The sequence below is a fragment of the Salmo trutta genome, chromosome 9, assembly GCF_901001165.1.
Source record: "Salmo trutta chromosome 9, fSalTru1.1, whole genome shotgun sequence".
In the NCBI taxonomy this organism is placed as follows: Eukaryota; Metazoa; Chordata; class Actinopteri; order Salmoniformes; family Salmonidae; genus Salmo; species Salmo trutta.
In genome coordinates this window covers 780,746-852,834 of record NC_042965.1, presented here as the reverse complement: position 1 = coordinate 852,834, position 72,089 = coordinate 780,746, and the positions used below count along the sequence as shown (strand labels likewise).

The following is a 72,089-nucleotide window of genomic DNA, read 5'->3' as shown; positions in this document are numbered from 1 at the left end:
TAACTGACAGAGACGACCTACAGTCCGGAACCTGCAGAGACGGCCCAAAGTCCGGAGCCTGCAGAGACGCTCCTCAGTCCGGAGCCTGCAGAGACGGCCCACAGTCCGGAGCCTGCAGAGATGCCCCTCTATGTGAAAGCGTGGCAATAATTTATTAACTTTTCATTATTTACAGATCTACTCCTCTGATGGCAGGCAGCACACTCACGAAAACTAACTGCTCAGCAAAGCAAAGGCTCTTTTGAGAGCTACCAGATTTATAATTTTAAAAAGGTACTTTTTAGTATCTGTGTCCAGTGTCTGTGTTTATATGTTAAGGGGGTGTTACTTTCGCAGATAATGTCACCCATCTAAATAAATAGTTTTTTTTTATTGAAAATAATTAACTAAATGTATGGTGTTTATGTCAGTTTGATTGTTTATTATGGTTTAAATTGTTATTTTATGGTTGTAAGTGATAAAATGAACAAAAAATTGTATATTTTGCAATTCTGAGTAATTACTACTTTAGTAAGGATATACAATTTATTCAGTACTACTGCAGTTGCTAAATAATTCCAATAGATGGGAGCATAAGATCACAAATTAAATTTCAGAATATTCGTTTTCTCCCTGGGTACACCACTCCCCTCACAGGAAAACTCCTGCACACTTTTTTCTGTCCCTTTCCACACTGATAACACAAGAGGAAGGGCTGAAAAGACATTTAACAGATTACTGTGAAGTAATATAATGATGATTCATGTTAATTATTACCAGTTTTCATGCTCATGTTTAGAAATTATACTTCATTATACTTCATGTATAATGCATGTCTACTAGAGTGAGGTTGGCGCACCTGTCTCGTGAATATTTGGCCGGGGTACAGTACCTGCTGTAGTCACTATTTTTTTTGTTCTCCAAGCGACATAGACCTAATACAAGATAAATAGCTACTTGTAAAGTAATGAGTGAACATTTTCAAAAAAATCATGAGACATATAGTCTTTGGTTGCATACCAATTTATGTCAATCATATTGCTGCTATAGCCTATACTTGATGGTTTGTGGTCTTATGCTGATCTATTGGAAATATTTTGCAATTAAAAGTTATTAATCCACATAAAGACATTGGTGAAGCCGCTGAGAAATGAAGTGTATTTTTCTTATTAATTCCTGAGATCACTCAAACCTGCCCCACCTATCCCAGCCAATTGCTGGACTTCACATATAGGTTACTAGGTCACACCCAGTTCAAACCAAATTAGAAAAATACAATGTGCCTTGTTTATCAAGTGTTCTGCCTTGCATTAATAAATATCACAAAATAACTAATAACAACAAAACAATTGCAAAATGCGTGCATACAGTAGGGTTTGATTAAACAAATAATCAAAATGCTGTTTAGTACTATAATGGTATTTACTGACATAATATTATTACAAAAATAGTTTTTAAAAGTGTTCTAGGCTACCCTACCCAAGAATTAGGTTTAGGGTTAAGGCTAAAATAGGTTATACCTATTGTTAGGGTTAAAATAGGTTATACCTTGGGTTAGGGTTTTTAAGGAAAAAAACAGCATGGTTTTATAGCTTTCCTGCTCCTCCCTGTGGCCTTCTGTGGGTACTACATAACTCATTTGTGACTCTTGGCTCATAATCTGAGGTAGGAACTGCGTCAGATCTACAAATCAATGAGCTAGACCTTTCCATTTGGTTTGCAACTCTGTGAACCTGCACAGCATTCGCTCCATTCGATGCCTACTAACAAACAGATTTTGACGCATATCAAATTACCCAGCAGACATTTAGAAACAACAAATCGTCTAAAAAAATAGGCTATTTCTTAATTTTAAAAAGTCAGGCATATCTTGAAAAAGAGGACATGGTCATGCGTTTTGTTTAGGTTTACACCTTTTTCTGAAAGAAAATATGCTTAACCATGACCAGAAAATTGTAAAAGTTTGATGGCTATGCGCCAGCCATCAGCTGTGGGTCACAACGTTTACACAGGTGGATAGTAAGCATGCTTACTCAGTAGCTGTGACCACGTTAAGATTAAAATGATTGATGTAGGAGTGTAACCTAGGCTTGTTTCACTGCCAGCAATAGCAAAGCAGGCATTGTGATGTAATATAATGGGCTGGAAATAGAATTTCTGGAAGGTGAGTTGGTGCCACAGTGCTCAATATAACTAATAGGATTTTACAGGGTGAAAAATGCCCTAAAATAAGACCTGTTTCTTCACGATTATTTCAAAACTACGCCAAGTATGTGCAAAGCTGTCATCAAGGCAAAGGGTGGCTACTTTGGAGAATCTCAAATATATTTTGAAATTTTGGTTACTACATGATTCCATATGTGTTATTTCATAATTTTGATATCTTCATTATTATACAATGTAGAAAATAGTAAAAATAAAGAAAAACCCTGGAATGAGTAGGTGTGTTCAAACTTTTGACTGGTACTGTATATGACTCATAAATTAGAAATATAATGGTATTTGAATTAGAATTCCTGTAATTTCTTCACAATAAAATTGTATTTATAATGTTTCAAGTATACTTTTACAAATAGACTTCTACTCATTAACCACATTAGCTATTGTAATTAGCCATATAAAGGCTACATTGATTGAGCAAGGCCCCTTCTCAGCCAATGTTAACATTCTATTTAAATAGCAGTTGTGGCTGAAGCAGAAATTTACAAGTAACACTTTTGAGAACTGTGCACCATTGGCATTTCACACGATAGTTGTTCACATTACGGTACAACGTTGATTCAACCAGTGGGATGTTTTTTTCAATAGAACCATACATACACTTTAAAGCGGCAAACAGCTCAAGGATGGGGCTGGAAAAATGTAACCACTCTCAAATTCATAGATGGAGCTATCGATGCAAGGACTGACCATCCATGAGTTCAAAATTATAGTTTTAACTGTTTTTTCAAGCTATACAGTGTTTGTTGACAATAACATTATTTACAAACTCTGAAGTTAAACAAGCTCATATTTTGGTTTCTGATGGGGTAGAATCAATGGCTTTATATCATTACTTTAAAAGCCCCAAAATTGATGTAGCAATTGCAGATTACATTCCCCCCAGAAGATGTTTTCTCTAAGTTGTCTTTATGTTTTGAAAACATTCCTAGTGTCACACCATTTCTGAGAACATTTTCAGAATATAGTCAAACATTTTTTTTTAAATACAACCAAAATAATTGTTTCCTAAAGTTCTTGTAACTATTTGAGAACATTCCTAACGTCACACCATTTCTTACATTCCCAGAATAACGTTAAATAGAACCATGAGCTTATAAAGTAAATGGTATGTTAAAGTAAAGACATTTCCCAAAATGAACATTGTTTCTGAAAGCAACTTTCTAAACAATGTTTTGGTTCACTTCTAGCTTGTTAGCTAGCTAGCTAAGCTGGCTAGCCAGTTCAAATAATGACCATATCATATAGCTAATTTGTCTTCATTTTAAAGGAAAATAAACTCACAACAAGATCATTATTTACAAGTTAATGGCGAGCCAATTAGAGAAAATAGCTTATGGTTGTGAGTGTGATGAAAACCAGGGCATTCTACCAGAGAATTTTAGAACTTGGACACTGTCTCATTGGCCTAACATTATATCCTAATTTGACTTTGGTGCAGGTCATGTTCTTCACATTACCATCTCTGGTCAACACATACTATATCAAATAAAAATCAAAGGTTATTTGTCACATGCACAGGATGCAGAAGGTGTAGTGAAATGGTTACTTGCATAGTGGAGTCTTTTGTTTAGACGTGTAGCTAGCTAGCTAGCTAAACAATTACCAATAATCCCAACTCATAACATTAGTACCCTGCATGAATCTGCATGTAGCTAACCAACCAGGTTCAATGTTAGCTAGCTAGCTAACATTAGGCTATAACTAATGCAAATGGATCTGAGATACAAATAATATTGCTGCACAGATTATACATGTAACGTTAGCTAGCTAGCGAGCCAGCCAGCCAACGTTAGCTAGCTAACTAACAGTACACTTTAACTTGAAATGTAAATGACTTTCTGACGAAATTAGAAATGTATAATATCTGAAAATGTAGCTAGCTGGACTCTCTTACACGTATACATGGATGGATGCTTCTTCCTCTCTGTCTTAGTTTGAAGATGTAATCCGGAGACAGGTGTTTTATACAACAGTCTTCTGCGTGTTCTCTTTTCGTCTCTCTCTGCATATTTGCAATCAAATGCCAGAATTTTCTCCATCTCCTTTGCTATCATACTCACCTGGCATTCCACTGATTTCAAAACTCGGTCCTCTGAAAAGTGGTGAGCAACACTTTTTTCAGTCCTACAATGTGATATCTTTATAAAAAAACACATTGGAAAGGAGTACCTACACATACTGACGAGTTCATGTTATAGACAGAAGCGTGCTACATGGCAGACCAATTCGAACAAATCTCGCAATGTCCAGCCCATCCATTATCTCAGCCAATCAACGCTAGCAGGAAGGTTCCTTGCTTTTTCCGTGGCTAAACCAACTATGCTTGTAATATAACAGTTTTATTCATATTTACAGATGGCATACATGTTTGTTATTAAAACCTGTTACGACACCAATCCCGTTAGCGGGATTTAGTTTGACAATAGCCAGTGAAAAATCAGAGCGCCATATTCAAAACCACAAATCTAATCATTTCTATTTCTCAAACGAAAGCAAAACATTAGATTATGTTAGGAGAGTACATAGACACAAATAACCACACAGCCATTTTCAAAGCAACTACATGCATCACAAATACCGAAAAAAACATAGCTAAATGAAGCACTAACCTTTGACGATCTACATCAGATGACACTCCTAGGACATCATGTTACACAATACATGCATTTTTTGTTCGATAAAGTTCATATTTATATATAAAAACAGCATTTTACATTGGCACGTGACGTTCATAAAATATTTTCCCTCAAATACTGCCGGTGAATAAGCACCACAATTTACAAAAATGCTTGTCATAAACGTTGATAAAATATTAAACTGTCATTCAAAGAATTATAGATGAACATTTCCTTTATGCTAATGCTTTGAAAGATTTCAAAAAAGCTTCACGAGGAAAGCACTCTTTGCAATAATCTGAGTACTGAGCTCAGAAAAATACACTAGGCAATACAGATACCCGCCATTTTGGAGTCATCTAAAATCATAAATTGCATTAGAAATATTCCCTTACCTTTGATGATCTTTGATGATCTTCATCAGAAGGCCCAACTAATATAGGACTTCCAATCAAAGGCAACACCAAACAGCTGCCTTCAATTGGAAGTCCACCCCAATTAACTCAACATAGAAACAGATTACCTAGATTAAACATAGAATTACATAAACAAGGAACAGTGCCCAAAAACCCCGGAATACATAAATCAAATGCCCTTTTTAGAAAAACCACCACCCCGAACCACATTAACCAAATACCCTCTGCCACGTCCTGACCAAACTACAATACCAATTAACCCTTATACTGGCCAGGACGTGACAGTGGCAGGAAAGTCAGGAGCAGGAGAACAAACTTGGTATAAACGGAGTCGTTTAAGAAGTGCTCACAAAACTCCGAAAACCAAAATATACAAAAAGTGGGTACAAAACCCGTCGCGCCCCAGAACATAACTTGCACATCACATACAAACAAACAATCACCGACAAGGACATGAGGGGAAACAGAGGGTTAAATACACAACATGTAATTGATGAGATTGGAACCAGGTGTGATGTAGACAAGACAAAACCAATGGAAAATGAAAAATGGATCAGCGATGGCTAGAAGGTTGATGACGTCGACCGCCGAACACCGCCCGAACAAGGAGAGGGACCGACTTCGGCGGAAGTTGTGACAGTATCCCCCCCTGACACGCGGCTCCAGCAGCGCGTTGACACCGACCTCGGGGACGACCCGGAGGGTGAGGTGCAGGGCGATCCGGATGGAGACAGTGGAACTCTCGCAGCATTGAAGGATCTAACACGACCTCCACCGGAACCCAGCATCTCCCCGTCGGACCATACTCCTCCCAGTCCATGAGGTACTGAAGGCCCCTCGCCCGACGTCTCGAATCCAGTATGGAATGAACGGAGTATGCCGGGGCACCCTCGATGTCCAGAGGGGGCGGAGGAACCTTCCGCACCTCAGACTCCTGGAGCAGGCCAGCCACCACCGGCCTGAGGAGAGACACATGGAATGAGGGGTTAATACTGTAATCGGGGGGAAGCTGTAACCTATAACAAACCTTGTTCACTCTCCTCAGGACTTTAAATGGCCCCACAAACCACGGACCCAACTTCCAACAGGGCAGGCGGAGGGGCAGTTTTCGAGTCGAGAGCCAGACCCAGTCCCCCTGTGCGAACACTGGGGTCTCACTACGGTGACGGGCTGAAGGTGGACATGGGCGGCGTCCCATGTTTCCTCCGTGTGCCGGAACCAGTCGTCCACCGCAGGAGCCTCGGTCTGACTCTGATGCCAAGGAGCCAGAACCGGCTGATACCCCAATACACACTGGAAGGGAGAGAGGTTAGTGGAGGAGTGGCGGAGTGAGTTCTGGGCCATCTCTGCCCAGGGCACGAACGCTGCCCACTCCCCCGGCCGGTCCTGGCAATAAGACCTCAGAAACCTACCCACATCCTGGTTAACTCTCTCCACCTGCCCGTTACTATCGGGGTGAAAACCTGAGGTAAGGCTGACCGAGGCCCCCAGACGTTCCATGAACGCCCTCCAGACCCTCGACGTCAACTGGGGACCCCGATCAGACACTATATCCTCAGGCACCCCGTAGTGCCGGAAGACATGTGTAAACAGGGCCTCCGCAGTCTGTAGGGCTGTAGGGAGACCGGGGAAAAGGAGGAGACGACAGAACTTAGAAAAAACCACGGCCGTTGTGGAACGGGTAAGGGTTGTAACTTACCTCTGGGCAGGTGCCTAGGAGCTGTCGTGTCTTTGGCTATGCCGGATTAAGTGATATGTCATGCTAACCTATAAAATGATTTCTCGGTAATTAATATTACCTGATTAAGCTAATCATGTAAATGTAATTAACTAGAAAGCCGGGGCACCACGGAAGAACGTTTATAGAGCCGTTATCTTCCGAATAAACTCTTAAAATACTTAGTAATATTTTACATCGATAGCAGTCAATATTAACCCTTATCTTATTTTCTTTCTCATAATGAAAGTTGTAAATTCTTGGTTATCTTCACGAACCCTGGCTAACAAGTTGAATCAGCAATACAAAATTGGGTTTAATTATTTATTTACTAAATACCTAAACTAATCACACAGAATTACATATACACAGAATACCAATGATGTCATACAGAAAACGTCCCGGTGGACGGAACCTGGTTACATGGCTGGTTACACAAAGGAAAGGGGGTTGGGCTTGAATGAAAGAGCGGGAAGATTTAGGAATAGAGAAACAGCAGCTAGGCTATCGTAAATACATTATCTTATGCATTCTAAATTACCGCCCATTTGGAAAAGGAAAATGCAATAAATATTTACTCTGAGCTGCGCTTCGGTAGATTGGTCGTAGATGCTGGCCGGGTTGGCCAACAGATCTTCCTGTAAACTCTTAAGAATGTCTCTGGTGGTAAATTGGATACGTGCTGGTATCTTCGTCCGTCTGTTAGACTGGATCCGTCATTCGTCCATTCCTAGCCCCCGTCTACAGCGGCCGCTGCTAACTCAACGGCTAGGAAGTATCACTTCTGTAGTGAATAAGCTCAAAGTTCATACCAGTTCATACCATAGCTCACGCCGAGGTTGGCTTAGTTCTGTCCTTGACATGTGTGTCCTTCTAACGTAGAGGCTGCAGACCTCACGTGCTGGAACAACGTGGTTATCTTTTCATCAAAGGCTTATATAGTGGAGAGGGGGAAAGGATGTGTTTCATCGTTTATAACCCCTCCTCTTCACAGGGGTGGGCCACTGATCAAGCAGGGCACTTTCCTTATGAAAACCCAAATCTCTCATTTGGAAGCTAAAATTACATTTCATCTCCTAACAAACAATTTCAATATCAAACATTTCAATTGCATAACAATTCCATGTGACTCTGATAACTAGAGGGTGGATACTTTCCCAGGTACAGTTTATGTCATCCTGTCATCAGTCATAATGTCTCAGATGACAACTGAACTGACCTATACTCATTACGTTATCAAGCATATTTCCAACTGGTTTTATTACCAAAATATGGTTCCTTTCCCCATTTGTTTGATGTTCCCAGACTTTCTATATTTAACAGGACAGCAGTCCTTCAGTAGGGTCAGTAAGAGAGGGGAAGGGAGAAAGGTATTTATGGGGGGTCATAAACCTTACCCACAGGCCAACGTCATGACAGAGCCTTACACTGGGCGCACACCGAGCAGGAGGAAACATAAACCCTCACATCCTTGGCCAAAGTGGGCCGCCAGTACTTCCCACTAAGACAACGCACCGTCCAACCGATCCCAGAATGACCAGAGGAGGGTGACGTGTGGGCCCAATAGATCAGCCGGTCGCGGACAGCAGACGGAATGTACAGATGCTCAGCGGGACACTGGAGGGGAGCGGGCTCTGCACGTAACGCCTGCTCAATGTCCGCATCCAGCTCCTACACTACCGGCGCCACCAGGCAAGAGGCGGGAAGTATGGGAGTGGGATCCATGGGCCACTCCTCTGTGTCATACAGCCGGGATAATGCGTCTGCCTTAACGTTCTGGGAGCCTGGTCTGTAGGAAAGGGTAAACACAAAACGGGTAAAAAACATGGCCCACCTTGCCTGGCGAGGGTTCAGTCTCCTCGCCGCCCAGATGTACTCCAGATTGCGGTGGTCAGTCCAGATGAGAAAGGGCTGCCTAGCCCCCTCAAGCCAATGTCTCCACACCTTCAAGGCCTTTACGACAGCCAACAGCTCCCGGTTCCCCACATCATAGTTTCGCTCCACCGGGCTGAGCTTCTTCGAGAAGAAGGCACAGGGGCGGAGCTTCGGTGGCGTACCCGATCGCTGAGAGAGCACAGCTCCTATCCTAGCCTAGGACGCGTCCACCTCCACTATGAACGCCAAAGAGGGATCCGGATGGGCCAACACGGGAGCCGAGGTAAACAGAGCCCTCAGGTGACTAAAAGCCCTGTCCGCCTCAGCTGACCACTGCAAGCGCACCGGGCCCCCCTTCAGCAGTGAGGTAATGGGAGCCCCTACCTGACCAAAAACCCTGATAAACCTCCGGTAGTTGTTGGCAAACCCTAAGAACCGCTGCACCTCCTTTACCGTGGTGGGAGTCGGCCATTTACGCACGGCTGCAATGCGGTCACTCCACCCCTGAAATGGAAGTGCGATACCCTAGGAAGGAGACGGACTGTTGGAAGAACAGGCATTTCTCAGCCTTGATGTACAGGTCATGCTCCAACAGGCGACCAAGCACTCTGCGCACCAGGGACACATGCTCAGTGCGTGTAGCGGAGTATATCAAAATGTCATCAATATACACCACTACCCCCTGCCCGTGCAGGTCCCTGAAAATCTCATCTACAAAGGCTTGGAAGACAGATGGTGCATTCATCAACCCATACGGCATGACGAGGTACTGATAGTGACCAGAGGTGGTATTGAAAGCTGTCTTCCACTCATCTCCCTCGGATACGCACCAGGTTGTAAGCGCTCCTGAGATCTAGCTTGCTGAAGAAGCGCGCCCCGTGCATTGACTCTATTGCTGTGCTTATGAGCGGTAGCGGGTAACTATACCTCACAGTGATCTGATTCAGACTCCGATAGTCAATACATGGGCACAGACATCCCTCCTTTTTCACAAAAAATAAACTTGAGGAGGCGGGTGACGTGGAGGACCGAATATACCCCTGATGCAGGGATTCAGTGACATATGTTTCCATAGCCTCCGTCTTTGCTTGTGAGAGGGGATACACGTGACTCCTGGGAACTGCAGCGTCTACCAGGAGATTTATCGCACAATCGCCCCGTCGATGGGGTGGTAATTGAGTTGCCTTCTTTTTGGAGAAGGCGAGAGCCAAATCTGCATAATCAGGGGGAATGCGCACGGTGGAGACCTGGTCTGGACTCTCGACCGTAGTTGCACCAACGGAAACCCCTAAACACCAACCTGAGCACTCTCGCGACCACCCCGTGAGAGCCCTCTGTGACCTAGAAACAGTGGGGTTATGACAAGCTAACCAGGGTAGGCCGAGCTCCACGGGAAACTCAGGAAAGTCAATAAGGAAGAGACTAATTCTCTCCGTATGACCCCCCTGCGTCACCATGCCCAAAGGCGCGGTGACCTCCCTAATTAACCCTGACCCTAATGGTCGACTATCTAAGGCGTGAACGGGGAAGAGCACATCCACAGGAAGGATGGGGATCCCTAAACTATGGACTAAAGCACTATCAATAAAATTCCGAGCCACGCCTGAATCGACTAGCGCCTTAATGCTGGGAAAACTCAGGGAACATGACAAACACAAACATATGTGCAACAGAGGACTCTGGGTGAGAATGGTGCCGGCTCACCCACCAGAGCGCCCTGCCTGCTGCCTCGACTCCCAGAGGAACCAACCCGGCACTGACCGGCAGTGTGACCTCTGCGGCCACAGATGGTGCATGAGCGGGAACCCCCTCCGGTCTCCCTGCGCACCGCCCCCACCAGCTCCATAGGTATCGGAGACGGGGTGCGGGACGATGGAACTACCATACCCCGATCTGAATGTCCACGAGTAACCAGCAGGTTGTCCAGCCGGATGGACAGGTCCATGGGACCAGTACGAGGGAGATGCGTCGTTGGACACGGGCATCCAACGACACATCTCCCTCTCTCCACACAGCGTTGGCCCACTCCAGTGCTCTCCCGGTGAGGCACGAGACGAGGGCGGACACCCTCTCACGGCCCGATGGACCTGGGTGAACGGTGGCCAGATAGAGGTCTAATTGTAATAAGAACCCCTGGCAGTTCGCAACCACCATCGTACTCATGGGGCAAGGAGAGACAGATTCCACTGGGTTCAGGCGGGAAAGAGATGCTCAAGAGAGACCCCAGTTATGCTGGTGGAGGCGCTGGAAGAACTCCCTGTCTCTCCCAGCGGTCCATTGTCCAGACACCACAATCCATGGCGGTACCAACATTTCACATTTTAGTCATTTAGCAGATGCTCTTATCCAGAGTGACTTACAATAGTGAATGCATACATTTCATATATTTCATTTCATGCATTTTTTTTTGTATTGGCCTCCCGTGGGAATCGAACCCACAACCCTGGCGTTGCACACACCACGCTGGCGTTGCAAACACCATGCTCTACCAACTGAGCCACAGGGAAGACTGTGGCATCCCACAAGACGGTGAAGTAGTACTGCATGCTCCTGGACGTGCTCCTCCACCTCAATGGCCGGGGTACCTTCTCCTGCTGACTCCATAGTTCGTGTCGATGATTCTGTAATAGGTGCGTGCTGGTGGCAGGAAAGTCAGGCACAGGAGAACGAACTTGGTTTAACCTGTTATGGATAGGGGGCAGTATTTTCAAGGCCGGATAAAAAACGTACCCGAATTAATCTGATTATTACTCCTGCCCAGAAACTAGAATATGCATATAATTATTAGCTTTGGATAAAACACATTCCAAAGTTTCTAAAACTCCAGGATTTTATGATATTTGCGGGCCAAAATTGTACATTTTGTGATGATTGTTGTCCAATTTGTCATGAAAATGCACTGACGGGGGAAAACTTTTGTTTTATGTGGTAAAAGTATGGTGTAGTGAGGTGATCTGACAGTTTTATGCAGCATTAGTGGGGATTCAACGGTAATATGCAGCATTAGTGATTTTATGCTGTAATAGTGCAAAGTTTGGTCAAATGTACAATTCTTGATTTTGCAAAAATAAAATCCTGTAGTGACTGTCAAAGGAGAACTACTTTTTTTCTCAAAAGTAACCCAGAGGATGGATCATTTACTGCTGTATGAGTTGGTGGGGTGCCCATAGATCTGTCCATAGGCCCCGTTTGTATTTCTGCTGCCGTAGAACTCCTCTTCAAACTCCTCCTCGTTGGGAAGTGGGGCTGTCGGTGGCTGGGAGGTTGGAGGGCCCTGGGCTAGAGTGCTCCCCAGAGGCCAGAGGGTACAACTGCACTCTGGGTACCATGTAACATAGCGCTGCTCATTGTTGCGTGTCACTCAAGGTCCCTGGCTGTGTGCTCTTCACTCATTGGGGACTCACATCTTTCCCGCTTAATTCTACAAGTTGCCATTGATATGCCACCTGAAACAGGTCCGGATGGTTGATGTTGGGGCTCAACGGTTCGAAGCCCAGATCCTCGGTGGTGGCCGTCTGGGAATCGCAGTGTGGAGAGTTGGCCTTTAGCATGAGATCCATACCGTGCTCCACAATGTTCTGGATCTGAAGGTAGCCAGCCATGTACATGAGCACGAGCTGCTCGCTGGCGGCCATGGTCAGCTTGCCCGTGTAGCAGAAGGAGAGGATCTGCTGGAAGCAGGATGGGGTGACCAAGGAGGGTAGTTTAAACACGTTCTGTGAGCTGCCGCTGAACAGGTCTCTAAAGTAGAAGCTACTGGCGGCCGGCACAGCGCGATGGGTCTTAAAGACCATGACGGCCACATCACAGTAGTGGTTCTGCATGCGCTGCTCATTTAGACATTCCAGCAGGGAGCTGCCGAAGTTGGGGCTCTCCACATGCAGGAGCTGGGACATTATGACGACAGCGGGTCTTCACTGGAGACAGGTCTTGATGAAAGGGCATTTGCAGACAGACAGAGAAAGAGATGGAGAAAAAAAGTTATCCACATTCAGACAAAACATGCATGTTAATATGCTATTTACAAATAACCTTCTGAGTTCACAGTATCTTTGCAAATGCTTACTACAAACAAAATCAGTGAATGCCAGTAAGCTAAAAGAGAAATTCCTGAACTTATTCCATTGTATCAACAATCCTGAATATAAGGTCTGAGTTTTGAACTGCTCTGTATAAGCTTTCAGGTGTCCAATAGACTAAATTGAATCTGAACAGACAGTCAGCAAAAACACTCATCCTCCTATCACAAAGTATCTAACATGTATGGCACAGTCCTCTCTAAACAAGTCAAACATAAATTCAGATAGAAGATACATTTGCCCACCAGAAAGAACAGAAGCGCTCCGATTCTCTCCTTCCCCAATCGAGATTTAGGTGGTGGAAGAGGGTGAGGTTCTCAGTGCAAATTAATGCAAAGTTTAGCGTATGTGTCACAGGGAAAGGGGGGCAGGCTATAGACACAGACAGAGGAAGGGTGGGTGTGAGACAGAGGAGGAGTTATTTATGGACATGGAGAGAGCTAATGCAGACAACTGCCCTGCAGAGGGTGACTGTGTACTATAGAGCCGGGAAAGGAATAAATGTATAACATAACTAATCTGTTTCAGGGATGAGTAAGGAGTTAGATTGATTGTTACCGAGACTGTCTAAAATACAATAGACAAATAAAGACCTCCAACATATGTGTTGTCACGTACACTGTGGTATAACACTGCAGACTCATGTTCTTAACTAACCTCCAGACGAGCTTCAATGCCATACAACTCTCCTTCCGTGACCTCCAACTGCTCTTAAATGCAAGTAAAACTAAATACATGCTATTCAATCGATCACTGCCCGCACCTGCGCGCCCATCCAGCATTACTACTCTGGACGGCTCTGACTTAGAATACGTGGACAACTACAAATACCTAGGTGTCTGGTTAGACTGTAAACTCTCCTTCCAGACTCATTAAGCATCTCCAATCCAAAATTAAATCTAGAATCGGCTTCCTATATCGCAACAAAGCATCCTTCACTCATGCTGCCAAACATAGACTCGTAAAACTGACCATCCTACCGATCCTCGACTTCGGTGATGTCATCTATAAAATAGCCTCCAACACTCTACTCAACAAATTGGATGCCATCCGTTTTGTTACCAAAGCCCCATACACTACCAACCACTGCGACCTGTACACTCTCGTTGGTTGGCCCTCGCTTCATACTCGTCGCCAAACCCACTGGCTACAGATTATCTACAAGTCTCTGCTAGGTAAAGCCCCGCTTTATCTCAGCTCACTGGTCATCATAGCAGCACTCACTCGTAGCATGCGCTCCAGCAGGTATATCTCACTGGTCACCCCCAAAGCCAATTCCTACTTTGGTCGCCTTTCCTTCCAGTTCTCTGCTACCAGTCAAAAATCACTTAAGCTGGAGACTCATATCTCCCTCACAGGCTTTAAGCACCAGCTGTCAGAGCAGCTCACAGATCACTGCACCTGTACATAGCCCATCTGTAAACAGCCCATCTATCTACCTCATCCCCATACTGTATTTATTTATTTATCTTGCTCCTTTGCACCCTAGTATCTCTACTTGCACATTCATCTTCTGCACATCTACCATTCCAGTGTTTAATTGCTATATTGTAATTACTTCGCCACCATGGCCTATTTATTGCCATAACTCCCTTATCTTATGTCATTTGCACTCACTGTATATAGACTTTTTTTCTACTGTATTATTGACTGTATGTTTTGTTTATTCGATGTGTTACTCTGTGTTATTGTATGTGTCAAATTGCTATGCTTTATCTTGGCCAGGTCGCAGTTGCAAATGATAACTTGTTCTCAACTAGTCTACCTGGTTAAATAAAGGTGAAATAAAATAAAATAAATAAAAAAGTAACTTTAAACAATGCAACTTTAAATAATGCCACTTTAATAATATTTACATATCTTACATTACTCATATCATATGTATATACTGTATTTTATACCATCTATTGCACCTTGCCTATGCTCCTCATCCATATATTTATATGCACATATTCTCATTCTGTTACGCTGAGTGGAACAGGGAAACCCAAGAGCAGACTCAGATGAGGAGAATGGGATGAAGTAACCAAGGTATTTATTGCAACGGGGCAAGATGGAGTGCAGGCCAGGCAAAGCTCGGGCGTTGCAGGAAATCAGGTGCGGAGACTAAGGCTGGAGCGAGAGGGGTTTGGACAGAGTAAGCAGGTCCGGAGGGGAATCCAAGGGAGCTGTAGAGTGGGGAATCCAGGGCAGAGTAGCAGGATGAGGAGACGTGGGACTGGAGACAGGGACAAGAGTCAGAGCCGGCAGAACTGTAGCGGAGAGGAAAACCGTGTCAGGCAAGGAAAACATGCACAACAGGATAACAGGATCTAAATAGTAACAAACGGCTAGGAGCGTAGACTGACTGAGCAGCGATTACAATCTGGCAGTGTGGAAGTGGCAGGACTGAGTATTTGTAGAGGTCTTGATTATGGAACAGGTTGCAGCTGGTGGGGATCTGCTCTGACTCCAGCACCCCTGTCTCTGCCCAAACAATCATACACACAGAAAGAGAGGGAGAGGGAACTGGGGGAGTGGCAGCAGGTCAAGGAGACACAGGATAAGCAGTAGAGGGCTTGGCAGGAGTAGATGTAACACATTCACCCCTTTAGATTTGTGTGAATTAGGTAGTTGTTGGGAAATTGTTAGATTGCTTGTTAGATATTACTGCACTGTCAGAACTAGAAGCACAAGCATTTCGCTACATTCGCATTAACATCTTCTAACCACGTATGAGACCAATACAATTTGATTAGATTTAATTAGATAACAAGTTAGACAAAATTAGGACAGGGGTTGTAACATTCTCTGTTTCACGGAAACATGGCTCTCTTGGGATATGTTGTCGGAGTCGGTACCGCCACCGGGATTCTTTATTCATATGGCCGACAGAAATAAACATCTCTCTGGGAAGAAGAAGGGTGGGGGTGTATGATTCATGATTGACGACTCAAGGTGTAATCATATCAACATACAAGAACTCAAGTCCCTTTGTTCACCTTACCTAGAATTTCTTGCAATCAAATGCCGACCATGTTATCTCCCAAGAGAATTGTCGTCGGTTATTATCACAGCCGTGTATGTCCCTCCTCAAAACGATACCACTATGGACCTCAAGGAACTTCACTGGACTCTATGCAAACTGGAAACCATATATCCTGAGGCTGTATTTATTGTTGTTGGGGATTTTAACAAAGCAAATTTGAGAACAAGGCTACCTAAATTCTATCAGCATATTAACTGTAGCACTCGTGCGGGCAATACACTGGATCACCGCTACTCTAACTTCCGCGATTTGTACAAGGCCCTCCCCCGCCCTCCCTTCGGCAAATCAGACCACGACTCCATTTTGCTCCTACCGTCCTATAGGCAAAAACCCAAACAGGATGTACCCGTGACTAAAACTATTCATGCTGGTCTGACCAATTGGAATCCATGCTTCAAGATTGTTTTGATCACGCGGACTGGGAAATGTTCCAGGCAGCCTCAGAGAATAACATTGATTATACAGTCGTGGCCAAAAGTTTTGAGAATGACACAAATATTAATTTTCACAAAGTTTGCTGCTTCAGTGACTTTAGATATTTTTGTCAGATGTTACTGTGGAATACTGAAGTATAATTACAAGCATTTCAGAAGTGTCAAAGGCTTTTATTGACAATTACATGAAGTTGATGCAAAGAGTCAATATTTGCAGTGTTGACCCTTCTTTTTCAAGACTTCTGCAATCCACCCTGGCATGGGGTCAATTAACTTCTGGGCCACATCCTGACAGATGGCAGCCCATTCTTGCATAATCAATGCTTGGAGTTTGTCAGAATTGGTGGGATTGACCACAAGTTCTCAATGGGATTAAGGTCTGGGGAGTTTCCTGGCCATGGACCCAAAATATCTATGTTTTGTTCCCCGAGCCACTTAGTCATCACTTTTGCCTTATGGCATGGTGCTCCATCATGCTGGAAAAGGCATTGTTCGTCATCCAACTGTTCCTGGATGGTTGGGAGTTGTTGCTCTCAGAGGATGTGTTGGTACCATTCTTTATTCATGGCTGTGATTTTAGGCAAAATTGAGTGAACCCACATCCTTGGCTGAGAAGCAACACCACACATGAATGGTCTCAGGATGCTTTACTGTTGGCATGCCACAGGACTGATGGTGTGATCTCCACAGGACTGATGGTGTGATGACACAGGACTGACCAAGTGATCTCCAGCCTTGTCCTCGTCAACACTCACACCTGTATTAACGAGAGAATCACTGACATGATGTCAGCTGGTCCTTTTGTGGCAGGGCTGAAATGCAGTGGAAATGTTTTTATGGCATTCAGTTCATTTGCATGGCAAAGAGGGACTTTGCTATTAATTTCAATTAATCTGATCACTCTTCATAACATTCTGGAGTATATGCAAATTACCATCATACAAACTCAGGCAGCAGTGTCATTTGTGTCATTCTAAAACCTTTGGCCACAACTGTACACCGATTCTGTGAGTAAGTTTATAAGGAAGTGCATTGGAGATGTTGTACCCACTGTAACTATTAAAACCTTCCCTAACCAGAAACCATGGAGAGATGGTGGTATTTGCGCAAAACTGAAAGCACGAACCACTGCATTGAACCATGGAAAGATGACTGGGTATATGGCTGATTATACATAGTGTAGTTATTCCCTCCACAAGGCATACAAACAAGCAAAATGTTGGTATAGGGACAAAGTGGAGTCGCAACTCAACAGCTCAGACACGAGGCGCATGTAGCAGGGTCTACAGGCAATTACGGACTACAGAAAGAAAACCAGCCATGTCACGGACACTGACGTCTTGCTTCGAGACAATCCAAGGACTGCGGGTCCCGCTACCAAGGACTGCGGGCCCCTCCTCTCCTTCTCTATGGCCGACGTGAGTAAGACATTTAAACGTGTTAACCCTCGCAAATCTGCCGGCCCAGACGGCATCCCTATCTGCGTCCTCAGAGCATGCGCAGACCAGCTTGCTGGTGTGTTTACGGACATATTCAATGTCTCCCTATCCCAGTCAGCTGTCCCCACATGCTTCAAGATGACCACCATTATTCCTGTACCCAAGAAGGCAAAGATAACTGAACTAAATGACTGTCGCACCATAGCACTCACTTCTGTCATCATGAAGTGCTTTGAGAGACTAGTCAAGGATCATATCACCTCCACCTTACCTGCCAGCCTAGACCCACTTCCGTTTGCATACTGCCCCAACAGGTCCACATACGATGCAATCACCATCACACTGCACAATGCCCTGTCCCATCTGGACAAGAGGAAAACCTATGTAAGAATGCTGTTCATCGACTACAGCTCAGCATTCAACACCATAGTACCCTCCAAGCTAATCAGCAGTGGAGAAAGTTTTAAGTTCTCGGCGTACACATCACAGACAAACTGAAATGGTGCACCCACACAGACAGTGTGGTGAAGAAGGTGCAACAGCGCCTCTTCAACCTCAGGAGGCTGAAGAAATGTGGCTTGTCACCTAAAACCCTCACAAACTTTTACAGATGCACAATTGAGAGCATTATGTCGGGCTGTATCACCGCCTGGTACAGCAACTGCACCGCCCACAACTGCAAGGCTCTCCAGAGGGTGGTGCACAACGCATCACCGGGGGCAAACTACCTGCCTTCCAGGACACCTACAGCACCCGATGTCACAGGAAGGCCAAAAAGATCATCAAGGACAACAACCACCAGAGCCACTGCCTGTTCACCCCGCTACCATCCAGAAGGCGAGGTCAGTACAGTTGCATCAAAGCTGGGACCGAGAGACTGAAAAACAGCTTCTAGCTCAAGGCCATCAGACTGTTAACTTCCTGACTGATGTCTTGAGATGTTGCTTCAATATATCCACATAATTTTCCTGCCTCATGATTCCATCTATTTTGTGAAGTGCACCAGTCCCTCTTGCAGGAAAGCACCCCCATAACATGATGCTGCCACCCCCATGCTTCACGGTTGGGATGGTATTCTTCGGCTTGCAAGCCTCCCCTTTTTCCTCCAAACATAACAATGGTCATTATGGCCAAACAGTTCTATTTTTGTCTCATCAGACCAGAGGACATTTCTCCAAAAAGTACAATCTTTGTCCCCATGTGCAGTTGCAAAACGTATTCTGGCTTTTTTATGGCGATTTTGGAGCAGTGGCTTCTTCCTTGCTGAGTGCCCTTTCAGGTTATGTCGATATAGGACTTGTTTTATTGTGGATATAGATACTTTTGTACCTGTTTCCTCCAGCATCTACACATGGTCCTTTGCTGTTGTTCTGGGATTCATTTGCACTTTTTCGCACCAAAGGAGACAGAACGCGTCTCTTTCCTGAGCAGTATGACAGCTGCATAGTCCCATGGTGTTTATAGTTGCATAGTATTGTTTGTACAGATGAACGTGGTACCTTCTAAAACAAAATCTGAGGTCTTGGCTGATTTATTTTGATTTTCCTATGATGTCAAGCAAAGAGGCACTGAGTTTGAAGGTAGGCCTTGAAATACATCCACAGGTACACCTCCAATTTACTCAAATAGGCACAGTCAACTTAGTGTATGTAAACTTCTGACCCACTGGAATTGATGATACAGTGAATTATAAGTGAAATAATCTATCTGTAAACAATTGTTGGAAAAATGACTTGTGTCTTGCACAAAGTAGATGTCCCAACCGACTTGCTAAAACTATAGTTTGTTAACAAGAAATTTGTGGAGTGGTTGCAAAATGAGTTTTAATGACTCCAACATAAGTCAAAATGATAAGAAGTTGAAGCTCAGTATTGAGAAGTCAGAAGAAAAGCAGCGCTTGACAAGTATTGGTTAGTCAGCTCTGGAAGGTCATGGATCTTTACACATGATAATAGACGCTAACATCTTGTCTATTTTTCTCATATCACAAGATGGGGTCAGAGTGTGCCCAATCTATAGCCAATTACCAGCATGCCATCTAAGCGCTCTTGGCCTTGAAATCAAGGAGCGACTACGAACACACACTGGACAGTGTGTCAAATGGAGCCTTGATTTCAAGGCCTATTTTCATCAGTCGCTGTCCGACGCCATGGACAAGAGAGCACAATATGTGCTAAACAGCTTGGGCATCCAATCAGACGCAATTACAATTGTTCAAATCAAATGTTATTGGTCACATACACATTGTTAGCAGATGTTAATGTGAGTGTAGAGAAATGCTTGTGCTTCTATTTCTGATAGGGCAGTAATATCTAACAAGTAATCTAACAATTCCACAACAACTACACACAAATCTAACTAAAGGGATGGAATAAGAATATGTACATATAAATATATGGACGAGCGATGACCGAGCAGCATAGGCAAGATTCAATCGATGGTATAGAATACGGTATATACATATGGGATGAGTAATGCAAGATATGTGATCAATTTATTAAAGTGGCCAATGATTTTGAGGCTGTGAGTAGGCAGCAGCCTCTCTGTGTCAATGACGGCTGTTTAACCTCTATGGGCATATGACTAGCATGTGACTAGCATTCCCACCGAACACTTCCGGTGAATTTACTAAATTACTCACGATAAACGTTCACAAAAAACATAACAATTATTTTAAGAATTATAGATACAGAACTCCTTTATGCAATCGCTATGTCCGATTTTAAAATAGCTTTTCGGTGAAAGCACATTTTGCAATATTCTGAGTAGATAGCCCGGCCATCACAGGCTAGCTATTTTGACACCCACCAAGTTTGGCCCTCACCAAAGTCAGATTTACTATAAGAAAAATGTTATTACCTTTGCTGTTCTTCGTCAGAATGCACTCCCAGAACTTCTACTTCAATAACAAATGTTGGTTTGGTTCCAAATAATCCATTGTTATATCCAAATAGCGGCGTTTTGTTTGTGCGTTCAAGACACTATCCAAATGGGTAAATAAAGGTGACGAGCACGACGCATTTCGTGACAAAAAGTTTCTAAATATTCCATTACCGTACTTCGAAGCATGTCAACCGCTGTTTAAAATGAAATTTTTTGCAATTTTTCTCATAAAAAAGCGATAATATCCGACAGGGAAATCATATTTTAGTACAAAGAGAGCGAAAGTAAAAGCATGGGATCCCCTCATGCACGAGCCTCAGTCTGATGGGCCTCTGATCGACCACCATCCAAATGCGCTAAAGTTTTTCAGCCAGCGGCTAGAATTACATCATTCAGCTTTTTCCCGGGTTCTGAGAGCCTATGGGAGACGTAGGAAGTGTCACGTTACAGCAAAGATCCTAAATGTTCAATAAACAGAGCTAAGAAGCCCAAGGAATGGTCAGAGAGGGTACTTCCTGTTTGGAATCTTCTCAGGTTTTTGCCTGCCATATGAGTTCTGTTATACTCACAGACACCATTCAAACAGTTTTAGAAACTTTAGGGTGTTTTCTATCCAAAGCTAATAATTATATGCATATTCTAGTTTCTGGGCAGGAGTAGTAACCAGATTAAATCGGGTACGTTTTTTATCCAGCCGTGCAAATACTGCCCCCTATCCCCAACAGGTTAACCTATTAGGGACAGACGTTCCGCTAGCGGAACGCCTCACCAATATCCAATGGTACAGAGTGGCGCGAATTACAAATACATCAAAAATGCAAAAACTTCAATTTTTCAAACATAGGACTATTTTACACCATTTTAAAGATAAGACTCTCCTTTATCTAACCACATCGTCCGATTTAAAAAAGGCTTTACAACGAAAGAAAAACATTAGATTATGTCAGGAGAGTACCATCCTAAAAATAATCACACAGCCATTTTCAAAACAAGCATATATGTCACAAAAACCAAAACCACAGCTAAATGCAGCACTAACCTTTGATGATCTTCATTAGATGACACTCCTAGGGCATTATGTTATACAATACATGCATGTTTTGTTCAATCAAGTAAATTTTTCTATCAAAAAACAGCTTTTTACATTAGCATGTTTTGTTCAGAACTAGCATACCCACCAAAAACTTCCGGTGTATTTACTTACTCACGATAAACGTTCACAAAAAACATAATTATTTTAAGAATTATAGATACAGAACTCCTTTATGCAATCGCGGTGTCCGATTTTAAAATAGCTTTTCGGTGAAAGCACATTTTGCAATATTCTGAGTAGATAGCCCGGCCATCATGGCTAGCTATTTTGACACCCACCAAGTTTGGCACTCACCAAACTCAGATTTACTATAAGAAAAATTGGATTACCTTTGCTGTTTCCAGCAGCACAGTTGCAGTCACCAATGCTCTGGATAACATAAAAACAGCCTAACAAGAGTAAAATGGTCAGCAAACTTTTCTCTCATTTGTGTCTGGAAGTAGCTAGCAAGCTAGCCAACGTTAGCCAGTTAGCTTGGGTGCTTGACTGCTGTTGTTAGGGCAGAACGTTCGGATGAACCCTACTTTTTGGCCAGAGCGTCCAGTGTGCGTTCCGAGAGCGAAGCATTTTGAATTTACAAACGGCCAATCTGACAACGCTCTGAGTTTATGGCACTCTGCACTCTGGCACTCCAGATAAAATTCACGAACACACCCTATAAGCCAGCCTTTTGTTTTGAAATCTTTGGTTGTTCAGTACATAGCCTCACATGTGAATCATTATAGAGATGGTCGGGGAAAAAGCTTAAAATGGTGTGAACAATGCTGAACAGGTGTAGACAAAGATGAGCTCTCCAGTTGGTAGCAAAACATTCAAGAAACATTTTCTCAAAAGTGAGGTTACAAGTTTATCAACTTTCAAAGCAGAATTGCTTTCCCATTGTTCCTCAACTGTAGTGTATGATATACCATTTTCTAGCTCTGAGTCTCTACTTTTATCCAATGTAAAAAACAGAATTTCAAATGTTTCTACATTTAAGAATGATGGAGACCACGGTGTTCTTTTTGTTGTTGTTCCAACCTTACAGAGCTTGAGAGGATCTGCAGAGAAAGAATGGGAGAAACTCCCCAAATACAGGTGTGCCAAGCTTGTAGCGTCATACCCAAGAAGACTCAAGGCTGTAATTACTGCCACAGGTGCTTCAACAAAATACTGAGTAAAGGGTATGAACACTTATATAAATGTCATATTACATTTTTTTTTTTTTTGCCAATATGTCTAAAACCCTGTTTTTGCTTTGTCATTATGGGGTATTGTGTGTAGATTGATTTGGGGGGAAAAACTATTTAATCAATTTTAGAATAAGGCTGTAACTCAACATTATGTGCAAAAAAAAAAAAACTTTTCCGACCGTACAGTATATACAGTACTAGTCAAAACTTTGTACACGCCTACTCATTACAGGGTTTTTCATTGTTTTTACTATTTTATACATTGTAGAATAATAGTGATGACATCAAAACTATGAAATAACACATATGGAAGTAACCAAAAAAGTTGTATATATTTTATATTTGAGATTCTTCAGAAGACCAAGTCCATATTATGTCAAGAACAGCTCAAAAAGCAAAGAGAAATTGTAGTCCATCATTACATTAAGACATGAAGGTCAGTCAATCCGGAAAATTTCAAGAACATTGAAAGTTTCTTCAAGTGCAATCACAAAAACCATCAAGTGCTATGATGAAACTGGCTCTCATGAGGACCGCCACAGGAAAGGAAGACATTTACATTTACATTTACATTTACATTTACATTTAAGTCATTTAGCAGACGCTCTTATCCAGAGCGACTTACAGACCCAGAGTTAACTCTGCTGCAGAGGATATGCTCATTAGAGTTAACTGCATCTCAGATTGCAGTCCAAATATAAGCTTCACAGAGTTCAACTGTTCAGAGACACGTGAATCAGACTGTCATGGGCGTCGTAAGGATTGGACCAAGGCGCAGCGGGTAAAGTGCTCATCTTCTTAATTTATTTAAAGAAAACACTTAAACAAAATAAACAAACGACGAAAAACAGTTCCATAAGGCTCCCAGTCTATACAGAAAATAACCACCCACTGCCCCAGGCAGTCCACTTGTTGAGTCAGCTCTTATTCTCTCCCCAGTAACAGTAGAAGCATGAAACAAGGTTCTAAAGACTGTTGACATCTAGTGGAAGCCTTAGGAAGTGCAAAATGAACCCTAAGTCACTGTATACTGTATAGGCAATCACTTAAAAAACTACAAACCTCGGATATCCACAATTCCTGGTTGGATTTTTCTCAGGTTTTTGCCTGCCATATGAGTTCTGTTATACTCACAGACATCATTCAAACAGTTTTAGAAACTTCGGAGTGTTTTCCATCCAAATCTACTAATAATATGCATATCCTACCTTCTGGGCGTGAGTAGCAGGCAGTTTACTCTGGGCACGTCAGTCATCCAAGCTACTCAATACGGCCACCCATCCATAAGAAGTTTTAATGAACTTTGTTCTAACCATCTCACAATTTATTTGTTTGGAAAACTTATTTTGTTCTTGAATGTGTCCAAATTCTAGGCTGTAAGTAAAGAAAATGTGAACATGGTGCAAGAGGGTGTACACTTTTTGGCACTGTACTGTACTTTTTGTTAGGAGCCATGTTGCACATTATTGTGTTATGTTTCATCAGCAATGGTTAATGGAGGTTATGTGCTTATTGCTTGATAGACCAACAATCAGGGAGGAATGCTCAATAAAAATATGTACACATAGGGTCAAATTAATTCCAATATGAGTGATTTATTTAAATTCTTCAACGATCATAGATAATCAAGATAATCAATACATGTAATTGTAACTGAATTCAAAGCATTTGAGAATGTAATGGCAATTAATAAGATATATTTTATAGAGGGAACAGTAACCTTCTTTCTCAGGTTCAAAAGGATGGTGTCATGTACATGTGTTTGAGAACTGATATAGTGTCCTCTAGGAGAAGACTGAAAATCTCCTCAGACAGTCTCATCTTCACAGTAATCTGGTCAGCGCTGTAGTCCACCCACTGAAGTTCTTCTTTGTGAAGCTCTTGGATCTGAGGATTCAATGTGATCATGAACTTGAACATTGTTGCTGAAAGTTCTGTATGCTTTCACCCACTATAACCTAGCTAGGCATTGCACTTGTTGATGCTCATATACTCTAAATATATCTTTCATGTAGGCCTACCAATAAACTGTTCCCACCAAGGCATTTGAACAAAATTATTATCACATACCAGAATGTAGTCTACTCTGTCTCTCTTTGTACTCCTGTATTTGCACAACGTCAGGAGAATCTCTTTCATCTGAAGGTCCGTCCGTTCCAAGTTGAGCTCTTTCTGCACCTCAGACTTAACAGCAGCCTGCAAAATATGACATTACATTTCAAATTTTGACATTTTTGCACTTATGTTCTTCAGAAGTTCACCTGGGGATGATTACTGCACAAAATCAACACTAAGTGGGTTATTGTTATTTTTCTATGTACTGTACATACATATTTGTGCATTGCATTGTACTGTACATATAATATACATAATACACAAGATATGGTAAGTGCATAGGTTCCATGTTCATTTTCATATTTATTTAGACAGGAGATTGTGTATATAGCAGACATAAGGCAACTTGTTACCTTCAGGTCGGTGAGAAAGACTCTACTTGATAGGAGACTTGAGAGTATATTTTTTGTCTGCCGCATAGATTTTGTAATCCCAAAGTGATTGGTCAACACCCCATGAAGAATCTCAGAGGTGAGTTGGTGCATGATCTAGAGTAAGATATAGTTGGCTAATGACCTCAAACATACATAATATTAGCATCCTGATCCGTGAATTCATCCAGGTTTACAATCATCCAATAACTGCACACAAACTCTCACCCGTCCGTAAACTCTGACACTCTCTTCGTCAATGATATAGCCTGGTGCTTCTGGGTTGTAAATCATGGAACTCTTTGCTTGGCCTAAGAGGATTTCCAAGGCAGTATCAACCAGTCTGTACACTATGTCACGGTCGTGGGGCTGGATTTGAACCTTCTCAGGAGCTGGAGAGCAGAGAGTATCGTGCCACTGTTCTATGAAACAAAGCTTATTTGCTGTGCTGTCATCTTTCTTCTTTACTGTCTGAAAATCAAACAAAACTATCACGTAAACGATAGTTCAAAAGAAAACGACAAGTAATAGGCCTACACATTGCATATTCATGAATTCAAACTATTTAACCTTTATTTAACTAGGCAAGTCAGTTAAGAACAAATTCTTAATTACAATAACAGCCTACCAAAAGGCCTCCTGTGGGGACGGGGGCATGGGATTAAAAATAAAAAATTAAATATATATATATAAATATAGTACAAAACGCACATCACAACAAGAGAGACACCTATTACTGCATTACTAAACAAAATATGTCCTTCAGTAGGCTCTAAACAGAAAATGGAAGGTTTTGAATGGAAATAGGGTACACCTATCTTTGCCATGATCATTTCTGACAGTCTGCAATTGAGTGCCGCCCATGCTACTGTATCTCAATTTATGAGCGGGGGATGCCAGGTTCTTGTTAACACTCGATTTGTGTTAGCAATCTGCCTGCTTCTCTGAGCTCATTGGCAGTTATTATTAAACAGAGAAGGTGCATACCAGCTACTATGATGGAGTCTGAATGGCCATAACGCCAAGGGTGGGGATTAACTGCCACCTGCAGTGCTGGAATTTTAGATCATGAGTTTTATGGTGAAAGCCCTTAATGGCATCCTAAAACAAGCTTTGTGGCAAGTGAACCCTCTGTCCATCTCTATGGTTTGAAATCATCATTGTGGTGGTTCCCTGCTGAAAAAAACAGCATGGACCAGCCTTTGTTGTGTTTTTACTGGTGACTAGCCTTCGCTGTATTTTTGCTGGTGTCACGGTCGTCGTCGGTGAAAGAGGATCAAAACGCAGCAGGTATGTGTATGCTCATCTTGAGATTTATTAACTTCCAAAAATGAACGTACAAAATAACAAAACAAAAGAACGAACAGTCTGGCCAAGCAAAGCTCAACACAGAACAATCACCCACAAATACCAAACACAAACACACCCTACTATATGGGACTCTCAATCAAAGGCAGATAGACAACACCTGCCTTCAACTGAGAGTCCCAACCCCAATTAACCAAACATAGACATACACTCATTAGACTCCACATAGAAATACCTAAACATAAACCAAAACCCGGAATTACTAAATCAAACACCCTTTTAACAAAACACACCACCCTGAACCACATAAAACAAATACCCTCTGCCACGTCCTGACCAAACTACAAAACAATTAACCTTATACTGGCCAGGACGTGACAGTTGGTGACCAGCAGAATATGCTGGTCACCCAAAAAACGTTATGCTGGTTTGCAATAGTGATGAGTCGTTCGCGAACGAGTCGGCTCTAAGAGCCGGCTCTTGTAGGTGAACGTTGGGAGCCTACAAGACATTCGTTCTGGCTGTCTGCTCAGACTAACAGCCTCACCTGTTGTTCCTGTCAATCAGACACGCAGTGTCAAACAATGAACCAAAGATGCGTGACGGAGGGCCGAGCCAACTCATTAACAGTCACACACTTAGCAGCCGAGGAGAGAGGAAGGACAGCTGTGAAAACAACAGCTGGAAAATGAGTTGGAAGCACAGTAGCATATGGTTGCATTTTAATAATGTAGACAATGTTAGAGCACAGTGTAGAATTTGGCAAAACAAAATCTCCGGCATAAGCGAACTGTGCACCCAACTGTGAAGCTAGCTGTAGCGGAGCCTCGAGAAACTAGCGGGCCTGCTAGTGATAGTGGTGGAGCCAGCACCTCCACATGTGGGGATGTATCCACTCAGGCAAGTAGGCCTACTCCGCAACCGACAGCAACGCAGTCTTCTATGGACCAGTTTATGCCAAAGTCTATGTCTGTAGCAAAACAAGGCCAAATTGATATTGCATTGGCTAAAATGATTGCCTCCGATTTCCAGCCATTTTCGATCGTGGAGGACAGAGGTTTTAGAAATTATAGCAATAGTCTAAATCAAATGTACACAATTCCAAGCAGGAAAACCCTTTCAAAATCACTTATTCCACAACTGTACGAGAGCACACAGGCTTCAGTGCGGGAAAGAGTCCAAAAAGTTACTGCAGTTCGCCTTAACACTGACTGCTGGAAATCAAGGATAACCACTTCTTACATGTCGGTTACATGTCACTTCATTGAAGATTTTTTGTTGTCTCTGTCATCTGGACTGCTTTGAGTTCAGTGACAGACACCTCAGAGAACTTGGCAGAGGAACTGTTGAGAGTGGCCAGAGAATGGCAAGTAGATGGAAAAGTGGTCTCTTGTGTTAGCGACAATGCAGCTAACATAACCAAAGTCATGAAAATGTGAAAATGGACCCATCATCCATGTCTTGCCCACACAATCAACCTGATTGTAGGAGATGCTCTGAAGGTGATGAAGCCCACTGTGGACAAAGTGAAAGCAGCTGTGGAATACTTCCACAGGAGCACAGTAGGTGCTGAAAAACGAAAGTCTACACAACGCCAGATGGGGATGCCTGAGCTGAGGCCTAAACAAGACTGCACTACAAGGTGGAATTCAACATTTTATATGTTGAAGCGGTTTCTTGAGTCAAAGGATGCCATCATCTCTTCCCTGGCCATTGTCAATGCACCTGTTGATGCTCTGACCCAAGAGGAATGGGAGGTGGTGGTGGAGCTGTGCAGAGTCCTGGAACCCTTTGAGCAGGTCGCTGTGGAGATCAGTGGAGAGAGGTACAGTAAGTAGTTATTACTACATCATTATTTAAACTCTCTAGGGTACGTGGGACGATAATCGTCCCGCACTATTCAACAGCCAGTGACACATCAGAGCGCCAAATTTAAAACCACAAAATGTCATAATTCAAAGTTCTCAAACATAGGACTATTTTACACCATTTGAAAGATAAGACTCTCGTTAATCTAACCACACTGTCCGATTTCCAAAAGGCTTTACAGCGAAAGCAAAACATTAGATTATGTTAGGAGAGTACATAGTCAGAAATAACCACACAGCCATTTTTCAAGCAAGCATATATGTCACAAAAACCAAAAACACAGCTAAATGCAGCACTAACCTTTGATGATCTTCATCAGATGACACTCCTAGGACATTATGTTAAACAATACATGCATGTTTTGTTCAATCAAGTTCATATTTATATCAAAAACCAGCTTTTTACATTAGCATGTGATGTTCAGAACTAGCAACTAGCATACACACCGCAAACTTCCAGTGAATTTACTTAATTACTCACGATTAACGTTCACAAAATACATAACAATTATTTTAAGAATTATAGATACAGAACTCCTTTATGCAATCGCGGTGTCAGATTTTAAAATAGCTTTTTGGCGAAAGCACATTTTGCAATATTCTGAGTAGATAGCCCGGCCATCACGGCTAGCTAATTTGACACCCACCAAGTTTGGCCCTCACCAAACTCAGATTTACTATAAGAAAAATTGGATTACCTTTGCTGTTCTTCGTCAGAATGCACTCCCAGGACTTCTACTTCAACAACAAATGTTGTTTTGGTTCGAAATAATCCATAGTTATATTGAAATTGCTCCGTTTTGTTCGTGCATTGAGGTCAGTATCCGAAGGGTGACGCGCGGGCGCATTTCGTGACAAAAAATGTCTAAATATTCCATTACCGTAATTTGAAGCATGTCAAACTCTGTTTAAAATCAATTTTTATGCAATTTTTCTCGTAAAATAGCGATAATATTCCAACCGGGCGACGTTATATTCGTTCAAACACTGAAAGAAAAAAATTGAGTAGTCTCGTGCATGCGCGCGCCTCAGTGTCATTGTTCTCAGATGGACCACTCACAAAACCCCCTGCTGTTTTTCACCCAGAGACTGGAGAGCTCTCATTCCACTTTCTGGCGCCTTCTGAGAGCCAATGAAAGCCTTAGAAAATGTCACGTTACAGCAGAGGTGCTGTATTTTTGATAGAGATGACAACAAATTGTCAGACAGGGCACTTCCTGCATGGAATCTTCTCAGGTTTTGGCCTGCCATATGAGTTATGTTATACTCACAGACACCATTCAAACAGTTTTAGAAACTTTAGGGTGTTTTCTATCCAAACCAAACAATTATATGCATATTCTAGTTTCTGGGCAGGAGTAATAACCAGATTAAATCGGGTACGTTTTTTATCCGGCCGTGAAAATACTGCCCCCTAGCCCCAACAGGTTAATCCAGTATTATAAATGCGTATGAGCAGTAGATGCGAATGTAGTATTAGTAGACAAAACATGAACTAATAAGTTACTGTTCTCTCTTTTCAGCTATGTGACAGCCTCAAAAAAGATACTCCTGTGTAAGGGTCTGCAGCGAATCACAGCCAGCCACCAGAGAGAAGCAAATGTAACCACAGGACATGTGACAGAGTTTATGGACACCCTATGTTCATCAATGGACAGAAAGTTCCACAGAATGGAATATAATCACGTGCTATCAGAAACCGCTGCACTTGACCCCAAGTTTAAGACGTTAGCCCTCAGTGAAGCCAGAGCGATTGATGAGGCTCTTCAAAGAATAACCTCAGCAGCAGGGAGGGACAGCCCCAGCAGTCAGGTGGCTCAGGCACCAGGGCAACAGGAAGAAGAGGAATCAGATGGAACAGAAGCACCAGCAGTAGTGCCACAAACGTCTGCAGTTTGACGAGAGAGCAACTGGGGATGCAGCACGAAGGAATCCCTCAGCAGATGCCATAATGGAGGTCTGATCCTATTTGGAGGATCCCCTCCTCCAAAGATCTGCAGATCCTCTGAGCTGGTGGAAGAACAAGGCCCCGTTGTACCCACGGCTTACTAAAGTCATGACAGGGGGACTCTGCATAGCGGCCACATCCGCCCTCTCTGAGTGGGTCTTCTCAAAAACGGGACAAATAATTACTGAGAGAAGAAACCACATCAGCCCCTCAAAAGTGAGGCAGCTTGTGTTTCTGAATGCAAATCTCTCATAAACGAAAAATATGGCAAGCATTGCTGTGTGCTGCTGGTTATAACATGGCAATAAAGAAGTGAGAGAAAAGAGGGACCAGTTTAGTGTTTTAAGTGGGATGCTGCAATTTTCACACTGTTATTTATTTTTCTTTGATATGGTGCAATATTCTATTATTATGTTGTTCAGATTGTATTCGTTTTGAATTGTTACATTTATATGCACTTTGTTTCTATACATTAAAAAAGTTATACTTTAATGCACATGTGTAATAGCATCCTTCGTTTTTACATTTATTTCAATTTGTGGGATGCTGCAGTTTTGCAAATTGTTACTTATTTTTCTTTGATATGGTGCAATATTCTATTATGCTGTTCCGATTGTATTCGTTTTGAATGGTTAGATTTATATGCACTTTGTTTACATACATTAAAAAGTTATACTTTAAATGCAAATGTTTAATAGCATTCTTTTTCATAACAAACCAATGCGTTTTTAATTACATTGTGCTTAAGATAGAGTATGATTTCATTTAATAATTTAATTAGAATTGTTTTAACACCAATCATAGTCAAACTATCCCAAACTGTTTGACTTAAAAAAATATGTTTTGTATTTTTTCAAAGAGACGTTTGGGAGCCAAAAGAGCCAGCTCTTTTTAGTGAGCTGAGCCGAATGAACCCGCTCACTGAAAAGAGCCTGAACGCCCATCACTAGTTTGTGATAGGCATTCCGGTGATGTCTAATTCCTATTGGAATCCAGCCTTAGCGGGGATATCCAACAATATGAACTTTTATTCACCTAAGATCTGCATTCAGTATGACTGCCAAGTAGAAGAAATATATAAACAAGACTACCTAAAACATTTAAACTGGAACAACCATTTCAGTAACGGATGCAATAAACCCACCTATCAAATTGGATTAGTTTAGAAAAAAATATGTCATTTATCTGTAGCATGAGATTAATCAATTAATTTATCAATCAATCAATCAAATCAAATCAATGTACATGCAAAAACACAGATTTTGAAACAATCTGCAATAGAGCATGCTGGGAAGTATGATAATGATGGGTGTGGTTTTGCAGACCAGCTAGACCAGTGGTCACCAGATCACTGTCTGAGTCAAAATGCAAGCTGAGATCTCCCGCTAAGATATATATTTTTTTACATGATATATAAGCCTATATACATATAAGCCTATGCAACATTAACCTATTAAACAGTACTGCACTGTAGCAATGAAGTTTGTGCAGTAATCTATAGACCTAATACATTATCACTTCATATTGGCTTTGCTTGAATTGCCCTGCCAATGCAATGTTGTTCACCCCATTTCTTTTTATTTATTAAAAAAAAATTGAGGTAGCTATATGATCACACATTAATAGATCAGTTGTTGTATTACTTCTGAGGCACAGCTGAGTGAGCATACATTTAAATAATTTATTTTTGATTTTACTGGAATGATGGTGCCTGAATCTGATGGTCATTCTCAGTGACGGGAGAGAGCAGCAGACTGAGAGTCCACCTCTCAATTTCCCTCTGCTCTCCCTTTCCTCCTCTGACACGGAGTCTTCCAGCTGATGGAAAAACTCGAGTCGCACCGCATTATTTCTGCCTCATGCACAAATCCATGTTGTTACTGCTATGAAGAGAGAAAATGAAATATTACTCGATATTAAAAAATACCCAAGTCGCTAATAATAACAATGCAAGCCTATCTATAAACTTTCCTACTCATTCATTACAGCTGCAGTGCTCATTGTAGTGTGAATGGGAGTAAGAAGAGTACGCTTTTATGGCTTATAGAAGTGTTGACACTGCTGAGTAAAAACTTAAACTCACTCATAAAAACAGCAGCTTTTTGCTGTATTTGTTGATAGTCTCTCTAGTCATCGTTTTAAAAGTTTTTAAATCTCACAGTATCAACTTTGCTTTAGCTGTCTTTTACGCCTGCTACATCACAATCTGAGCCATCTGATTGACCAGTGGTAGGCCTATAGTGCATGTGATTTGCTTTCTGGCCCGCTGGGAGGGTATAGTTTGTACCTTCAGTCACATGAAATGGTTCAAAATGGAAACACTTTGCCTACCTGGCGCGCAGGGCAGCTGAATCTGGTACACCTATTTACTGAAATGTTTGGCGATCAACCGGTTGGTGAACACTGAGCTGGACCACTGGACCAGAATACACAACAATGACAAAAATGTTATTTGTCAAGGGTGAGATGTGTTTTTGCATTTCAGGAAGGGTTCTTTACTGCTGAGAACCATCTGTCTGTTAAGAATAATCTTGTTCGTTCCCTCTCCACCATGTTTTCCTTTTTATGTCATGAAATGCTACACTGTTAAAGTTCCTGTACTTTTTACGGTACACTAAAAGATTACTGGTTGCATTGAAAGTAAATGAAACACCAACACATTACTGAATTTTTACAGCTGAATAAAGGTGTTATTGCAGTAGAAGGAAAATACACTGCTCAAAAAATAAAGGGAACACTTAAACAACACAATGTAACTCCAAGTCAATCACACTTCTGTGAAATCAAACTGTCCACTTAGGAAGCAACACTGATTGACAATAAATTTCACATGCTGTTGTGCAAATGGAATAGACAACAGGTGGAAATTATAGGCAATTAGCAAGACACCCCCAATAAAGGAGTGGTTCTGCAGGTGGGGACCACAGACCATTTCAAATTTCTTGTTCGGTCAGTTTTCACAGTAGAAGACTCAAACCACTTTGTAAAGACTGGTGACATCTAGTGGATGGCGTAGGAAGTGCTCAATGATTAATACGTCCTGTGTGTTTCAATAGCATAGGCTTAAAAGTAATTCAACACATCAGATATCCACGTCTTGTCAGAATTTGTCTCAGGGTTTTGACTGCCATATGAGTTCTGATATACTTACAGACACCATTCAAACAGTTTTAGAAAATTCGGAGTGTTTTCTATCCAAATCTGTTAATAATATGCATATCCTAGCTTCTGAGTTGGTGTAGGAGGCAGTTAAAAATGGGCACATATTTTTTTCAAAATTCTCAATACTGCCCCCTAGCCCCAACAGGCTATTATTCAGAAATGTCACATTCTTAAAATAAACTGGTAATCTTAACTGACCTAAGACAGGGATTTTTTACTAGGATTAAATGTCAGTAATGGTGAAAAACTGAGTTTATATGTATTTGGCTAAGGTGTATGTAAACTTCCGACTTCAACTGTACCGATATTTATTTGTAAGTACGGTGTCCAGTAGAGGTCATTGATTGAAAGCAGCTTGGAATTGAAGAAAGCACTGGAACCATGGCGAAATCAGTGGGATCTCGAATTGGGCAACATACAGTTTGAAAAAGTACGTGATCAAAAGAAGCTTCAGAAGTCATTGAGGATGTACTTCAGCGATAGCTGCTTAGCAATCTTGACGCATGCCTCGGAGCTCCAATATCAAACGTAACATCACTAACTGCCAGTAACATACTGGCAACTTAAATGGCAACCTCTTGCAAAGATTGCAGAACTAGGTATGGACAAATTAAGTGCTTAACCTTGTTCAACATAACAATAAAACCACTTAAGCTGGTACAACACTTCCATATATTGTTGGTACGAATATAAATTATTTTAGACCATGCCCCCAAATATGAGCCCCCGCCAGCACATTGTCTACATTTTGAAGTGCAGTTAAGGTAAACAACAGCAAGACATTTTACAACAATAACACCTTCATTCAACTGTAAAATACTGTATTTTTACTGCAACTCGGTAACTGGTAACTTACTGTAACCGGTAACTTAACTTACCCAGCCAAACTGAGCAATCGGGGGAGAAGGGCCTTGGTCAGGGAGGTGACCAAGAACCCGATGGTCACTCTGACAGAGCTCTAGAGTTCCTCTGTGGAGATGGGAGAACCTTCCAGAAGGAGAACCATCTCTGCAGCGCTCCACCAATCAGGCCTTTATGGTAGAGTGGCCAGACGGAAGCCACTTCTCAGTAAAAGGCACATACCAGCCCACTTGGAGTTTGCCAAAAGGCACCTAAAGACCTAAAACAAGATTCTTTGATTTGATGAAACCAAGAGTAAACTCTTTGGCCTGAATGCGAAGCGTCACGTCTGGAGGAAACCTGGCACCATCCCTATGGTGAAGCACGGTGGTGGCAGCATCATGCTGTGGCAATGTTTTTCAGTGGCAGGGACTGGTAGACTCGTCAGGATCGAGGGAAAGATAAACAGAGCAAAGTACAGAGAGATCCTTGATGAAAACCTGCTCCAGAGTGCTCAGGACGTCAGACTGGGGCAAAGGTTCACCTTCCAACAGGACAACGACCCTAAGCACACAGCCAAGACATTGCAGGAGTGGCTTCGGGACAAGTCTCCGAATGTCCTTGAGTGGCCCAGCCAGAGCCCAGACATGAACCCGATCGAACATCTCTGTGGAGACCTGACAGAGCTTGAGAGGATCTGCAGAGAAAAATGGGAGAAACTCCCCAAATACAGGTGTGCCAAGCTTGTAACGTCATACCCAAGAAGACTTAAGGCTGTAATCGTTGCCAAAGGTGCTTCAACAAAGTACTGAGTAAAGGGTCTGAATACTTATGTAAATGTATTATTTCAGGGTTATATTTTTAATAAATTAGCAAAAATGTCTTAACTGTTTTTGCATTGTCATTATGGGGTATTGTGTGTTTTTTAATCAATTTTAGAATAAGGCTGTAACGTAACAAAACGTGGAAAAAGTTAAGGGGTCTGAATACTTTCCGAAAACACTTAAACTCTAGAACCTGTCATTGGCTCTACATGGAGCCAGAGGGTTCTTCATGAGTTGGTTTAAATGGAACTCTAAATGGTTCCCCTACAGCAGCGTTGGGCAACTTTGATGGGGGGGGGGCCACAAAAAGTCTGAACTCATCATGAGGGGTGGTAGTGACTCATGGGTCCGTTTACCCACATACAGACCCACACATGCAGTCAAAGCCCTGACTTTTTCTTAATATGATGTCTGAGTGAGAGTGAACAAGAAATAAGTGAGGGCCCCCAAATCGGTAATTCAACCATGATTACAACAAGCCTCGATAGCTGCATAGAATAAATTACCAATCTAAAATAAATTCAGCCGACATGGCTAATTGAGTAACAGTCAGTGACTGACATAAAAAAATAGACACTGCTGATGCACATGGGGGGGGTCCGCCAGTTGGGTTCTTCGTGGGGGGTTCTTCATGAAGGGTTCCCCCATAGGGACAAATGACATATCTATTGCTTCTAACCTTTTAACAATCTTTATCATACCCACAGATCCAATGGCGTAGCAGGAAATCCAGGTCACTGGCAACCGAGATGTTGCTAGTCCAAATCCCAAGTAAGGTTGACCCCTGATCATCATCATTTTGCTGGTCTACAAAACCACACCCATTATTATATTTCATCATATTTCCCAGCATGCTCTATTGCAGTTGAAACATTTTGAATTTCAATATCTATGTTTTTGCATGTACATTGATTGATCAGTTAACCTCTATGGGACCGGCGGGACGAATTCGTCCCACCTACGTAACAGCCAGTGTAATCCTGTGGCGCGATTTTCAAAACGTTTGCAATGCTATTACTTCAATTTTTCAAACATATGACTATTTTACAGCTATTTAAAGACAAGATTCTCGTTAATCTAACCACACTGTCCGATTTCAAAAAGGCTTTACAACGAAAGCAAAACATTAGATTATGTTAGCAGAGTACCCAGCCAGAAATAATCAGACACCCATTTTTCAAGCTAGCATATAATGTCACAAAAACCCAGAAGACAGCTAAATGCAGCACTAACCTTTGATGATCTTCATCAGATGACACACCTAGGACATTATGTTATACAATACATGCATGTCTGTTCAATCAAGTTCATATTTATATCAAAACCAGCTTTTTACATTAGCATGTGACGTTCAGAAAAAGCATACCCCCCGCAAACTTCCGGGGAATTTACTAACAATTTACTAAATTACTCACGATAAACGTTCACAAAAAGCATAACAATTACTTTAAGAATTATAGATACATTACTCCTCTATGCACTCGATATGTCCGATTTTAAAATAGCTTTTCGGATGAAGCACATTTTGTAATATTCTGAGTAGATAGCCCGGCATCACGGGCTAGCTATTTAGACACCCACCCAGTTTAGCCTTCACCAAAATCACATTTCCTATAAGAAAAATGGTCTTACCTTTCCTTTTCTTTGTCAGAATGCACTCCCAGGACTTCTACTTCAATAACAAATGTAGGTTTGGTCCCAAATAATCCATAGTTATGTTCCATCAGCGACGTTTTGTTCGTGCGTTCTAGACACTATCAGAATGGTAAATCACGGTCGCTCACATGGCGCATAACGGGACAAAAAAATTCTAAATATTCCATTACCGTACTTCGAAGCATGTCAACCGCTGTTTAATATATCTTATGCCACATAAAGATAAATAACATACATTTTTCTAAACTAATCCAATCTGTTAGTTGGACTTATTGCACCCATTAGTGAAATGGTTGTTCCAGTTTAGATGGTTTAGTTGTCTTTCTAACCTTGGCAGTCATTCTGAATGCAGATTGCGAGAATATACCCTGGCTGGTTTCCATATAGGAATGAAACATCCCTTTGCAAGCTAGTATAAAACATTACTTGATTCTGGTTTTGCTTTAGTTTATGCTGGACACCAGTGTCCAAAGCACAGTGTAGGCTGGTCACCAGTGGAAGCACAAAAAAGGCTTTTCACCAGTGAAAACACAACAAAAGCTGGTCTGCAAGCATAACCTGCTAGACCATGCTGGTCTCCCATCATAACCCGCTAGACCATGCAATAGAATAGACAAGTATGGAAAAGCTTAACATTTATGCTGGTCTGTGCTGTTTGTTTTGGGAAGGTGATGTAAAAAAAACTAAACATTTAAAACTTTACTCACATCAATTTGTTTGTTGTCCTCTTTGAGCAAGCCTTTCTCTCTGTTTTTCATCCTTATCTCTAGAGCATCCATTAAAAGGTCTTGGATCAGCTCCTCGGTCAAACTTTCCACCCAAGAGTTTATGTCAAACCTAGCCCTCATGTTGTGTCCTGCTGTTTGGGGGCATGAATCAAAACCAATCTGCAAAATAGGACCAATAAATAGTTTGACGAGCGAGCATTTTTTAAGGAGTTTAAAGTAGGTCTGGCACTCTAAAAACACATCAAATACCCCCAAGGTAAAAGTCTGTGATGACTATGGTTTGCCTCAATTGTGCTATTACACGGTCTGATTAAGACAAAACTCACTTGAAATAATGATGATACAGGCATAGGGGTGGATGAACTTGATGCCTCAGGTGTCTCGTTACAACAATCAAGTTGAGGGTTTTGGCACCATTTCTCTTGTAATTGTCCCTCTTTATAGGTAATTTTAGTAGTTAAAGGATCATTGATTGGTGTATTTTGTCCCCTGTATATGTTGCCTTCCAATGGTCCAGCTGAGGCTTCATCTTCTTTCAATCCATCCTCTTGTGATTTCAAGCAGTTTGGTGGTTCTTCATCTGAGAAGGGATCCTCCTCAGCCTCAGTATCCAGATCACTGTCTTGTGTCCCTTGTAAAGGAGAGATGTCCTCTGCTCGGACCAGAACACCACAGTTCCTATCACATCTGAAATATTTCACCCCTCTAAAGGTTCCATTGTGGTTTCCTTCTGGCCTGTCCAGCACCACACCTGCCCAAAGGCCACCAGCAAATGCTGCCGGCCCCTTGTATTTCAGCACACCAGGTCTGGAAAGGCAGACAAGAACCCTGTCACCAATGTCAAAGGAGAAGAGCAAGTCTGTGACATCCTCTTCCGCTGGAATCAAACTGGAGTTCTCAGTTCTGTCAAAGACATTCTGACCTTCAGCTAGGTCTTTGTAAGTTTCACCAGAGTTTTTTGTGTTGTTTACATGTGGTGTCTTATCATCAGGGAGAGGAGGAACAAGCTCACTGTTAATGGATGGATCTTCTTTGAGATACAGATAATTTCCTTCAGAAGAAGGCGGGAATTCCTCTTCACTTGTGATCACCTCAAAAGCTGGTTGGGGAGGTAGCAGAGTGGAGCTAACACTCCCATATCCTGCACAGTGCGCTACAGGTGGAGGGAGCTCGTAGCTTCCATAGGACAGAACCTCATCCACTGGGGAAAGGATTTCTGACAGACCCTCCTCAGAAACAGTTGTTTTTGACCACCCTCTAGTAACTGGTTTGGACATCTGTAAAACCAGTGGAATGCACGACTGAGCAAATGGCTTACTTGAAGAAGAGTGGTATATCCTTGCTGGATTTAGACATAAAGGCTGAGTTTGTGATCCATTTTTTGACATTTTGGTGAAGTGTGGAAAGCGTGTGTTTCCTCCGCCTCTTGTTCCATCTATAACAGCCTTCTCCTCGTCCTCAATGTAGGTCAGACAGTCACTGCTGGAAGAAAATGCATCTAATTCATCCCCTGTTTCAGAGACACTGTCACCACACGAGGGGCTTTCACGACTCATCTTTGTGCCACTATTGCCTGTGTTGTGGACAAAGGTTGTACTGAACAGACTTCCTCTGTTGGATACAAATATGTTAGTCTTCATTGTTAGTTCAGCTTCTTTAGGTTCTATTATGGTGCTGCCAGGGTGGGATACCAAACACTCCTCAGTCCCTGTACTGGTTAACTGGTGATTGGTCTCACCATTATTGCTTAACGGCAATAGACCTTGTGATCTTTGGTCGTTCTGTACATTGAGAATTACTGGGTCTCCCATCGCCTTTATAGCGAAGTCTGTGTCCACAGCATCGAGATTAGCACAGGACGTCATTGGTAATTTCTGATCCTGTGCATTCCTCTGTCCCTCATATCTCTTCTGGCAGTCTTCAAAGAGCTCCTTGCTATTGGATAGGAAAGAAGATCCTGTCATGGAACTTACAGTGACTGTTTTTGCTTTCGGGGTGTTTGAGAATGATGGACAGATGGAAACATTCTCAAGAGACGAGGCCACATTGAGTAAAGGGGGAAGTGTTTCTTTATTACCATTCTTTTCAGACGATCTCTTTTCCTCAGGGTAAGCAGGATGAGACTTGGGTGTCTGAATCTTCTCTTTAGTCAGACATCCTGTAAAAAAATATTTAAAAAATAATAATACATTGTTCCATAGCATATACAACACAGCTTAATTTAAAAAGTCTGACAGGGAGATTCATTTTACAGATACATGTTCATGTTCACAATTGAACAACATTCTCATCAGATGCAATTGAATCAGTCAATACAAAAACAGTAGCGCGAATTGAAAACGGTCTCTGCCTCCCACCCTGTTTTGCCTTGGACTAAATATGCTGAGTCAGCCTGAGAGCATGAATATATATGCAAGGCTGGAAAATCTTCTGGATATAGATTGTCATCTTTATGTAGCAGTATATTGTTAAAAATCAGGAAAATAAGAATCAATAGCTCTAATGCAATACATTTAACATGCTGCCTTTATCAGTTTCTGAAAAAGGTATATCATGAGACAGTGTAGTGTTACTGACACACATTCCTCCTCGGCAGCCTGTATTGCAATAATAATAATATTCTTTAGTAACGTCAGCAGGGAATGAATCTACAGCATATGTCAAAGATCCACTCCAATCAAACGTGGAAGTTGAGATTTTGAAAGCATCATGAATTATTCTGACCTTTTTTAACCACTTGTAAGAAGATAATTGCAGTGTCTGCAAAGCCTGTTCCCATTCCACCTACCTGTTAGAATATCTTCCGGGATTTGCACACCTCGCTCCACTGTCTCACACCGAGGTGATTTTCCTGCACAGAGCTCAACTCTGACACTTTGAGACCGAGGTAAGCCTTTGAGAGTGTCTCTATGAGAGGAGCTTGGCTCCTTAGCTGTACGTAGGTCTTGCTTGGACAAGCGCTGTTCCTTAGAATTCCCGTCATAGTTCCATAGTTCCCCAGATGAAAAGAGTCTGCTCAACCCTGAGCCTGTCCAAAACCTGACAAGACAAAACACAGATAAATATTCTCTCTTCAGAGCAGAGCAGCCATGCTGAAATCCTTTGGACACTGATCCAGCCTGGGTCTGGTTAATAAATCTCATGTAGACATACGGTAATATTAATTATCAGTATGGCTCAGACATGTGGGACACACCAACCCAGGACGCACTTTGTCCTCAACCAGTCCCTATTACATAGATTGTCCTATTAAAAATATTGTCCTTTGAAATCTACCAAGCAGTGCATGCATATATAATACTGAGAAAAAATGTCCTCCACCTACCCTGGCCTGTTCATGACTGGCATACTGGCACAACTGTTATGTCAGCGATGTTGCAGCTCAAGGCAAGACTGAGTTTCCCTGAGAGAGACTGCAGCCACACCCCTGGCTGCATCTCTTTCATTTCAGCCGTCTGACCCGTCTTACTATCCTAACACCAGAAATGATCACATAGCACGAGGAGGATGCATCTTTCTCTGAAGCTTTTCCTTGCTCCTCTCTAGCTTGTTTTACTCCCACTTTCTCTCTCGCTTTCTCTGGCCAATCAGTTTCTCTCTGTATACACCCTCCCCTCTCCACTCCTTCTTGTTCTTTCTCCCTCTCCCCCTCTCTCTCACTCTCTCTCTCTCTGAGTTTATATCCTGTCTGACGCACCGTAACAAAGCTTTTAACATCTTCTCTCAGTATACACACTGCTGACAATGTAAATCCCCTAAGAAGCCCTTCAGGTTCAAAATCATCCTTGTTTTCCCCCTGAAATAATATACTGCAGTGGCTGTAGTACATACCCAGCAGACATGTCCACATTGGCATGACAGCCCAATGCAGGCTAAAATATTGGCCCCACTTAGGCTGCCCACATTGGGCCGATGGGCTTCTGCTCATCGGCTCCACATTGGCTTCCAAGACATTGGCCCAGTGTGGGCAGCCCATTTCTGGTGATGGCAGCCCTCACATTGCCTGAAATAAGCCCATCTTTTCCCAGAAAACATGCCCACATTGGCACGATGTGGGCCCAATGCATATTAAAACATTGAACCCAAGTAAGCTGCCCACACTGGAGGCAGGTGGCCCGATGATTGATAGTCATGTCTATATTAGGTTTAGACTCAGCAAAGCATGTTAATAAATTATTGAAAGCAGTAGTCTTCCACAAATCAAGGGGATGATTACATAATCTTTGTGAGAGGGAGGGTATCTGATTTCATTGGTTAGCCCTGAGTTAGCTTGCCCCTGAGCAGGTTAGTTGCCTTAGAAATTTGCCCTGGCTAAAAGGTGAGCCACTTTCATGCTATCGGTTATAACGAAAGTTACCTCTAACGGCTCAAACATGATTCATAGTATAGGGCTCAGAACGAAGCCCTCTATGTTGCCGTCTCCTCTGTCCCACCGCTAAAGCACTATGCTCCTAGTTCATCCCCATCAAGCTGATTGTTGTGTCTGTGAATGCATCCACCCACACACAGAGAGACAGAGGAAACAACTGTAAATCAACCATACACTAACAGTATCTACAAATAATTAGCAAAGCAATCAGTAATTAAGAATTGATGATTCATCATAATGAGATGGTAAGAACTGAATGAGAGTTGTACTGTAGCATGAGATCATAAAGACAGATGGAGTCATGCTCACCGCTATTGTGCCTTGCTGTGCCTCTACCTCTTTTATTCCCTTTTTTGCTTTTATTTTCTGGTGCCCACTCCTGAGAGGTTTCATCAGTCTCCATTGAACAAGGCAGGCCGGTCCAGTAAATTACCGTCCAGCTGTCTCTAATAATGGTCACATTGTTGGACCATGCACTACTATACAGTCTGCTACATTAGCTTGTAACACTGTTCACTACAGTAATCTGTAACTGACAATAACAAAGGGTTTGAAGTCTACATCATCCCATAGTACAGTACACTCCACTCCATTGGGCCGCATTAGCCCGCTGTGTCTGTGTGTGTTGCCCGGTCTGTGGGTGTTCTTCCACCAATACAGCTTTGTCCTGCTCATTGATGGCCATGAAAGTGTTTTGTAGCTCATTATACACAGCCTTCACACTGGGAGAAAAGGGGAAAAGAGAAAGGGGAGGGAGGGAGAGAGAAGCAAAATGAGAGATCAGGGCATGACAGAAATGGTCATTGAGAGATGAGATTAAGGTCACCCACATCCATATAGGCCATCCTAGTAACAGTTTGACTACAGGTGTAGCCTACAGCGGGGGAAAAAAGTATTTGATCCCCTGCTGATTTTGTACGTTTGCCCACTTACAAAGAAATGATCAGTCTATAATTTTAATGGTAGGTTTATTTGAACAGTGAGAGACAGAATAACAACCAAAAAATCCAGAAAAACGCATGTCAAAAATGTTATAAAATGATTTGCATTTTAATGAGGGAAATAAGTATTTGACCCCTCTGCAAAACATGACTTAGTACTTGGTGGCAAAACCCTTGTTGGCAATCACAGAGGTCAGATGTTTCTTGTAGTTGGCCACCAGGGTTGCACACATCTCAGGAGGGATTTTGTCCCACTCCTCTTTGCAGATCTTCTCCAAGTCATTAAGGTTTCGAGGCTGACGTTTGGCAACTCGAACCTTCAGCTCCCTCCACAGATGTTCTATGGGATTAAGGTCTGGAGACTGGCTAGGCCACTCCAGGACCTTAATGTGCTTCTTCTTGAGCCACTCCTTTGTTGCCTTGGCCGTGTGTTTTGGGTCATTGTCATGCTGGAATACCCATCCACGACCCATTTTCAATGCCCTGGCTGAGGGAAGGAGGTTCTCACCCAAGATTTGACAGTACATGGCCCTGTCAAATGATGCGGTGAAGTTGTCCTGTCCCCTTAGCAGAAAAACACCCCCAAAGCATAATGTTTCCACCTCCATGTTTGACGGTGGAGATGGTGTTCTTGGGGTCATAGGCAGCATTCCTCCTCCTCCAAACACGGTGAGTTGAGTTGATGCCAAAGAGCTCCATTTTGGTCTCATCTGACCACAACACTTTCACCAGTTGTCCTCTGAATCATCCAGATGTTCATTGGCAAACTTTAGACGGGCATGCATATGTATTCTTGAGCAGGGGGACCTTGCGGGCGCTGCAGGATTTCAGTCCTTCACGGCGTAGTGTGTTACCAATTGTTTTCTTGGTGACTATGGTCCCAGCTGCCTTGAGATCATTGACAAGATCCTCCCGTGTAGTTCTGGGCTGATTCCTCACCGTTCTCATGATCATTGCAACCCCACGAGGTGAGATTTTGCATGGAGCCCCAGGGCGAGGGATATTGACAGTTCTTTTGTGTTTCTTCTATTTGTGAATAATCGCACCAAATGTTGTCACCTTCTCACCAAGCTGCTTGGCGATGGTCTTGTAGCCCATTCCAGCCTTGTGTAGGTCTGCAATCTTGTCCCTGACATCCTTGGAGAGCCCTTTGGTCTTGGCCATGGTGGAGAGTTTGGAATCTGATTGATTGATTGCTTCTGTGGATAGGTGTCTTTTTTACAGGTAACAAGCTGCGGTTAGGAGCACTCCCTTTAAGAGTGTGCTCCTAATCTCAGCTCGTTACCTGTATAAAAGACACCTGGGAGCCAGAAATCTTTCTGATTGAGAGGGGGTCAAATACTTATTTCCCTCATTTAAAATGCTAATCAATTTATAACATTTTTGACATGCGTTTTCCTGGATATTTTTGTTGTTATTCTCTCTCTCACTCTTCAAATAAACCTACCATTAAAATTATAGACTGATCCTTTCTTTATCAGTGGGCAAACGTACAAAATCAGCAAGGGATCAAATACTTTTTCCCCCCACTGTACCTCTCAACTGGCTAGCTAGTTTTTCTATTCATCAAGGCCTGTTAAAATAGGAAGTCAACTTGGCTGTTTACAGATGGCGTTAAACCAGGGTTTCCCAAACTCGGTCCTGGTGTCCCTCCTGGGTGCACGTTTTGGTTTTTGCCCTAGCACTACACAGCGGATTCAGACAATCAAAGCTTGATTATGAGTTGGTTATTTGAATCAGCTGTGTAGTGCTAGGGCAAAAACCAAAACGGGGGGCCCCAGGACCGAGTTTGGGTAACCCTGCGTTAGACAACTAGCTAGAATTGGAACTAAGACGTGAATGTCTCTCTGGTTGATAACGTTAACTAGCTAGGTCAAAGAAATGTATACACAGATATTAGTATTTCTGACATAGTCATAACTAGCTAGCAGGCTAAATAACTGGCTAGTTAGCTAACGTCATAACTTTTAGGACCTAGACGTGTTTGCTGACAGGACAAATTATTATTGACTACAAGCAGGAGGAATGTAAAGCTAACTAGCCAAAGCAGAGACCCAAGGTCACCATTCTGTAGCTAGCCAGGGCCCGGTTTCCCGATAGCGATGGAACTTAGGCTTACTTAGGATTTAACACTGCATCTTTTCTACAACGGCTGAATATGTAACATGCATTTCCCAAAACACAACGCAGAGAGAACGCTCGCTAAGTGTTTCATTGAGGCCTGTGTCCACACTGATAGGATCAAAAGAAAGGAAGCACTGCTCTGGGATCTCCCGCTTACATTAAAGGGGCAATCAGCAGTTGCTATATCCATTTTTGGACTTATAAATTAATTATATATACCCATTGATTCTTGAAGAATATGACCTATAGATGCCTCATGAGCTTAGCTCAACTGTCATACCCAATCTGTCACAGATACCCCCGATACTGCTGCTCATTCTGTGCACCAGCTCCGGAGGTCTACGTCACCGGCTTTCTAAGCTTCACTGAACTGGATTCAGTACCACCAACCCCAGAATGTCTTGTCTCATTACGCACACCTGGTTCCCATTCCCCCTGATTAGTATGTTATATATATGCCCTCTGTTCCCCATTGTCTTTGTCGGTTATTGTTCCCATGTCCGTTGGTCTTGTGAGTACCTGTGCTTTGTTGTTTTGGCTTTCGTGCTACGTGTATTGTGCACTTATTATTTCGGGTCTCGTCCCGTGTAGTGTTATTATGGGTCTCGTCCCGTGTAATCTTTAGAGGTTTAACCTCGCTCTTTTGTTTGGATTACATCCCTGTGTATTTTATATACGTGTTTGTTTTGGGCTTCTTCCCCGTGCCCATTTTCATGACATGTTGTATTTTGGGTGGAGTAATAAATCCCGCTATTACGTATTCCTGCTCCTGTCTCCGATCCTTATATAACGTGACACCATCAGAACCCAAAATAAGCTTTTTATACTCCAATGTTTGTAAACAAATAATATAAACACAATATATATATAAACTCAGCAAAAAAAGAAATGTCCTCTCACTGTCAACTGTGTTTATTTTCAGCAAACTTAACGTGTAAATATTTGTTTGAACATAACAAGATTCAACAACTGAGACATGAACTGAACAAGTTCCACAGACATGTGACTAACAGAAATTGAATAATGTGTCCCTGAACGAAGGGGGGGGGGGGGGTCAAAATCAAAAGTAACAATTGGTATCTGGTGTGGCCACCAGCTGCATTAAGTACTGCAGTGCATCTCCTCCTCATGGACTGCACCAGATTTGCCAGTTCTTGCTGTGAGATGTTACCCAACTCTTCCACCAAGGCACCTGAATGTTCCTGGACATTTCTGGGGGGAATGGCCCTAGCCCTCACCCTCCGATCCAACAGGTCCCAGATGTGCTCAATGGGATTGAGGTCCGGGCTCTTCACTGGCAATGGCAGAACACTGGCATTCCTGTCTTGCAGGAAATCACGCCTAGAACGAGCAGTATGGCTGGTGGAATTGTCATGCTGGAGGGTCATGTGAGGATGAGCCTGCAGGAAGGGTACCACATGAGGGAGGAGGATGTCTTTCCTGTAACACACAGCGTTGACATTGCCTGCAATGGCAAGAAGCTCAGTCCGATGATGCTGTGACACACCGCCCCAGATCATGATGGACCCTCCACCTCCAAATTGATCCCGCTCCAGAGTACAAGCCTCGGTGTACTCTGGAGCGAATTCCATCGACTATAAACGCAAATCCGACCATCACCCCTGGTGAGACAAAACCGCGACTCGTCAGTGAAGAGCACTTTTTGTCAGTCCTGTCTGGTCCAGCGACGGTGGGTTCGTGCCCATAGGCGATGTTGTTGCCGGTGATGTCTGGTGAGGACCTGCCTACAACAGGCCTACAAACCCTCAGTCCAGCCTCTCTCAGCCTATTGCGGACAGTCTGAGCACTGATGGAGGGATTGTGCCTTCCTGGTGTAACTCGGAGTTGTTGTTGCCATGTCCTGCAGGTGTGATGTTCGGATGTACCGATCCTGTGCAGGTGTTGTTACACGTGGTCTACCACTACGAGGACGATCAGCTGTCCATCTTGTCTCCCTGTAGCGCTGTCTTAGACATCTCACAGTACGGACATTTCAATTTATTGCCCTGGCCACATCTGCAGTCCTCATGTTTCCTTGCAGCATGCCTAAGGCACGTTCATGCAGATGAGCAGGGACCCTGGGCTTGTTTCTTTTGGTGAGTCAGTAGAAAGGCCTCTTTAGTGTCCTAAGTTGTCATACCTGTGACCTTAATTGCCTACCGTCTGTAAGCTGTTAGTGTCTTAACGATCGTTCAACAGGTGCATGTTCATTAATTGTTTATGGTTCATTGAACAAGCATGGGAAACAGTGTTTAAACCCTTTACAATGATTTTACCCTTTACAAAGATCTTTTTTTTTACGAATGATCTTTGAAAGACCGGGTCCTGAAAAAGGGGTGTTTCTTTTTTTGCTGAGTTTAGCATCAAAACATGGTTAAAACTATCATTTTGATATCATGGATTATCAGTCCTTGCATCCATAGCGAGGTTACATTTCTCCAGCCCTCAGCTTTTCCAAATGAGGGGTGGGGCAACCGCTTTGTTATTGTTTCTACTGCTGATTGCTACTTTAACAATATAATCATTTCACAATACTGACGAAAGCTCCTGGAGAGAGATTATCACCTATGGCTACAAATATTGAGGTGGCTTATTCTAATGCTTACCCTGTAATAATGCACTAAATCAAGATTTGGCACATCATTGCGCACTTTACACATCATGAAATTCAAATCAGTGGACAGTTTATTGGGTACACCCATCTAGTACCGGGTCAGACCCACTTTACTTCCAGAACAGCCTGAATTGTTCTGGGCATTAATTCTGCAAAGTGTGATGTTCAAACGTTGCTCAATTGGTATCAAGGGACCTAACGTGTGCCAGGAAAACATTCCCCAAACCATGACATCACCGCCACCAGCCTGTACCGTTGACACCAGGCAGGATGGGGCCATGGACTTGTGCTGCTTACACCAAATCCTGACTGCCATGGGGCATGACGCAAAGGAAACAGGATTCATCAGACCAGGCAATGTTTTTCCACTCCTCAATTGTCCAGTGTTGGTGATCACGTGCCCACTGGAGCTGCTTCTTCTCGTTTGTAGCTGATAGGAGTGGAAGCCAGTGTGGTAGTCTGCTTCAATAGCCCATCTGTGACAAGGACCGATGAGTTGTGCATTCTGAGATGCCGTTCTGCACACCACTGTTGTACTGCTCTGTTATTTGCCTGTTTGTGGCCCACCGATTAGCTTGCGCGATTCTTGCCATTCTCCTTCAACCTCTCTCATCAACAAGCTGTTTTCGCCCACAGGATTTTCGCTGACTGGATGTTTTGTTTGTTGCATCATTTTATAGGCAAAGTGCTGAAGGTGAGTCCACAAATCAGATTTCCACTTCCTGTTAGGATCTGTCTCGGGGTTTTGACTGCCATATGAGTTCTGTTATACTCACAGACACCATTCAAACAGTTTTAGAAACTTTAGTGTTTTCTATCCAAATCTACTAATTATATGCATATCCTAGCTTCTGAGTTTGAGTAGGAGGCCGTTTAAAATGGGCAAGTATTTTTCTAAATTCGCTGTAGCGCCCCCTATCCTTAACGTGCGTTAAGAGGTTAACCGGTGCAATGAATCAGGCCCAGGAGAGCAGAAGTAAGTGTACAAGGTATTTAATTCCACGACAGCACCAGTATACAGACAATACTCAAAGTGCGGAGAAATACCGGTCACTCGAAAATAACGGGCGTAAATACATAACCCGGCAAGCATAACCAGCCGACAAGTACCGCCATGAACAATCAATAAACACGCCCACTAACATGTGGGAAACAGAGGGTTAAATAATGAACATGTAATTGGGGAATAGAAACCAGGTGTGTAGAAAACAAAGACAAAACAAATGGAAAATGAAAAGGAGATCGGCGATGGCTAAAAGACCAGTGACGTTGACCGCCGAACGCCGCCCGAACAAGGAGAGGGACCGACTTCGGCGGAAGTTGTGACAGTCCAGCTGTTTTTATCGACACGCACCCTAGCAGGCGCATACAGGTTGCATACATTTTTTTATGCCAACTTTCTAAATGTCGACAACAAAATCACTGGAAACATAGGTACTGTCACATTTGTTCTGAAGTTGTCGGTAGACACAGAAAGACAGATTAACAACTTGATTTTGTGTTTAGCAGAGATCTTCAGTGTATAAAGTGACGTGGAAGGGAAAAAATGCATCTAAAGATGTACTTAGCTGTTCTACGAGTGTTCTGAACGAGTCATTCAATAACGAGCGTTTTCGAAAGCAACTTTTGTAACAATGGTTTTGGGAAACAGCTTGGAGATCTAACTATGCTTATGTTTGGACATTCAACACTGGTAAAATTATCCAATCTCTGATGACCATGTCCTAAAGCTACTACTCAATGGTTACTACTTCTTCTTCTATAGTATTATGGCGGTCCGCAACAAATGTTAGAGGTGCATGCCACCACCTACTGGGACAGGTGAAAACTGATCAACTTTAATGTAGAAATATTACGAATTACAAAGGGAAAAACAGCCATGTTGTGGACACTGACGTCTTGCTCCCGGACAAGCTAAACACCTTATTCGCCCTCTTTGAGGATAACACAGTGCTGCCGATGCGGGCTGCTCCTGAGGACTGTGAGTTCTCGTTCTCCATGGCTGACGTGAGTTAGTGTTAATGTCCATTCCGCCACCTACTGTACAGTAAACTGTCCATTGCACAATGTAATTTTTTTGTACAAAACAAGATATGAATTAAAAAAAACATCCCACTCCTTCGGTCACAGTCCAATCCAAATCAAATCCCTACACAGGTTCAGGGGCCTGAGAGGGGGTGGAACATATTCATTCAGTATTCCATGCAATGCTTCGGCTGCTAAAACAACACATTTCACTGCACCTATCCAGTGTATGTGACAATAAAAAAACAAATTCCTCCAGACCCAAAAACCTTCAACTATTTCCTTCACCACTCTGTAAGAGACCTGTTGTACATCTTGGATCCTTGCAACTTCAAACTCCTTTAGTCTACTAGGGCACTCCAGGAACTCGCCAATGTAATTTACACCACAATTGCTACACAGGACATCATCAGATTCTTCAACTTCATGTTGATTCCGTACTACATGTTGATTCCATTGACACATACTTGATATTGCCATACTTTTTGCAATTTCGGCACTGTAACAGTCTATTTATGAAAGCTCTTACAGTATATCTCACTTACCCAAACTTGTAGGCAGATATTCTTCATCAAACATCAGGATGTGCTTCCAACACTCCTGGAATCTTTTTCTCAAGACATGAAGCCTCAATGTCCAGCGATACTCCTGATATCACACCTTAAATCAGTGCCCTGCTCCAAAAGTCATGGTTTTCCACTTTAGATGTCACCGACCTATGGTTCTTCCGATACTCATGAAATCAGAACAAAACCACTACTGGTAACTGACTGAATTGTACCTTTCCTAACACATCTTTTATCTTCTTTGTGACCTCAGACAAACTAAACAACTTCTTTGCTCACTTTGAGGACAATACAGTGCCACCAACACGGCCCGCTACCAAAACCTGCGGGCTCTCCTTCACCGCAGCCAATGTGAGTAAAACATTTAAACGTGTTAACCCTCGCAAGGCTGCCGTCCCAGACGGCATCCCTATCCGCGTCCTCAGAGCATGTGCAGACCAGCTGGCTGGTGTGTTTAGACATATTCAATCAATCCCTATCCCAGTCTGCTGTTCCCACATGCTTCAAGAGGGCCACCATTGTTCCTGTTCCCAAGAAAGCTAAGGTAACTGAGCTATTCACTATCGCCCCGTAGCACTCACTTCCGTGATCATGAAGTGCTTTGAGAGACTAGTCAAGGATCATATCACCTCCACCCTACCTGACACCCTAGACCCACTCCAATTTGCTTACCACCCCAATAGGTCAATAGATGACGCAATAGGTCCACAGACGACCCTGGGTCTCGACCCCACCCTGTGCAACTGGGTCCTGGACTTTGACAGGCCGCCCCCAGGTGGTGAGGGTAGGAAACAACATCTCCACCCTGCTGATCCTCAACATTGGGGCCACACAAGGGTGTGTTCTCAGCCCTCTCCTGTTCTCCCTGTTCACCCATGACTGCGTGGCCATGCACGCCTCCAACTCAATCATCAAGTTTGCAGACGACACTACAGTGGTAGGCTTGATTACCAACAATGATGAGATGGCCTACAGGAAGGAGGTGAGGGCCCTCGGAGTGTGGTGTCAGGAAAATAACCTCACACTCAACGACAACAAAACAAAGGAGATGATCGTGGACTTCAGGAAACAGCAGAGGGAGCACTCCCCTATCCACATCGACGGGACAGTAGCGGAGAAGGTGGAAAGTTTTAAGTTCCTCGGCGTACACGTCACAGACAAACTGAAATGGTCCACCCACACATACAGCGTGGTGAAGAAGGAGCAACAGAAATTTGGCTTGTCACCAAAAACAAACTTTTACAGATGCACAATTGAGAGCATCCTGTCGGGCTGTATCACAGCCTGGTACGGCAACTGCTCCGCCCACAACCGTAGGGCTCTCCAGAAGGTAGTGAGGTCTGCACAACGCATCACCGGGGCAAACTACCTGCCCTCCAGGACATCTACATCACCCGATGTCACAGGAAGGCCAAAAAGATCATCAAGGACAACAACTACCAGAACCACTGCTTGTTCACCCCGCTACCATCCAGAAGGCGAGGTCAATACAGTTGCATCCAAGCTGGGACTGAGAGACTGAAAAACAGCTTCTAGCTCAAGGCCATCAGACTGTTAAACAGCTATCACTAACATTGAGTGGCTGCTGCCAACATACTGACTTAAATCTCTAGCCACTTTAACAATTAAATATTGGATGTAATAAATGTGTCACTAGTCACTTTAAACAATGCCACTTTATATAATGTTTACAATCCCTACATTAGTATCTCATATGTATATACTGTACTCTATACCATCTACTGCATCTTGCCTATGCTGTTCGGCCATCACTCACCCATATATTTATAAGTACATATTCTTACTAATTCCTTTACACTTGTGTGTATAAGGTAGTAGTAGTGAAATTGTTAGATTACTTGTTAGATATTACTGCATGGTCGGAACTAGAAGCACAAGCATTTCGCTACACTCGCATTAACATCTGCTAACCATGTGTATGTGACCAATAAAATTTGATTTGATTTGAAATGGATCTCCCTAAGTATAGAGTGCCTTCGGAAAGTATTCAGACCACTTGACTTTTTCCAAATCTTGTGTATTAAATAGTTTTTTCCCTCATCAATCTACACACAATATCCCATAATGACAAAGCAAAAACAAGTTTTAGAAATGTTAGCTAATTTATAAAAAATGTAAAATTAAATATGACATTAAATTAGTATTTAGACAAATTACTCAGTATTTTGTTGAAGCAGCGATTACAGCCTCAAGTCTTTGGTTTGACGCTACAAGCTTGGCACACCTGTATTTGGAGTTTGCCATTCTTCTCTGCAGATCCTCTCAAGCTCTATTAGGTTGGATGGGGAGTTGCTGAGAGACTTGTCGCGAAGCCACTCCTGCATTGTCTTGGCTGTGTGGTTAGGATCGTTATCCTGTTGGAAGGTGAACCTTCGCCCCAGTCTGAGGTCCTGAGCGCTCTGGAGCAGGTTTTCATCAAGGATCTCTCTGTATTTTGCTCCATTCATCTTTGCCTCAATCCTGACTAGTCTCCCAGTTCCTGCCACTGAAAACATCCCCACAGCATGATGTTGCCACCACCATGCTTGCAGGTTTCCCCAGGTCAGAGTGACCACCGGGTTCTTTGTCACCTCCCTGACCAAGGCCCTTCTCCCCCGATTGCTCAGTTTGGCTGGGCGGCCAGCTCTAGGAAGAGTCTTGGTGGTTCCAGACTACTTTCATTTAAGAATGATGGAGGCCACTGTGTTTTTAGGGACCTTCAATGCTGCAGAAATGTTTTGGTACCCTTCCCCAGATCTGTGCCTCGACACAATCCTGTCTCGGAGCTCCTCGGACAATTCCTTCGACCTCACGGCTTGGTTTTTGCTCTGACATGCACTTTCAACTGTGGGATAGTATATAGCCAGGTGTGTGACTTTCCAAATCATGTCCAATTTATTGAATTTACCACAGGTGGACTCCAATGAAGTTGAAGAAACATGTCAAGGGTGATCAATGGAAACAGGATGCACCGGAGCTCAATTTCGAGTCTCATAGCAAAGGGTCTGAATACTTACGTAAATACATTTTTTCTGTTTTTATTTTTAAGAAATGTGCCAAAATTTCTAAAACTGTTTTTGCTTTGTCATTGAGGTATTGTGTGTTGATTGCTGAGAAAAATTGTATATTTAATCAATTTTATAATAAGGCTGTAACTTCACAAAATGTGGAGAAGGGGTCTGAATACTTTGTACATTCCTTAACAAATCACATGCCAACAAGAAAATAATGATAATTTACAACCTTTGCTATTTTTGCTCTATATTTCATTGCCAGTCTCACTCTCGCCGAGCTTGCTCAATGAGACTTCAGAATCGACCAGCACTTCTGCTTCCACCATGATTCCGTGCAGCCGTTGCTTCTCCAACCTATCCATATCCTCCATCGCCGCATCCTCACTACTCGCCGCCATTCAGCTCCCAAAATAGCGGTTTGAACCAGTTGAACAGCTTGGACTCTCAACCCACCGGCCGTCCTAACGTTACAGTATGGTCTTCACTCGCCTATGCAAAACCCATAGAAATAAGAATGAATAGTAAGGGTGCCAATGATGGCATAATAGGTTGATTGGCAGCCATTTTGAGTGTACTCATGCCAGGAAGTGAAAAGTAAAAGCTGGAAGTGTACTCTTCAATCTGTGCTGTAGTTAATGGCTATAGTTAATTCTTACATGTTTTTAGGTTTGAGTTGCTTTTGAAAGCAAAAGTTGAATTGAAAACATTATTGGCATTGTTGAATTCAATTTTAATAATAGCAAGCTGGGACCAATGGTTTGGTTAGCTAAACGAGTAATTATCTTTGTTTTGGTTACCAAGGCTAACACTATTGCTATCTAGCAAATTTTCAAGCTACTTTAGTGGATGTTGAACACATTTGTACCTTCAAATTAACACATTTTTAGCGGCATTTACAGCAGAAAATCACAGCTTACAGACTAAATAAATAAACAAACAAAACATGAAGAAAAATTAAACCTTTCTACATAATCCTGTGCTACTAAGAAAATAAAAAGAGCTCTAACTTCTAACAAACCCTCCCCCATACCCCAAATCCCTTCCAAACCCCACCCATCCCCTTCCAATCTCCATAAAACCTACACATCATTCTTTCCCGCTCTTCCACATACCGGTACTTACAACAATACATCAACACATGCTTCACTGTTTCATCAACCATACACTCTGTACACAAACTAGTCATATGCTTGCAAACCACATGTATTGATGAGTACAATGTCATAGGCGCAACTGAGCAAACACCACCTTTTCCTTCCTAATTTGAATCTTGGTCCACCGACCTTTCTTTGGAGGGCATATAAATGCCGGCCCTTGGGTTCGTTGTCCCGTTATGTAATTGTAAAACCTTTTTACAATTGGTCTAATGTCTGTATCTTAAACTGCTAAAGAGCTGTACCATTTATAAAACCAACCACTTTAGGCTGCCAATGACAGCCACGTTGCAGATTGTACCTATAAGTACTGCAAATAAAAAATGACTTGTGACCTTAGAAATATAAGGTGCAATCTGGAAAAAATATGATTCCAAGATAATTGGCTTTAAAGTTCTGAACCCTCATTGGTTTAAATGGTGTCAGCAATTTCTATCTTGTATTATTTTTTTACTTAACAACATGAATTGGGGTATTTGCAAACCATGCCCCAAAATAATTCTAATGAAGTAGCTGGGATTGGTGTGGGCTAGACTGTGCTGGGCTTGGTTTGGGCTGGCCCGTGTTGGGCTGGTGTAGGCTAGCCCGTGTTGGACTGGTGTAGGCTTGGTTTAGGAAAGTCCATGCTGGACTAGCCCAGGATGGGCTGGTGTAGGCTAGCCCGTGTTGGGCTTGGTGTGGGCTGGCTCGTGCTGGGCTGGTATGGGCTAGCCTATGTTGGGCTGGTGTATGCTAGCACACTTTGGGCTAACAACGCTAGCCCAGCACAGAGTAGCCCACAGCAGTCCCACATTAGCCCAACACGGTCTAGCCCAGCATAAGCTAGCCCACAACAAGCCCAACTCATGCTAGCCCACACCAAGCCCACAGCAGACCAATACGGGCTGGCACATGATGTGCCGGTGTGGGCTAGCCTTGTTGAACTGGTGTGGGCTTGTTGTGGGCCAGCCTGTGTTGGGCTGGTGTATGCTAGCCCGTGTTGGGCTGATGTGGGCTAGTCTGAGTTGGGCTTGATGAGGGATAGCCCATGTTGGCTGGTGTGGGCTTGGTGTGGGCTAGCTTGTGCTAGGCGAAAATGTGTTGGGATGATGTGGGCTAGCCTGTGCTGGGCTAGCCCGTGTTTGACTGTTGTGGCCTTAATGTGGGCTAGCCCCTGCCCACCAAATGGGGCCATGTTTGCTGGGTAAACATTACACAACACAATGTTGCGAGGACCTTAGCATCATTATGTGCTGAATATGATTAGTGAATGAGGAATGGTTTTGACAGAATGATACATAAATTACTGATTTTGGGGCGGCAGGTAGCCTAGTGGTTAGAGCATTGTTCCAGTTACCGAATGGTTGCTGGATCGAATCCCCGAGCTGGCAAGGTAAAAATTTGTCGTTCTGCCCCTGAACAAGGCAGTTAACCCACTGTTCCCCGGTAGGCTGTCATTGTAAATAAGAATTTGTTCTTAACTGACTCACCTAGTTAAATAAAGGTTAAAAATAAATAATAAAATGACATTCACTGCTAATTTCAGATTTTACTGAGCCACACATACTTTCTCACAAGATCTGAGATTTATTGTGATAGATCGTTTCTGAAGATAATGAGATTTCTTAAGATTATTCTTATATGACTAAAAGGATGGACCTTTACTTCACTCTTGCTTTTTCTTCTCATTGGACTGCTTGCCCATAGGTGGCACATCAGACAGGAACTCAGGTTTTGCAGTGGGCCTCTGTATATCCTGTGTAGAGAATACATTGCACTGTATAATGACTACAGGATGTTACTGAAAGTGAATGAAATGTTACCTACTGTGAATTATGTTTGACAGTAATAGGTGGACATTTGTTGACAGTTTAAGTATGACAAAACGTAAAGTATTTTCTTCTACTTGGACAACATCTCTTTGCCCAATCCTCTCACCATCCTCATGGAAAAAAATACTTCCTCTTATGTGTGGTATGGTCTGCATACATTTGATGAGATGTATGCAATAGCATATCCAACCCATACTCCCTTGTATCTACAGGTGTTATACTGTCTTTACACTTAGTACCATTGGTCTTGGTTAGCTGATCCCTACTAGGAGAGGGAGGTGAGAAACCAGTGCAGACACCATTCCTTCTGCCTGAGTGTTAAATCTGTGCCACTCTGGCCTTGCAGCTTATGTCTGAACTGGGCTGCAGTCCTCCTGATATGCTGAATATCCCTCTGGTGTTGGAGTAGCAGCTTCCTCTGCCTCCCACATTGGTAGACATTACGCCAGTGGTGGATCTCAGCCTAATCACAAATGGCAAATATGTCTGATCTCTAATTATTATCTGCTCTTGATCAAATTATGCAAATTATGCAAACATTTATTTATGGATCTGCATGACATAAAAAGAGCAAAAGACGTGTACACCCTTGGAACTATCTCTGTGTGTACACCAATGAAATTATATTCATCCATTCGTACCCTTAATAAAACAGCACACACTTATTTACCTGCTGCTCATAACTTCATCTTGCGTCCTGCTGATGCTCGCCAATTCTTCTTCTTCCCTGCTCCTGTTAAGCAAGTAAGGACACCGTGACAATTCTACAATCAACTCTGGTCACACTACTACGCCATGATATTAATGTGCCAAATGGTACCTTATTTCCTACATAGTGCACTGCCCTGGGCCCGGTTTCCCCAAAACATCTTAAGTTTAAGTTCATCGTTAGAACCATCATAGGAGCATTGTTAAGCTATCATTATTAACGTTGCACTTGAAAACGCTCTGGCACGACTTCCGCCGAAGTCGGCCCCTCTCCTTGTTCGGGCGGCGTTCGGCGATCGATGTCACCGGCTCACTAGTTACCACCGATCTATGTTTCCCTGATCGTTTGGTTTTGTCTTAATTATACACACCTGTTTCATATTCCCTGATTATGTTCATTATTTAACCCTCTGGCTTTCCTGTTTGTCTTGTCTGTGATTGTTTCCTGTTTTTGTAATTGTTGGAGGTGTTTCTCCCAACCATGTTTTATTGTTGTGGGAGAAGTTGGATTATTGTTTTGAGTAAACACGTTTTGTTTGCACTCATCCCTGTGTCCTGCGCCTGACTCCGATACTTCTCCTACGAAAATCATTACACGCTCGTAATCTAAACGCCTGCCTCAGACCACTCGTAGAACAGCTAAATGCATTTTTGGATGCTTATGTTCCCTTCCGCTTCACTTTATACACAGAAGATATCAGCTAAACCTAGAATCACATGGTTTATTAGTATCTCTGTGACTGCCAATAACTTCAGTACGAAGTTGCCAATGTCTTTGCAATTGATACAAACCAAATTAAAACCAACATGACTGCATTAAATATAAACTGTAAGCTATAGGCCTATTTCAATCATATTGAAATACATTTCACATTCTATGTTGCTACTTGTAGGCTACTGTCTGTAATTTGTCTCATATGTCATGATGTGGAGCCTGATTTCGAGCATTTGTATTTGGTAAGCAGTAGAATAAGCTACCTCAATATTTGCAGCTGTAGGTAGTAACATCTCTCTAGGAGCTGATCCGTCATCAGTATCGTGAAGTAATTCTAATCTTAAGGAAATTTGAATGGAGAGCGCTGATCCTCGAGCAGTGCTCCCTTTCTTTCAATCCTATCAGTATCGACACATGCTCCAACGATGCACTTAGCGACCAGTCTCTCTGTGCAGTGTTTTGGGAAACTCATGTTACATCTTCGGCCGTTGTAGGGAAGATGCGTTGTTAAAAACACTTCTAAGCCTAAGTTCCATCGCTATCGTGAAACCGGGCCCTGGTCAAAAGAAGGGCACTATAGGGTGCCATTTAGGACACAACCTTAGATTTTGTGAGAAGAGTAGTAGAGGATTTGTATTCAACCCATAGGCCCACAGTAACTCCTAGCACCATCACACAGCTCACTGTTTGCCATGCTCCAATAAGGCAAGCTCTGCTTGGGTCCTCTCCCTCTAGAAGGTTCTCAGGCCGAGAAACAGCCTCATACATTTGCTTTGCAATGACTTCAATTCATTTTGACCATCGCAAAAATTACAACATTTAGAAAAGTCCCGGAGTCACAAGACTAGGTGCATTGAAACCGCATCGGCCCATAGGGACGGACCCTAAAGTTTCTGTCCGATAGCTCATTCAGTGACCCCGTAGCAACGCCCGGAAAAAGATTTTTCAGCACTAATTAACCTTTACATTACCCTGCAGTTTAACTATAAAGCTTACCTATAAAATAGGCTGATGGTGAAGTAGACATACTCGGTATTCATATCACAAAATATATAAATAAGCTCTCCACAATGAATTTCAATAGAAAACTTGTAAAAATAGATAAGATCCTGCAACCATGGAGAGGTAAATACCTGCCTATTTATGGAAACATTGCCCTGATTAACTCCCTAGTCATATCTCAGTTTACTCACTTATGGCGCTGCCTACTCCTGATGATTTGTTTTTCAAATCATATGAGCAAAAAACATTTCGCTTTATCTGGGACGCTAAACCAGACAAAACCTGCCTATCTATATAATGAATATGAATTTGGTGGGTTGAGATTATTAAATATAAAAGCACTAAACCTTTCTCTAAAAGATTCACTCATTCAAAAGTTTTATTTGAACCCAAAATGGTTTGCAATCTGTGAATTCTATTCGATTAGATAGATTGAAATTGTACGTTAAACATCACAGCATATTTGAAAGATATACGGTGTGTAGAAATCCAAAGAGGGTAGCCAGCAGAGATAGGTGGGATGGGCTGAGGGAAGCTGAATGTTGGGATGTGCAATTGGAGACAAGTGGGAGTGGAGTTGCTGGGCAGGGGATAGAATGACGGTCACAGTTAAAAGTAAAACAAATAAAGTAAAAATAAAACATATCAAAAAAGTATCCATTGATCTATTAATACACAGAAACACATCCTCCTGTCACTTCTCACACTACATAATTGAGCAGATACTTATCCACTATTCAGTGGAAAAAAGACATTCTCGCAACAGTCATTCTGCAGAGGATTCTGTTCCTGGCAGCTGATACGTGGACTGTAGGAATTCTCATGCGGGGGAACAGTGGGAAAGTTGATATCAAATACATAATAGGACTTGAAACACACATCCAGTGCCACAAGCAGTGTACCTTGCTCCAATGCCAGTGTACTAATGACTATTAACACCTGTGAGCAGTCCCCAAGAGCCAACACAAATGGGTGGGGGCTGGTCACCTCCATCTGGTGCAGGTACTCAACCATGTTGGTTCTAATCTGTTAGAGATAATTTGATTTTAGAATATGAGGACTTGTGCAAAGCATGGAGGCACACTGACATCACACATTATTTTGTATATTTTATAGCCATTTACCTGTACATCAATCAAGAACCAATCCCTGTTTAATGCCTACATCTTCCATTAATTTGGGTCTAGGGCTTATAGATTAATTTACACAACACTAACCACATTCCATTCTGTAATGATGTACGCTGAGAGTCGGGAAGCAAGTTCAGGGAGTGATCACATTTAATAAGTAAATGAACAAGAACAAACCACGAACTTACAAGCTGCAAGTTAATGAAGGACTTTCTGGTTTTATTGATGCTGGTTCGGAATTTCTTTCATCTTGTAGACTGGTGTTGGGAGGACAACTGGCTGAAGTCTTAAAGCGGCATCACCTTGTGTATCCTGTGGAGACGTGGGCTGGGATAAAAAAAATGTTATAAAAAAAATGCTTGTGCGCTTCTTTGAGCGCATCTATGGTTTGCTATTGTTTTCCTCTCCTATTCCCCCTGTTATGAGAGTTTTAGAAACATAGGGTGTTTAGATTTCCTCATTCACAGCTCCAATAAAAGCCCTCTCTCAATTACTTTTCAAGACATTGATGCCCACTTCCATAACAATTTATTTATCCACACACACACACACACACGCTCACTCTAAAGCCTCACGGCCACCACAGCTGGGCTTTTATGGGTCTAGTAGGGAGCCAAACCCACTCTGGATTTACCCCCTAGGACTTACTCTCTGCAGGTACCAGCCTGCTCAGGCTTACCTTCTGGGACTTACCCTATTCTTTATGGTACTTGCAGGAACCAACCCAATCGGGATTTACCCCCTAGGACTTATCCTCCATGCTCAGGCTTACCTTCTGGTGGCTAAACCCTCCTAGGAATGCAATGCCTTGTCTAACCTTCTGGTGGCCCCAACCCCTAGGTCTACCAGTAGTATTTACTGTGGGCCTATTGAATAAACTCAAGCTTTTCAGATCCATATCTGGTCATTTGTATTCAGCATGCGACTCGTCTCCCCAAGATGTCAGCATGAGTAGTAACAGGTGTAGGAACATTGCTTACCTTGTTTTTTATATGCCAGCTCCTGTTCCACTGATTCAGACTCTCCAGTTTGTCTATAAATTGTGGTGAATCCTGCCGACAACGCCAACTGTTAGGTTCTGACAATGAGTTAAAACTCAAACAGACAACTAGAAAAAGCTCAAACCAAGTTTATTCACCCACTGGGTCAAACAGCTGAATAGAAAAATACATGTTTCTACAAGTACATTTATTTATACCCTCTACTGGGCGGAGTCAACTCCTTGCACATCTAGACAGGCAATACGTCTCTGTTGCTCGGCAGGAACTTAAGTGGTTCCTCTCATTTGTGTAGTCATGACCCTGCCTCCTATCTATGTCTGTCATAGGACTGTTCCTCCTCAATTCATCTGACCTGACCTCGGCCCACATTCCTCACTCCTCCCTAACTCACGGCTGTCCTACCTTATTAGTGAATGAAACCAGATCGTTACCCTTCTCCTCTCCATAGGGTACATGAGATTTAACCATAACATGTTCTGACAGAACGTAAACTTTCTGCACTCCCCTTTCTCACTCAGTAGATTTGCATACACTCAGTTCTACTATGTTAACATGAATAAGGATATTTCAAGTTAGAACCCAACAGGGGTCATAGGAAATCCCAGGACATAGTGTCGGTAATACTGTAATAAGCTCACATACAGTACCAGTCAAAAGTTTGGACACACCTACTCATTTATGGGTTTTTATTTTTACTATTTTCAACATTATAGAATAATAGTAAAGACATCACAAAAGTGGTAAACAAATCAAAATATACACTGCTCAAAAAAATAAAGGGAACACTTAAACAACACAATGTAACTCCAAGTCAATCACACTTCTGTGAAATCAAACTGTCCACTTAAGAAGCAACACTGATTGACAATAAATTTCACATGCTGTTGTGCAAATGGAATAGACAACAGGTGGAAATTATAGGCAATTAGCAAGACACCACCAATAAAGGAGTGGTTCTGCAGGTGGGGACCACAGACCACTTCTCAGTTCCTATGCTTCCTGGCTGATGTTTTGGTCACTTTTGAATCCTGGCGGTGCTTTCACTCTAGTGGTAGCATGAGACGGAGTCTACAACCCACACAAGTGGCTCAGGTAGTGCAGCTCATCCAGGATGGCACATCAATGCGAGCTGTGGCAAGAAGGTTTGCTGTGTCTGTCAGCGTAGTGTCCAGAGAATGGAGGTGCTACCAGAAGACAGGCCAGTACATCAGGAGACGTGGAGGAGGCCGTAGGAGGGCAACAACCCAGCAGCAGGACCGCTACCTCCGCCTTTGTGCAAGGAGGAGCAGGAGAAGCACTGCCAGAGCCCTGCAAAATGACCTCCAGCAGGCCACAAATGTGCATGTGTCTGCTCAAACGGTCAGAAACAGACTCCATGAGGGTGGTATGAGGGCCCGACGTCCACAGGTGGGGGTTGTGCTTACAGCCCAACACCGTGCAGGACGTTTGGCATTTGCCAGAGAACACCAAGATTGGCAAATTCGCCACTGGCACCCTGTTCTCTTCACAGATGAAAGCAGGTTCACACTGAGCACGTGACAGACTTGACAGAGTCTGGAGACGCCGTGGAGAACGTTCTGCTGCCTGCAACATCCTCCAGCATGACCGGTTTGGCGGTGGGTCAGTCATGGTGTGGGGTGGCATTTCTTTGGGGGGCCGCACAACCCTCCATGTGCTCGCCAGAGGTAGCCTGACTGCCATTAGGTACCGAGATGAGATCCTCAGACCCCTTGTGAGACCATATGCTGGTGCGGTTGGCCCTGGGTTCCTCCTAATGCAAGACAATGCTAGACCTCATGTGCTAGACCTCACCTTTTGTTGTCAGCACATGCAACTATGTAAAGAAAAAAGTATTTAATAAGATTATTTCTTTCATTCAGATCTAGGATGTGTTGTTTAAGTGTTCCCTTTATTTTTTTTTGCAGTATATTTCAGATTTTTTTTAAGTAGCCACCCTTTGCCTTGATGACAACTTTGCACAAGCTTGGCATTCTCTCAACCAGCTTCACCTGGAATGCTTTCACAACAGTCTTGAAGGAGTTCCCACATATGCTGAGCACTTGTTGGCTGATTTACCTTCACTCTGCTGTCCAACTCATCCCAAACCATCTCAATTGGGTTGAGGTCGGGTGATTGTGGAAGCCAGGTCATCTGAGGCAGCACTCCATCACTCTCCTTGGTCAAATAGCCCTTACACAGCCTGGAGGTGTGTTTTGGGTCACTGTCCGTTGAAAAACAAATGATGAAAGTCCAAATTAGTCACTTAGTCATTAAAACTAATTTTTCAACCACTCAACAAATTTCTTGTTAACAAACTATAGTTTTGGCAAGTCGGTTAGGACATCTACTTTGTGCATGACACAATACACTTTTCCAACAATTATTTACAGACAGATTATTTCACTTATAATTCACTATATCCCAATTCCAGTGGGTCAGAAGTTCACATACACTAAGTTGACTGTGCCTTTAAACAGCTTGGAAAATTCCAGAAAATGATGTCATGGCTTTAGAAGCTTCTGATAGGCTAATTGACATAATTTGAGTGAATTGGAGGGGTACCTGCGGATGTATTTCAAGGCCTACCTTCAAACGCAGTGCCTCTTTGCTTGACATCATGGGAAAATGAAAAGAAATCAGCCAAGACCCCAGAAAAGAAATTGTAGACTTCCACAAGTCTGGTTCAATTTCCAAACGCCTGAAGGTACCACATTCATCTGTACAAACAATAGTACGCAAGTATAAACACCATGGGACCACGCAGCCTTCATATATTGAAACAACATCTCAAGACGTCAGTCAGGAAGTTAAAGCTTGGTCGCAAATGGGTCTTCCAAATTGACAATGACCCCAAGCAGACTTCCAAGGTTGTGGCAAAATGGCTTAAGGACAACAAAGTCAAGGTATTGGAGTGGCCATCACAAAGCCCTGACCTCAATCCTATAGAACATTTGTGGGCAGAACTGAAAAAGCGTGTTTGAGCAAGTAGGCCGACAAACCTGACTCAGTTACACCAGCTCTGTCAGGAGGAATAGGCCAAAATTCACCCAACTTATTGTGGGAAGCTTGTGGAAGGCTACCCAAAATGTTTGACCCAAGTTAAACAATTTAAAGGCAATGCTACCAAATACTAATTGAGTGTACGTAAACTTCTGACCCACTGGGAATGTGATGAAAGAAATAAAAGCTGAAATAAATCACTCCACTATTATTATGACATTTTACATTCTTAAAATGAAGTGGTGATCCTAACTGACCTAAGACAGGGAATTTTTACTAGGATTAAATGTCAGGAATTGTGAAAAACTGAGTTTAAATGTATTGTATGTCAACTTCCGACTTCAATTGTATGTAAATAAGGTATTTCTGTTTTTTATTTTTATAAATTTGCAAACATTCTAAAAACCTGTTTCGCTTTGTCATTAACATCTATGGGCAACGTGGGACGCTAGCGTCCCACCCGCGGTACACACTATCAACAGCCAGTGAAATATCAGAGCGCCAAATTTGAAAACAACAAAATGTCAATTCAGCTTTCTCAAACATACAACTATTTTACACCATTTGAAAGATAAACAACTCCTTAATCTAACCACGTTGTCCGATTTCAAAAAGGCTTTACGGCGAAAGCATAAAGTTAGATTATGTTAGGACAGTACATAGACAAAACATTACACACAGCCATTTTCAATGCAAGAACAGGCATCACCAAAAGCAGAAAACCAGCTAAAATGATGCACTAACCTTTGACAATCTTCATCAGATGACACTCCTAGGACATTATGTTAGACAATACATGCATTTTGTGTTCTATCAAGTTTATATTTATATCCAAAAACAGCATTTTACAATGGCGGTGATGTTCAGAAAATATTTCGCCTCCAAAAATGCCGGTGAATCATCACAACAAATTACTCATTAGAAACGTTGATAAAATATTAAACTGTTATTCAAAGATTTATAGATTAACATCTCCTGAATGCAATCGCGTTGACCGATTTCAAAATAACTTTACTGGGAGAGCAAACTTTGCAATAATCTGAGTACTGTGCTCAAAAAAAAAAAATACAGGCAATTAGACACCGGTCATCTAAATAGCATTATAAATATTCACTTACCTTTAATAATCTTCATCAGAAGGCACTTCCAGGAATCCCAGGTCCACAATAAATGTTTTGTTCTATAAAGTTCATAATTTATGTCCAAATAACTCCATGCGAGGGAAATATGACAATGAAAATCAAGAAAAAGTTATATTTACGTTCGTTCAAACATGTCAAACATTGTATAGCATCAATCTTTAGGGCCTTGAGAACGTGAAACTTCAGTAATATTCCAACCGGACCCATGCTATGTCTTCAAAAAAGTTTTGGAACACAGGTATCCTCTCACATGAACTCAATGGATTTTCAGGGCACCTGCTTACCAGCGTTCTCCTTCGGTCTGTGTTTACCGCAAAAGGCTCAAACAACTTTCTAAAACTGTTGACATCTAGTGGAAGCCTTAGGAAGTGCTATTTGAGTCCTAACTCAATGTGTGTCAGAAAGGCAAGGACTTGAGAACTACAGGAACCAGATTTTCATTTCCTGCTTGGAATCTTCAGGTTTTTGCCTGCCATATGAGTTCTGTTATACTCACAGACATATCCTAGCTTCTGAGTTTGAGTAGGAGACAGTTTAATATGGGCACGTATTTCATCCGAAAGTGACAATACTGCCCCCTAGCCCCAACAGGTTTTAAGGGGTATTGTGTGTAGATTGAAAACAAATAATTTAATCAATTTTATAATAAGGCTGTAACGTAACAAAATGTGGAAATAGGGAAGGTGTCTGAATATTTTCCGAATGCACTGTAAATGTTCGTGAGAGTCGCATTAGTGTGTTGCCCAAACTGTTTGGACGCTCCAGACAAAAGTTGGCAGGTCGGATGTTTTTTTGTTTTTTTTTACTAGGCAAGTCAGTTAAGAACAAATTCAGCCTAGGAACAGTGGGTTAACTGCCTTGTTCAGGGGCAGAACGACAGATTTGTACCTTGTCAGCTCAGGGATTCAAACTTGCAACTTTTCAGTTACTAGCCCAACGCTCTAACCACTAGGCTACCCTGCCACCCCAATGTACCGGCTTTAGACGAATCCCAAGACGCTTGGGGATCGTAGAGCTAAACGGAGAACAATATTGTGTTCATGAGAGTCTCATCTTTCCATAGAGGGGTCATAATAGTTTGTAGGCCAAACCGTGCCGATGCTACAGACAATTTTGTGAGAAGTCTCATGGTCTGACAAATGCTATAGCTCTGTCACCTTTCACCGCAGATGTGGAAGTGCGACATAGCAGGTGCAGGAGATTGAGACACATCCAATGCTAAAAAACAAATATCTCTGTCTTAAACTGATGGATTTTTATATTTAACTAGGCAAGTCAGTTAAGAACAAATTCTTATTTACAATGACAGCCTAGGAACATTGGGTTAACTGCCTTGTTCAGGGGCAGAATGACAGATTTATACCATGTCAGCTCAGGGATTTGATTCTTCAACCTTTAGGTTACTAGCCCAATGCTCTAACCACTAGGCTACCTGCCGCGCTGTATTATGCTTATTAGTTTTCCGCGAGGCGCAGACATCGACCTTATGGGGTTTTGAAAGGAGAAACATGAGTTTATGCAAGATTGAACACAAAAAGGAAATACACACCAAACTAACAGGACAACATTTGTGCAATGCGTAATAGATAGTGCTGGTGCTAATTTGAAAGCAGATAACTATTTTAAACATGAAGTTAGAAGAAAACCCAAACCAATTTATATGTGTGAAATCATCAGACGTGATAAAACATAGCTAGCAGGATATCTCATTTTGCCACAAATCTATAAGGATGGGTGCTCTAAAACTGGACTAGGGTCTTGATGTTCTCTTGACAGTGCTAGGGATCAGCCCTCTCCCATCACTCTGTGAAAACGCTTGTTACATTTCTGTCAGTTTCCCCTGCTTCACCAAATGATGGGCTCAGCTCCTCAGCAGACCTCCGATCATGCACCTTTCAATCCTAAATCTGATTCTAAGAATGTTTATATCTACATAATGTCAGACACACAAGGAGCTGAGCCTTAGAGGATGAGGAGACATTATGCTCTTACCTGATGACTATGCAGTGCCCTGGTCTAAATAGCAGGTTGCAAAAATCTCAATGGAGGGTAAACACATAGGGCCAGTTTCCTGGATACAGATTAAGCTTAGTCCTGGACTAAAAAACAGGAATGGAGACTCTCAATTGAAAGTGCTTTATAATCCAAGACTAGGCTTACTCTGTGTCTGAGAACTAGCATAATGTTTACATTGACATTTAAGTCATTTAGCAGACGCTCTTATCCAGAGCGACTTACAAATTGGAGCATTCACTTTATGATATCCAGTGGAACAACCACTTTACAATAGTGCATCTAAATCTTTCAAGGGGGGGGGGGTTAGAAGGATTACTTTATCCTATCCCAGGTATTCCTTAAAGAGGTGGGGTTTCAGGTGTCTCCGGAAGGTGGTGATTGACTCCGCTGTCCTGGCGTCGTGAGGGAGCTTGTTCCACCATTGGGGTGCCAGAGCAGCGAACAGTGTGGACTGTGCTTCCTCAGAGGTAGGGAGGCGAGCAGGCCAGAGGTGGATGAACGCAGTGCCCTTGTTTGGGTGTAGGGCCTGATCAGAGCCTGAAGGTACGGAGGTGCTGTTCCCCTCACAGCTCCGTAGGCAAGCACCATGGTCTTGTAGCGGATGCGAGCTTCAACTGGAAGCCAGTGGAGAGAGCGGAAGAGCGGGGTGACGTGAGAGAACTTGGGAAGGTTGAACACCAGACGGGCTGTGGCGTTCTGGATGAGTTGTAGGGGTTTAATGGCACAGGCAGGGAGCCCAGCCAACAGCGAGTTGCAGTAATCCAGACGGGAGATGACAAGTGCCTGGATTAGGACCTGCGTCGCTTCCTGTGTGAGGCAGGGTCGTACTCTGCGAATGTTGTAGAGCATGAACCTACAAGATCGGGTCACCGCCTTGATGTTAGTGGAGAACGACAGGGTGTTGTAGAGGATCACGCCAAGGTACTTAGCACTCTGGGAGGAGGACACAAGGGAGTTGTCAACCGTGATGGCGAGATCATGGAACGGGCAGTCCTTCCCCGGGAGGAAGAGCAGCTCCGTCTTGCCGAGGTTCAGCTTGAGGTGGTGATCCGTCATCCACACTGATATGTCTGCCAGACATGCAGAGATGCGATTCGCCGCCTGGTTATCAGAAGGGGGAAAGGAGAAGATTAATTGTGTGTCGTCTGCATAGCAATGATAGGAGAGACCATGTGAGGATATGACAGAGCCAAGTGACTTGGTGTATAGCGAGAATAGGAGAGGGCCTAGAACAGAGCCCTGGGGGACACCAGTGGTGAGAGCGCGTGGTGCGGAGACAGATTCTCGCCACGCTACCTGGTAGGAGCGACCTGTCAGGTAGGACGCAATCCAAGCGTGGGCCGCGCCGGAGATGCCCAACTCGGAGAGGGTGAAGAGGAGGATCTGATGGTTCACAGTATCAAAGGCAGCAGATAGGTCTAGAAGGATGAGAGCAGAGGAGAGAGAGTTAGCTTTAGCAGTGCGGAGAGCCTCCGTGACACAGAGAAGAGCAGTCTCAGTTGAATGCCCAGTCTTGAAACCTGACTGATTAGGATCAAGAAGGTCATTCTGAGAGAGATAGCAGGAGAGCTGGCCAAGGACGGCACGTTCAAGAGTTGGAGAGAAAAGAAAGAAGGGATACTGGTCTGTAGTTGTTGACATGGGAGGGATCGCGTGTAGGTTTTTTCAGAAGGGGTGCAACTCTCGCTCTCTTGAAGACGGAAGGGACGTAGCCAGCGGTCAAGGATGAGTTGATGAGCGAGGTGAGGTAGGGGAGAAGGTCTCCGGAAATGGTCTGGAGAAGAGAGGAGGGGATAGGGTCAAGTGGGCAGGTTGTTGGGCGGCCGGCCGTCACAAGACGCAAGATTTCATCTGGAGAGAGAGGGGAGAAAGAGGTCAAAGCACAGGGTAGGGCAGTGTGAGCAGGACCAGCGGTGTCGTTTGACTTAGCAAACGAGGATCGGATATCGTCAACCTTCTTTTCAAAATGGTTGACGAAGTCATCCGCACAGAGGGAGGAAGGGGGGGAGGAGGATTCAGGAGGGAGGAGAAGGTAGCAAAGAGCTTCCTAGGGTTAGAGGCAGATGCTTGGAATTTAGAGTGGTAGAAAGTGGCTTTAGCAGCAGAGACAGAAGAGGAGAATGTAGAGAGGAGGGAGTGAAAGGATGCCAGGTCCGCAGGGAGGCGAGTTTTCCTCCATTTCCGCTCGGCTGCCCGGAGCCCTGTTCTGTGAGCTCGCAGTGAGTCGTCGAGCCACGGAGCAGGAGGAGAGGACCGAGCCGGCCTGGAGGATAGGGGACAGAGAAAATCAAAGGATGCAGAAAGGGAGGAGAGGAGGGTTGAGGAGGAAGAATCAGGAGATAGGTTGGAGAAGGTTTGAGCAGAGGGAAGAGATGATAGGATGGAAGAGGAGAGAGTAGCGGGAGAGAGAGAGCGAAGGTTGGGACGGCGCAATACCATCCGAGTAGGGGCAGAGTGAGAAGTGTTGGATGAGAGCGAGAGGGAAAAGGATACAAGGTAGTGGTCGGAGACTTGGAGGGGAGTTGCAATGAGATTAGTGGAAGAACAGCATCTAGTAAAGATGAGGTCAAGCGTATTGCCTGCCTTGTGAGTAGGGGGGGAAGGTGAGAGGGTGAGGTCAAAAGAGGAGAGGAGTGGAAAGAAGGAGGCAGAGAGGAATGAGTCAAAGGTAGACGTGGGGAGGTTAAAGTCACCCAGAACTGTGAGAGGTGAGCCATCCTCAGGAAAGGAACTTATCAAGGCGTCAAGCTCATTGATGAACTCTCCAAGGGAACCTGGAGGGCGATAAATAATAAGGATGTTAAGCTTGAAAGGGCTGGTAACTGTGGCAGCATGGAATTCAAATGAGGAGATAGACAGATGGGTCAGGGGAGAAAGAGAGAATGTCCACTTGGGAGAGATGAGGATTCCAGTGCCACCACCCCGCTGGCTCGATGCTCTAGGGGTATGCGAGAATACGTGGGCAGACGAGGAGAGAGCAGTAGGAGTAGCAGTGTTATCTGTGGTAATCCATGTTTCCGTCAGCGCCAGGAAGTCTAGGGACTGGAGGGTAGGATAGGCTGAGATGAACTCAGCCTTGTTGGCCGCAGACCGGCAGTTCCAGAGGCTGTCGGAGACCTGGAACTCCACGTGGGTCGTGCGCGCTGGGACCACCAGGTTAGAGTAGCAGCGGCCACGCGGTGTTTAGCGTTTGTATGGCCTGTGCAGAGGGGAGAGAACAGGGATAGACAGACACATAGTTGACAAGCTACAGAAGTGTTGTTTCTTGTATTATTGTCTCTTGTGTCTTTAGAGAACTGTTTCACTTTTTATGTTTCATGGTTATGGCTTTCTCATGTTATGTTGTATAGGCTGTATATTTTGACATTGTTAGCTGTGGTAATTTTCCATATTCCCCCCTCACTTTGGCTACCATGAGGTGTCTCGACAGGTAGCGTGGCTGGTAACAGGCTGGTGACAGCTGAATGAAGACAAATGGGAGACAAGGCCAGTTTTCAGTAGGACTAAGCTGCTTACAAGATAAATACTCACAGGGTGACCCTTCAGTCCATGATGAACAACCTCTTGTGCTCTACAGAGCCTCAGCCCACCACCCCCAATAGCCAGACCAGACGCTGGTGGAAGGGGCCACTATGAACTCACCATCTTTAGCCCCAGATGGAATGCACCATAGTAGCTCATTATTACCTTCAGGTGAAAGAAATGGTGGGTAAACAACAACAAGATCATCAAATACTTAAATACTTTACCAACTCTTAAATCCCCAATATTTTAAATATTTACAGAATTATATTTTGAGTATTGTATTACATTATTGAACTTCAACATCATAACATGCATGTGGATGGTGCCGGAGTGGAAGGCTGCCGTTTTATTGGCTCTTAACCAACCGTGCTATTTTGTTTGTTTTTTCGCATTGTTTGTAACTTATTTTGTACATAATGTTGATGCTACCGTCAATTATGACCGAAAAGAGCTTCTGGACATCAGAGCAGCGATTACTCACCTTGAATTGGACAAATAAAACTGTAATTAAAAACTGTAATATCCTCTTACATCTAGACGTTCCGCTAGCGGAACACCTGCTCCAATATCCAATGATGGGCGTGGCGCGAAATACAAACTCCTCGAAAATCCGAAAACTTCAATTTTTAAAAAATATGACTATTTTACACCATTTTAAAGACAAGACTCTCCTTTATCTAACCACACTGTCCGATTTCAAAAAGGCATTACAGCGAAAGCAAAACATTAGATTATGTCAGCAGAGTACCCAGCCAGAAATAATCAGACACCCATTTTTCAAGCTAGCATATAAATGTCACAAAAAACAAAACCACAGCTAAATGCAGCACTAACTTTTGATGATCTTCATCAGATGACAACCCTAGGACATTATGTTATACAATACATGCATGTTTTGTTCAATCAAGTTCATATTTATATCAAAAACCAGCTTTTTACATTAGCATGTGACGTTCAGAACTAGCATTCCCACCGAACACTTCCGGTGAATTTACTAAATTACTCACGATAAACGTTCACAAAAAACATAACAATTATTTTAAGAATTATAGATGCAGAACTCCTTTATGCAATCGCGGTGTCCGATTTTAAAATAGCTTTTCGGTGAAAGCACATTTTGCAATATTCTGAGTAGATAGCCCGGCCATCATGGCTAGCTATTTTGACACCCACCAAGTTTGGTACTCACCTGTGGAGGTCCCAAAAAAAATCTGAGGTCTTGGCTGATTTCTTTTGATTTTCCCAAGATGTCAAGCGAAGAGGCACTGAGTTTGAAAGTAGGCCTTGAAATACATCCACAGGTACACCTACAATTGACTCAAATGGTGTCAATTAGCCTATCAGAAGTTTCTAAAGCCATAACATCATTTTCTGGAATTTTCCAAGCTGTTTACAGGCACGGTCAACTTAGTGTATGTAAACTTCTGACCCACTGGAATTGTGATTAAGTGAAATAACC

General features: G+C 42.9%; 1 protein-coding gene across 2 annotated transcripts; it reads right to left on the bottom strand.

Annotated features, from left to right (window-relative positions):
- Window positions 1–24,523: 24,523 nt before the first annotated feature.
- LOC115199697 (centrosome-associated protein 350) lies at window positions 24,524–41,293 on the bottom strand. 2 transcript variants are annotated; one of them, XM_029762006.1, is made up of 8 exons: window positions 41,099–41,293; window positions 40,562–40,812; window positions 38,100–39,931; window positions 37,753–37,932; window positions 25,668–25,910; window positions 25,422–25,556; window positions 25,024–25,149; window positions 24,524–24,840 (listed from the first exon to the last, which is right to left on the bottom strand). In XM_029762006.1, exons 1-8 carry the CDS (start codon window positions 41,119–41,121, stop codon window positions 24,688–24,690), a joined length of 2,943 nt encoding a protein of 980 aa, XP_029617866.1. In that variant the 5' UTR covers window positions 41,122–41,293; the 3' UTR covers window positions 24,524–24,687. The 2 variants fall into 2 exon arrangements, with proteins under 2 accessions (XP_029617866.1, XP_029617867.1); XM_029762007.1 differs by lacking the exons at window positions 40,562–40,812; window positions 41,099–41,293 and having other exon boundaries at window positions 38,100–39,708; window positions 39,851–39,935.
- Between the last annotated feature and the right edge of the window lie 30,796 nt (window positions 41,294–72,089).

Excerpts from the sequence above, each read along its gene's own strand:
- LOC115199697 (XM_029762006.1), bottom strand. The coding sequence starts at position 41,121 with ATGCCAGTCATGAACAGGCCAGG. Across the intron at positions 25,911-37,752 it reads AGGACAACAAACAAATTGAT|ACAGTAAAGAAGAAAGATGA; the intron begins GTGAGTAAAGTT and ends TTTGATTTTCAG. Across the intron at positions 24,841-25,023 it reads ACAGAGTAGACTACATTCTG|ATCCAAGAGCTTCACAAAGA; the intron begins GTATGTGATAAT and ends TTGAATCCTCAG.